We start from the raw sequence: 71,391 nt of genomic DNA, 5'->3' as shown, positions 1-71,391 counted from the left end.
CTCGGTTTGGTCGGGTTAAGTCGGTTTGAATTTATATACATTTGTATGTATACATATGGATTAGGTTGGATCAGGTCGGACTGGTTTGAATTGATTTTATAAAAACTCAAACCGAAATTGAACTAATTTTTTTCATTTCTCAAGCTGAAACCAAACCAAATTTCTTTAAGAGAATAATATAAACCAAACCGGAAAACACCTTTTTTTTTTTTTCACACTCCTAAGCAAAACCATCTAGACCTTTATCTGAACTAAACCTCTAGACTTGTGAACTTATTCCTTTGAGATAAAAGAGAATGCTTCGAATCTCTTTAATAAACAATCCTCTAGGTCGAAGACTCCAAATTACCAAGTCTACACATGAATTCAAATAATCACATGCAATTGATGTATCGATGTACAATAAAAATTGCAGGAACACAAATAATTTTCTTCCCATGGTACAAGAAGAAATACAAAAATAAAGCAGCAATCAATATGATAAAAGAAAAGCAACAAAAGGCTAAGGGTTATTTTACATGAAAAAACCCTCTGGGAAAAACTATGAGACTTAGTCTAACTAAATCATCCACTTTTCCAAAGTAACATGTTTAAGATATTTGTTTCCCACCTCTGAGCAGTAATAGAGGTTCCCAACTCAAAAGAACTCAAGAGAACACTGTCTTGAGTTGCAAATTTTTCTGAAGAAAACTTTACTATATATGTCAAACATCAAGAGCCCATCCTTCTTAACATATATCAAGAGCTCAAATAAAAGTGGACTTCAACACTGTATAGAAGCAAGCACATCTAAATAAAGAATCCAAAGCCTCTCCAACAATACTGAATTAGAGATGCCAAAAATCATGAATATAGATTTATAAATAAATCTTCACAAATCTGATGGACACATTCATTTCTTACATTCTCTAATAAAGAAAGCTTTTCTGAAATAAGAAAGCCGCCAAGTTTTCTTCCACAAAGTCTTTCATGCAAGAAGAAATATTTCCTAAAGAGAAATTGAAGGGAATGAATGACTACTCCTAGTTCCCTCCTCTTTTCTTCTACAATAAATGAAGAGTTTTTTTCGTGTACATACCTTCCTAAATATTGAAATTTATATGAATACCCTCTTAAAATTGATATTTGTACGTATACCTTTATAAAATACTTGTTTTGTGTATATACCACCATCTAACGCCGTTAAAAAATGAGTGGTTTAAAATTAAAAATGATTGAAATATCCTTAATCGATAGATATGCAAAAACAAACATTTATAAGGTTATATATATGTAAATAACACTTTGTAAGAGTATTCATGCAATTTCATATATTTAGGAGAGTTTACATGCAAAAAATTCTAATTTTATTTTTTTCTATTTCAACCTATTTTAACACTCGGATTTGTCTAAAGTGACCTTCTACCATATGGCCATGGAGACTATTAATAAGTCTGAAGAGTTTAAAGTTCTTTAGTGATTTTGCTTGGAGATGATTGATATTGTTCTTCCACCCGTAAGCATGGCAGTAGAAAGGAAGCTTGATTATTGTAATCTATCATGTGCCTTTAAAAGATTCTAATTCTTTTCTATATTCTAATGTATGCCCTCACATATGTATCTATAACAATAAATATTGTAGGCTATATTTCGATGAAATAAAATATAGATGTTGTTATAAATAAAGAAGAATAAAGTATAATAATCCCATAATTAGTAAAAGAAATAACACTTTTTGTTATCTAATTGTCGAATTAATCTTTTTTAAAGAAATATTTTTATGAAAAATATTGAGGAGCAAGCACTAAACAAATCCGAGTATTAAAACAGGTTGAAATCAAAAAAAAAATAAAATTAGAATTTTTTGCATGAAACCCTCCTAAATATATGAACTTGCATGAATACCCTCGCAAAGTATTATTTGCATATATGCCTTTATAAATATTTTCTTTTGCATATCTACCCATTAAGGATATTTCAATTATTTTTAATTTTAAACTGTTAATTTTTTGACGGCGTTAGATGGTATGGGCACATATGTAAGAAAAAAGGGTATACATGCAAAACAAATATTTTATAAGGGTATACATGCAAATATCAATTTTAGGAGAGTATTCATGCAACTTTCAATATTTAGGAGGATATGTGCGCAAAAAAACCCATAAAAGAATGTCAAAGATGACTATGAGATTTAGTTATGGGCCTCCAGTCCACCCAAGCCCAATAGACATTTGCTTTTTTATAAGGAAGTATAACCCAACAAATTCCCCTTCTAAATTTATGAGCAGGGCTTCGTCAAGGAAGCACATGCTTGGCTTGCAAATTCAAATTTTTCCATCAATACTATCTTTGTCACCATATCCATACTTTTTGTATATAGATTTTGTAAAGACGCAACATCGTTCAAGTAAAAACACCCTAAAGCCAATGATATTGAAAATCAATATGCTTTGAGCTTGAACAAAAACTAGGATTCTTACAAAGGTAGATGACATTGTTGCTAGCATAATAAACAATAAACTTAAATTGTCTTAGCTGCATTCCTTACATCCCTTGGTCACTAGAATGTACTTTGCACCTATAATAAATAATATAATATGCAGGTTCGACTACCATGACATAACTCCCATGCAAAGATACATCGCCATTGTGACCTGCAAAGATATATCATTATCGCAATGTCTATTTTTAGGGTCAATATATTCAGTGCAATTGCATTGCTTATGCTTTTAACATTCTCTTATCATTTCCAAAGTATAGATATACATTGAACAGACTTTGACAAATCCAATTTAATTACTATAGCTTAATGTTCCTTTCTTGGATTTGGGAGAAATCTACTCAAAACACCGTGTGGGCTGTGTCCAGTCTTGCATGAATCATGCAACAATCAAACTACTGCTCCCAATGCATAAGGAGCTTTCTTGATTTCCTATTTCTCTTTGTAACTTTAGATACTTTGCTTGGAGCTTATGCTAAAATGATTTCAAGTGAAATTAGTGCAGATGATGGAGCCCTTCACTGCAACAAAAAAGGTATGTAGTACTGGTCAAAACCATGGGAAAAAATATAGAAAATCGTTGGTAAAACCTAGATCAATGGTTGGTAAGCCACAACAATAGATGCCATCATTAAAAGCTATTGTCATGGTTTTGATGACCGTTAGTATGAGCAACTCTATGGTAACAGTCTTCAATCATCATACAGTGATGGTTTGTAACCATCAGTATAACTTGTTGCAGCAGATACAACCATTGCATAGATGCAATCAAAATTAAATATTTTTTATAAATTAATGTTGCATCTATAATCGAATTTTTTATATATTAAGGCTAAAAATGCGTTGGATATTACCTATCTAAGATCTTTTAGATTGTTGCCTACTACTTAGCTACCATGATAACATTAGCTTCTGCTATGATGATATAATTTATTATGGTTATTCAAAACTTATTAATATTATAAAATATATTTATTTATATTATGATATTTTAACATTAATAGTTAATTATTTTCATGAAAAATTCTTTTTGAAAGAAAATAAAAATGAACTGCTTCATTTTATTCTTTATAATATTTTGAAAACCTTTTCATTTAAAATATTTAAAAATATCAATACTTTCAACATATTTCTATAATTGTATATATTTTTCAAAAGTTATTTAAAAATAGATTATTAATGAATTTTCTTATTCATGTTGTAATTAGAAAGTAATGGTATTTGATATAGAATACTTTTTTCTAAAAAATTATATAGTTGAACCTTATTACTATTAAAATTTATTAAATATATGCAATATATTTTTCTAAAAAATCAAATACATATTTAGTGATGAAATATTATCATCACAAAAAATTCAAATTAGTCTGCAATGATACTAATTTATCATAAAAATAAACCATAAATAGTTAACAATAAAAATTATTCATTGTACAATAATGTATATATGGTAAAATTTATTTCATCAAAAAGTAGTCAATATTCTACAACAAAACTATATAGATTGTCAAATAAGTTCTTTTTAACTAGAAAATATTATTCTTGCAAGGTACCTTATAATATAAATTTTTTTAGCAATATCTATAGATAACCATTATAATATTATAGATCTTTTATGATGTTTTTTAAAACTATCACCATAGAATGCAATTTCTTGCAGCGATTATAAGATGCCATGCTATATATGGACTAAAATTACCGCAATATTATGTATCTTTTTTTATATTTGTTAAAATCATTACTAGAAAGCATTTATAGTAATATATTTTTTAGTGTTACTAAAATTTCACCACTATAGACTATTTTCTTTTGTTGTGCCTCTATATTAAAACCCAAAGCTAGGATGGCCTGACATCTAAAAAGAGGCCCAAGTGGCAGAGTTTGAAAACTTGAGAGGTATTAGATGTATGGCCCTGATAATGTTGAATCTACTTTATGCAAAGCACCAAATATCATAAATTAGGTCATCTAGACACCCCCTCCCCCTGCCCCCACCAATTTTCACAGATGAATAAAATCTTCTCCTTAAAATGGCAAGATGGCCTAATTGAACCAAAACATAACATTTTTATTTTAATTACATTTAATGATGAATTTCTTGGATTTTTCCTAATAGTGTCGTTAATTGTTGTCCTTTACACCCAAATTTCATCCTAAACTTGTCCTATCATCAATCAGCCTGTTACCTTGGCCATGCACAAAATTCTATTAAGCACATTATTAGAAGGTTTATACTTATGAGATTGCACCTACCACATGCCTTAAAAAGAATCCCAAAGCATATCTTCATCATGATATGTCCTTTTGATTAGGGTCATCCAAAGCTAGCTCGTATTCTCCAGCAACCTACATCTAGCCTTATTTTCACTCCTCCCTTTTGGCTTAGGTGTCACTATAATTATATAATCTATATTATATTATATGCACTTTTGCTATCCTCACCCCTAATTTCACATTCCTTAACAATCACATGCTCTCATCCTTTGTCACACCCCTAAATTTTTGACATATGGCACCCTCTCTTTCTAACATCTCACACCTTCTAAAATATTTCCTTATAACTAGTTTGATTGACTCTATCCTTCTCTCCTTGTGCATGTGTAGCTAATACATAGTCCCATTCTAAGCTAGTCCCCTTGCACCTTTGTTGCTGGAAATTGGACCTGGAGGCTGCTGCGAACCGAGAGGGGAGGAGCTCCGCTGCCGGGGCGGTGGATGGCGGTACGTCGACTGGTGGCGTCCTTCTGGAGAGTCCTGCAAGAAAGCCGGCGGCCGGGCTTTCCGGCGCCGGCCCTCCGAAGCTTAAGTCAGAGGGGGCTAATATGTGGGAGGAGTAAAGGAGGAGAATGTTTGTTCTCCCTTTCTCCCTCAATTTTTCGTATGTCTGTGATTTTTTGTGTTGTCCCCCCCAGGTTCCTTTTTGTAGAAAGATATTATGTTACCTGGGAGGTGACAGGGGAATTTGTCCTCTTTTGTGATAATTGGGCACGATCTTGCTTATTAATGGGGTAGTGGAAAATAAGGCCGGATCAGGCCGGAGTCAGGGAGCTGTCGCGGTTGATCGGACCCATTGGGGTGGTTGAACCGCCGGCCGTGGTGGGCCTGGGGTTCGTAGACGGCAAGCGCATTAATTGCTGAGTGAACCGGTGGTCAGGGTGAGCCATACGCTTTGATGGTTCAGTGATCCGGAGATCGTCTTGAGCCGTGTTCATTTAATGACTGAGTGCATCGGAGGCCTGAGGGGGTCTTATGCATTAATGATAGGTCGTGCCGAGTTCCTGCGGAGATCTCGTGCCTTGATGACTTAGGGATAGTGGCAGACTGTAGTGGAGTCGTGTACTTGGTTGTCAGATCTTTTAGAGGGTTAGGCGGAGATTGGGTATTCGGCTAAGGCACGGGCCCGGCACAGGTGCCGAGCCGAGCTGGTCGCCTAGTGGAGTGTCTTGTGGCGGGGTTGCTTCTGGTCGGCGCTTTCTAGCCGAGCGCCTCTCTGGTCGGCGCTTTCTAGTCGAGCGCCTCTCTGGTCGGCGCTCTTTAGTCGAGCGCCTCCCTGGTCGGCGCTTTCTAGTCGAGTGCCTCTGAGGTGGCATGACTTGGGTATTCCCCCAACACTACCCCCCGACTTCCGAGTTCCAGCTGGCTACCAGCTTGAGCGCGGGAAGTAGTTTTAGTTGGGTCATTATGGATTCCGAAAATTTTAAATTATTGCGCGTTTCGAATTATCGGGCGCTTCGAGGTGCCTTTAATAGGCGGCGTTTCTTCTTTTCCGAAATGTCTCATTATTGGGACGCCTTCTCCGAAGCGTCCTCGCGTCGTGGGCTCATGATGGGGCCGCACGATCCGACGGGGCGCTTCAGTGTTCGAAGCGTCAGTCCGAATTAAATGTGGCGCTCCGTCGTTTGGGCCAACACGCGTCGTAATCTAAACGGGGTGCAGTGTTTTTCTTGCTGATCTGGGCTATTGGAGGGGTCTATATAAGCCCTCACCTGCCCTCCCGTTCCTTTCTTATTGTCTTCTTTCTCCAGCTTTTCTCAGTTCGAAGTTTCCTTTCTCCGGCATTTTCTACAGGTCCCTTTCTCTCAATCTTTTTCTCTTCCTTCCTCCTAATGGTTTCCGGTCCAAGTGAAGTCGGGTCCATCATGAGTGTACTAGAGGTCGAAATGACCGAAGAGCGGTTTTTTCCTCTAGAAGGGTTCCGTTTGGAGCCCGCCAGGCGGGGGGATCGGGTAACCGATCCTCCGGTAGGCCGGATTGGAGTGTATTTGGAATCACTCTGGGCCGGCCTACGGTTTCCTCTTCACGGCTTCGTGAATGAGTTGCTGACGGTATACCAATTGGTTCCGGCGCAACTTGCTCCGAACGCCTGGAGGACAGTGGTCGGTTTCCTGTCGCTGTGTTTACTGCACGGGATTCCGACCTCTGTCAACGTTTTCCGGCGACTTTTTGTGTTGAAGTCGAATCTGGGAGACGGAGAGTGGCTCTACATCGCCCTTCGGGCGGGTCGGCCACTCTTTCAGGGTGCTCCTTCGTCTATTCATGACTGGAAGAAGAAGTTCTTCTTCCTAAGTTCTGAACGGACATGGGGATTTGACCCTAGGTGGGGGCCGACCCAGCTCAGGTCCGTCAACAAAGCCCCCAAGCTTTCTCCGCGTGAGCAAGGGATCATCGACACCATCCGCAGCCTCAGGGACGGTATTTTACTGGGCGGCCTCATAAGTGAGGACGCTCTAGTGAACGTTGGCCTGAGCTCGGCGCGTCCCCATGGTAAGAGTAACAGTAGGATGTCTTCTCCATTTTGTTACAGTTCTAAGTTTTAATCCTGCTCATCCTTGCAGATATCGCAAAGATGGTGACCAAGAGCGAGGTCCTATACGTCCGGTTTCAAAAGAGGGCGGCCGAGCTCTCGGGAGAACCAACCGAGCCGAGGAAGAAGGCGAAGACCTTGGCGACCACAGCAGCCGAGGTGAGCGCTCCTCGCCCCGTGCGCTCCGAAGCTGGTCGGGGTGAGGGCGCGGGCTCTAGTGGAGCTACGGTGGCGCTCCCGTGCCCGGCGCCAATTTTCCAGATCCCTGGTCGGCAGGAAGCTCCAATTTCCGACCAGGAGAGAAGTTCAACGGGTCTGGCGCTCGCGCGCCCCACTCAAGTTTTGCGGCAGTCAGGTCGGCCGCCTGTCCGACCCCAATTCCTCAGTCCCGAGCCGGGGAGTAGTCAAGAAACCGCGGGGTCGGATCTGCCCAGGCCAGCCGAGGCCGGCCTTCCGGGCTCGTCGAGCCTCCGGGAGCGGGTGCCTTACGCTCCCGGATGGGCGGTTTTCGAGGGCGACTCGGCCCTCGATAACCCACAGGTAGCGCGCGAAGTTCTTCGGGTCGCGCTGCTCCCGGCCGACCAGGCCAAGATCCGGTCCATGAACTACGGCGCCTTCATGGGCTCTGTCATTTGCTCTTCCGTCCGAGTAAGTCGACCTTCATTTCCGTGTTAAGTTTATTTTGGATTAGATTTGTTTCTTACGTCCCCCTTTTGCAGCGCCTCCACGAAACCGAAACAATGATGCACATAATCCAAGACTAACGGGACCGAGCCCGAAGGCATCAAAAGGGGCGTGAGGAGGCCGAGGCGAAGTTCCTTACGTCCGAGGCCGAACAAAAAGTGCTTCGGGCGAAATTAGAGGCGGCCGAGGACGAGGTTCGGGCTCTGGTCGCCAAACTCAAGGAGGAGAAGGGCGCGCACGCTTTGGCCAGATCTGAAGTGCGTGCCGCGGAGGCTCGTCGGTCGGAGGCCGAGTCATCGCTCGCTATCCGCGAGCAGGAGGTGGGGGAAGCTCACCTAAAGGCCCAAGAGCTCGAGGCCCGTCTGCTCGACGCACAATCTTTGCTCGTCGATCGCGAACGGGAAATAAAAAATTTAGAGCGAAAGGCCGCCTAACACGAGGCTCGGGAGAAGGAGGCTCGGGAGCAGGCCCAAGATGCTGTCAAACTCTTCCGTGAATCGGAAGAGTTTCGCGATTTACTGGAAGAGGAGGGCGTAAACGGGCTTATCCAGGGCTTCAAGGACTTCCGCAACCAGCTACGGCGACTTCTTCCAGACTTTGACCTTAACCTGCTTCAACCAGGAGCAGGGGTCGAAGACTCAGGGGTGGAGGCAGAAGCTCCATCTAACGGGGCCGACCAGGAAGGTCCAGCCGAGGCGGGCGAGGCTGCTCTTGAGGTCACCGAGGCGGCTCCCGAAGCTGCTGAGGCCACCAGGGAAGAGGCCTCGATCGCAGAGGAGCCAACTGCTCCTGAAGTCGCCGAGCCCGAGCCTTAATATAGTTTTTTTAGTTTTTTTTTTTTTAAGTCGGGGTGGCCTCTATACTTGTTAAGGCCGAGTCCGAACTTTGTACTTAGCCTACGGACTTTTTTTTAAATGAATATACATATTCGTTATAACTTGCAGCTTAACTTGTGCTTTGATTTCATTTCCGGCTGACTTAGATTTCTTTCGTTTGGATCCGCTTGTAGGCTCCGAGGAATTGGGCACTACGGCCCCAACTTTGTCCGTCGCATAGTTGGACTTGCGTTTAGGCTCGGCACAACCGAGCTTAGGTCCTAGGACCAGTGATATAGTGATGCTTATGTCTAGGATGCGCTTGGGCTCGGGGGGGTCTTTCCGAGCTTAGCTCAGAATTCGACCGAGCCCTAGGACTCACTAGACTTAAAAATTTCTTGGCGAACTTTGAGCCCGAACCTCGGGTTGCCGAGGCGGGTGATCGGATTAATTAACCAAGAATGAAAATAAATGAGATAATGTAGAGACATTAATTGAATGGGTACCTGGTACCGTGAGCGCTCTTATGCCGAGGCTAAGAACTTCGCCTGGCGACTGAAGACGCTCTTCTGCTCGGGGTCCGTTCTTTGGGGACGCCGATAAGATAAGAGGAATCCGATTGTCAATCACGGACTTTTCGTTGATCACGAACAGGAGGTTGAGTCGAGCTCTGTGATCGATGGAGAACGAGCCGAGCTCGTTGGTCGATGGAGAACGAGCCGAGCTCGTTGGTCGATGGAGAACACATCCTGAAATATCGGAGCATTCCGACCGTGGTCCGGGTAGGAGAACGAGCTGAGCTCGTTGGCCGATGGAGAATGCATCCCGCTGTATCGGGGCATCCCGACCGTGGTCGGGGTAGGAGAACGAGCCGAGCTCGTTGGCCGATGGAGAACGAGCCGAGCTCGTTGGCCGATGGAGATCGCATCCCGCTGTGTCGGGGCATCCCGACCGTGGTCGGGATAGGAGAACGAGCCGAGCTCGTTGGTCGGTGGAGAATACATCCCGCTGTATCGGGACATCCCGACCGTGGTCGGGGTAGGAGAATGAGCCGAGCTCGTTGGTCAGTGGAGAATACATCCCGCTGTATCGGGGCATCCCGACCGTGGTCGGGGTAGGAGAACGAGCCGAGCTCATTGGCCGATGGAGAACGAGCCGAGCTCGTTGGTCGATGGAGATCGCATCTCGCTGTATCGGGGCATCCCGACCGTGGTCGGGGTAGGAAAACAAGCCGAGCTCGTTGGCCGATGGAGAACGAGCCGAGTTCGTTGGTCGATGGAGATCGCATCCCGCTGTATCGGGGCATCCCGACCGTGGTCGAGGTAGGAGAACGAGCCGAGCTCGTTGGCCGATGGAGAACGAGCCGAGCTCGTTGGACGATGGAGATCGCATCCCGCTGTATCGGGGCATCCCGACCGTGGTCGGGGTAGGAGAACGAGCCGAGCTCGTTGGCCGATGGAGAATACATCACGAACTCACGAACATCTCCAGGGAGTCCACGTAGGTACTCCATCCCGAAATATTGGGGTATCCCGACTACGGTCAGGGGAGGAGAGCGAGCCTGGTACCGTGAGACAATTTAGGAGAATTGGTGATTTCGAACAAGTACACAAACCATCATAAATCATAATAAAATGAAATTTATGGTTGAATAGTGGGGGGCCCCTTGGGGTTCTACTGGTGGTACACGCGGAGATTTTCAGAACTCCAGCTTCGTGGAATGGGAGTCCCATCTAGAGACTCTAGCTTATAAGTTTCGGGCCGGCGGATGCGCGTGACTCGGTAAGGTCCTTCCCAATTTGGAGCCAGCTTCCCTTGCTCAGTTGGTCGGGAGGCCTCGATTCTTCTAAGGACAAGGTCCCCTGCTTTGAAGGATTTGACTTTGACCCTAGCATTGTAGTACTGAGTTGTCTTTTGCTGGTACCTCGCCATGCGAACTCGGGCGGCCTCCCTTGTCTTCTCGATCAGGTCAAGGTTGTTCCTGAGCTGCGAGGAGTTGGAGCTGGCATCGTGATGTTCTATTCTCGGAGAAGGGAGTCCAATCTCCAACGGGATGACAGCTTCCGTTCCATATGTTAGATTGAAGGGAGTCTCGCCGGTGGGAACACGGAATGTGGTCCGGTAAGCCCACAGGACATTGTATAGGTCCTCGACCCATTGTTCTCTGGATTTGTCGAGCCTGGCTTTGAGCCCCTGCAAAATAGTATGGTTTGTTACCTCGGTTTCTCCGCTCGTCTGAGGGTGCGCGACCGAGGTGAAGCGGTGGTCGATGCCAAGCTCGGAGCAGAATTCTCTAAAATGGAGGTTGTCGAACTGGCGACCGTTGTTGGATATGAGGATGCGGGGGAGCCCAAATCTGCAAATTATTGATTTCCAGACAAAATCCCGCATCTTCTACTCGGTGATCCGGGCAAGAGGCTCGGCTTCCACCCACTTTGTAAAATAGTCGATGGAGACGACCAGAAATTTTTTTTGCCCGGTAGCCAGAGGAAATGGCTCTAGAATGTCAATTCCCCACTGGGCAAAAGGCCAGGGGGAGCTGATAGAAGTTAAGGGAGCCGAAGGTCGGCGTTGGACATTGGCGTTTCTCTGGCATCGGTCGCATCTTCGGACGAAGTCCACAGCATCCTTCTGGAATGTCGGCCAATAGTATCCTTGGCGCAAAATTTTATGGGCCAATGTCCGTCCTCCCAGATGATTTCCACAAATCCCTTCGTGGACTTCGCGCATTGCATAATCAGTCTCTATTGGGCGGAGACATCTGAGGAGGGGAGAGGTGAAAGATCTCCGATAAAGCTTTTCCTCATGCAATATGTACCAGGTGGCGGAGCGCTTTATTCGGCGAGCCTCTCGTTCATCACTGGGGAGGATTTCGTCTTGCAGATAGCTAATGAGCTTGTCTATCCAGCTTGGCTCGGACTCAATGCAAAGGGACTGCTCGGGCTCCTCCGTACTGGGTTTTTGGAGATACTCGCTGCCGCTTTGGGGAGCTCGCTCATGCGAGAGGACGCCAGCTTTGACAGCTGGTCGGCCCTGAGATTCTCCGACCTGGCAACATGTTGGATGTGGAAAGAATCCAAGGTCGAGGCGAGATCCCGTACCTTCTGAAGATATTTCTGCATTGTGGAGTCTCTGGCTTCGAAGTCACCCATGATTTGGTTGACGACGAGCTAAGAATCGCTGAAGGCCTTCAGGTCCTTCACTCCTAGCTCTCTGGCTAGCTTGAGCCCGGCGACGAGTGCTTCGTACTCCGCCATGTTGTTGGAAGCAGGAAACTCGAGGCGTAGGGCTTGCTCAGTGACCACTCCCTCCGGGCTGGTGAGGATGAGACCTGCTCCGCTACCCCCCGAGTTTGAAGAGCCATCGACATGCAAAGTCCATGCCAAACTCGGGGTCTGCTCCGTTGGTGGCTCAGGTTCGGGCTCGACCTCGTCCGGTATGGTGCACTCGACTATGAAGTCGGCGAGTGCTTGCGCTTTGATCGCCGGCCTGGGTCGGTACTCGAGGTCAAATTTTCCGAGCTCGATGGCCCATTTAGTGATCCGGCCCGCGCGATCTGATCTTTGCAGGATCTGCTTTACTGGCTGGTCGGTCAGCACGGCCATCGTGTGGGCTTGGAAGTAAGGCCGGAGCCTCCGAGCTGAGACGACTAATGCATAAGCAGTCTTCTCCAACTTGGAGTATCGGGTTTCAGCATCCCTCAAAACCCGGCTGGTGTAATATACTGGTTTTTGGAGCTTGCCTTCCTCTCGGACCAGGACCGAGCTCACTGCTACAGGGGAGACAGCTAAATACAGGTAAAGGAGTTCACCCTGTTGAGCTTTGTGAGCAGGGGAGGGGAAGCCAGAAGGTGCTTGAGCTCTTCAAAAGACTGCTGGCACTCGTCTGACCATAGGAAGTTTTTCGGCTTCTTGAGAGCCGCAAAGAATGGAAGGCAGCGCTCGGCTGAGCGGGAGATGAATCTTCCGAGGGCTGCAACTCGGCCTGTAAGCCGTTGTACCTCTTTGACTGTCCTTGGAGGCGTCATTTTCTGGAGGGCTCGGATCTTTTCAGGATTGGCCTCGATTCCCCGCTGTGTAATGATGAAGCCGAGGAATTTGCCGGAAGTGACTCCGAATGCGCATTTGGCTGGGTTGAGCTTCATTTGGTATCTTCGGAGTGTGGAGAATGCTTCATCAAGGTCGGCCACATGGTCTTACGCCACCTTGCTTTTCACCAGCATATCATCAACATAGACCTCCATGTTTCGGCCTATTTGGTCTTTGAAGATCCGGCTGACCAGTCTTTGATAAGTTGCCCCGGCATTCTTTAAGCCGAATGGCATTACTTTGTAGCAGTAGGTACCCCCATCGGTGATGAAAGCCGTCTTTTCTTCATCCTCTGGCGCCATGCGGATCTGGTTGTATCCGAAAAAGGCGTCCATGAACGCCAACAGCTCGTGCCCCGAGGTGGAGTCCACGAGCTGGTCGATGCTGGGGAGTGGAAAGCTGTCCTTTGGGCAGGCTTTATTCAAGTCGGTGTAGTCCACGCACATGCGCCATTTTCCGCTGGCTTTTTTGACGAGGACCACGTTGGCGAGCCACTCCGGGTAGGATATCTCCCGGATGAAGCCAGCCTCAAGGAGTTTGTCGACCTCCTCGGCTGCTGCTCGCTGTCGTTCAGGGGCGGCGCCTCGCTTCTTTTGTCGCACGGGCTTGCAGGTTGGCTTTACTTGGAGCCGGTGGACCATGATCTCTGGATCTATCCTCGGCATACCCGCGGGCGACCACGCGAAAACGTCCATGTTGTCTCGCAAGAAGTTGACGAGGCGATCCCTTTCGCGCTCATTGAGGCCAGAGCTGACCTGCACGGTTAGCTCGGGAAAGTTTTCGCGCAAAGGAACTTTGATTAGTAACTCACCAGGCTCCACCCGCTTTTTCTGAGGGTTGACCCGTGCCTCCAGAGTTCTAGTTGAAGGCTGGTCGGTTGCCGGGACAGACGCCTCGGCTGGTCGCTTCGCCTCGTGGGTCGCCATGTAGCATTGCCTCGCTACCATTTGATCCCCATGAGCTTCGCCAACTCCTTGGCTGGTGGGGAATCGCATGAGCAGATGACGATTCGAGACTACCGCTCAGAGGGCGTTGAGACCTGGTCTTCCCAGAATGGCATTGTAGACCGAGGGCAGGCGTATCACGAGAAAGCTCATCCCCACGGTGCTTTCACGGGGGGCGAGCCCGACTGTGACCAGGAGGTCGACCTCGCCCTCTACTGGGATTGAATCCCCAGTAAATCCAACCAACGGAGCATTCATCCTCCGCAGTTGTTCTTTTGTCATCCCCATTTTATAGTAGGCATCAAAATACAAAACATTCGCCGAGCTTCCATTATCGATCAAGATACGTTTTACATCAAATTTATTTATAATCATGGAGATAACCACGGCATCATCGTGGGGAGTTTCGACTCCCACCAAATCATCGTCTGAGAAAGAGATGGCTTTCGAGGCGCGCAGGCGCTTCGAGGAGGTTCCTTCCCCTGACGCTTCTCCAACCGAGGCCCCGCCTCGAATGGTGTTGATGGTGCCGGCGATGGGCCTGTTGGCATTTGAACCTCCAGGCTGTGTGGCTCCTTCGGCTGGCTTCTTTTCTTCGCGCCGGCCTCGCACAAATCGATCGAGCACCCCTCGACGGATGAGCACTTCGATCTCGTTCCGGAGCTGATAGCAGTCCTCGGTATCATGGCCGTGATCCCGATGGAAACGACAATACTTTCGGAAATCACGCCGAGCTCCGGAGTCTCGTCTCGGAGGTGGGAACCGGATACAATCCTGCCCCTCAATCTCCATGAGGATTTCGGCCCGAGGAGCAGTGAGGGGAGTGTAGTTTTCATACCTCCCTTCAGGTGCACGGGCCCGTGATGGGAACCTCGGGCGGAGTGGTGACCTCTGCTGAGGCGGTCCCCGTAATCGGGGTGGACTCTTCAGGCGGGGCGGATTTTTAGCTCGGCGCGGGGACGGGCTTCTGGGCTGGCCACACTCCTCGCGGCGTCTCTTTTGTTTCTTGGGGTTCTGCTCGACCCCGCTCCGCCTAACAGCCACGGCTTCCTCAGCCTTGGCATACTTCCGCGCCCGAACAAGCATTTCGGTGAGGTCTGCAGGAAAGTTTTTCTCGATAGAGAAGAGGAATCTGTAAGACCGGGCTCCAGTCTTTAGTGCCGACATGGCGATTGACTGGTTGAGTTCCCGGACTTCCCATGTTGCGGCGGTAAATCGGTCCAAATACTCCCTGAGGGATTCTCCCTCCTTTTGTTTGATATCGAGGAGGGAGTCTGATGTCCGCCGCTGGGGCTGGCTAGCGGCAAAATTGCCGGCGAACTGCCTGCCGAGCTGCTCAAAAGAGGAGACAGTGCTCGGCTTCAGCCCGGTAAACCAAAGCCGGGCCGGTCCTCGGAGTGTCGCTGGAAAAGCTTTGCACATCATGGCCTCCGAGGCTCCTTGTAGGGCCATTAAGACCCGATAACTTTTCAGGTGGTCAAGGGGGTCGGCCCTGCCGTTGTAAGGCTCCACCTGGGGCATCTTGAACCGCGACGGGACCGGCTCGTCTTCAATCTCCGGGGAGAAGGGAGACTTCGTAGTGAACTCGAAGTCACCACTACGTCCCGATTTCCTTCCGTGGAGTGCCTGGATCTGGCGCTCCAGCTTCTCGACCTTCTTGTCGAGTTCATCATTTTGGAGGATCGCTGCAGCGGCTCGTTCGGGTGCAAATTGCCCTGGAACCGACTCAGCCTCCGAAGGTTGTGGCCAGCCACCAGGGGCTCTAACTGGGTGTTCTCTCCAAAGGGAGGCCTGGACTTGAGAGTCCTGACCTCAAAGGAGAAGCCCGCTTGTAGGGGGCTCCGGTTGAGCTGGAGCCGGAGGAAGCGGTGCTGTCGGGACGCCCCTGGGTTGCAGGCCTTGGACAGCGGTAGCCAAGGCTTGCACCTGTTGCACCAGGGCATCAAACTGCTCCGGCCGAACTTGAGGGGTTGACTCGGCCGGAGGCGGCGAGTTCTGGACAGAGTGTCCAGGACTAAGTGGAGGACGTCGAGAGGCATTGGAAGCCCCTTTACTTCTTAGTTTCATGGCAGCAACTCGGGCCCTTCCTCTAGCGCCAACTGTTGCTGGAAATTGGACCCGGGGGCTGCCGCGAACCGAGAGGGGAGGAGCTCCGCTGCCGGGTCGGTGGATGGCGGTACGTCGACTGGTGGCGTCCTCCTGGAGAGTCCTGTAAGAAAGCCGGTGGCCGGGCTTTCCGGCGCCGGCCCTCCGAAGCTTAAGTCAGAGGGGGCTAATATGTGGGGGGAGTAAAAGAGGAGAATGTTTGTTCTCCCTTTCTCCCTCTATTTTTCGTGTGTCTGTGTTTTTTTGTGTTGTCCCCCCCCCAGGTTTCTTTTTGTAGAAAGATATTATGTTACCTGGGAGGTGACAGGGGAATTTGTCCTCTTTTGTGATAATTGGGCACGATCTTGCTTATTAATGGCGTAGTGGAAAATAAGGTCGGATCAGGCCGGAGTCAGGGAGCTGTCACGGTTGATCGGACCCGTTGGGGTGGTTGAACCGCCGGCCGTGGTGGGCCTGGGGTTCGTAGACGGCAAGCGCATTAATTGCTGAGTGAACCGGTGGTCAGGGTGAGTCATACGCTTTGATGGTTCAGTGATCCGGAGATCATCTTGAGCCGTGTTTATTTAATGACTGAGTGCATCGGAGGCCTGAGAGGGTCTTATGCATTAATGATAGGTCGTGCCGAGTTCCTGCGGAGATCTCGTGCCTTGATGACTTAGGGATAGTGGCAGATTATAGTGGAGTCGTGTACTTGGTTGTCAGATCTTTTAGAGGGTTAGGCGGAGATTGGGTATTCGGCTAAGGCACGGGCCCGGCATAGGTGCCGAGCCGAGCTGGTCGCCTAGTGAAGTGTCTTGTGGCGGGGTTGCTTCTGGTCGGCGCTTTCTAGCCGAGCGCCTCTCTGGTCGGCGCTTTCTAGTCGAGCGCCTCTCTGGTCGGCGCTCTTTAGTCGAGCGCCTCCCTGGTCGGCGCTTTCTAGTCGAGCGCCTCTGAGGTGGCATGACTTGGGTATTCTCCCAACAACCTTAATTTAATAAGACAAAGGGAAAAATTATTCCTAACAACCTTGCTCTCTCATTGCCCATTTAAAGATGTTTTGTGTTTGGCGTCTCTAATCTTATAACCTCTCTTTCTAGATGACTATCTTGACCCCCAATTATCTCATAATACCTTGTGACCCTTATCTAAACCTCTAGATGTAGCACGGTCATGGACATGGTAAAGAGCATGATAAAAAATTCAAGTTTACCTTTATCATTATGGAGTGAAGCCTTAAAAAACAATTGAGTATATCTTAAATCGGGTTCTATCTAAGGCTGCTCCTAAAACACCTTTTAAAATATAGAATAGGTGGAAACCAAGTTTAAGATATTTGCACATATGCATTACCAATATTACTGTTGCATAAAAAAATATTTTCTTGTGATATTTTCTCACAGAACCCAGCCAATCATTGATGAAAGTATGCACATATGCTAGCTGTAAAGGGCCCTACCTGCCTCCCTGAATATGTTCTCTGGTGGAGATGTTTAGTGACACTCGAATATAAAAAGTTTCACCTTATTTGACTCATTAAACTATGCGTGCGTCATTTGATTTATTAAAAGTTCAATTATTAGTTCGAGGATAAGGTCTTCATTAAGGTAAGGCGCGTGTCTTGCGTGTCATTGAATCTTATCTTAAAAAATTGGTTTCATGGCTTAGCCGAGCGGAGCCAACTTCACCTTGATTCCTGAGATATCCACAACCATGTTTTCTACCATATTCTACTCTTCGGACTGATATCAGCAATAGCACTTGTAATCTTCCCATGGTGACATGTGGAAAAATCTTGCAGTCTTTTTGGAACCTTGGATTATTTTAAGGCAAAAGGATTAAAAATCTTTCAGTCCTTAATGTCGGATTTACCTGGCAACATAAATTGAATGGTATCTAGATTTCATTCATTTAATGAAATCCAGGTGGGTCAATGACCTTACTCTGAAAAATAATCTATTGATAAAAAAAATATAAAAATAATCTATCATGATCAAAAAGAGATCTCATTTTCATATGATTTTAACTTCCAAGCAGTTGATTAGAAGCAATGCCAACCCAATGCTGAAAGCAATCCCTCAGGACTTGGTATATCCGTATAAGGTTCAAAGATGCCAGGTTAAATTATTAGTCAATTCGATGGCCATCTCCCTCAAATTTGATCCGTGTTTATCTTTTCAAAACTGGTGGCGGAGCACAATTTCTCTCCTGCTACTCTTCCCTTGATTTACTTCAGATTTAGGCTGTATTGAAGTGTAACGGCTGCAAGAGTTTTCCATGAATTTTCTTTTGGGAGGGCCCATGGATTCCTGCACAGGTCACATATTTTGGTTGTTTGTGGGAATTTAATCCAGATTGGAGGTCCTTTCTGAATGGATTTGACTGATAAATACAAACGAAAAATGGAAAAAATAGCTGATTTTTGTTTAAGAAGATCAGCTTATGTGTCAAAGTTTTACATAAATGCCCTTCTAAAAATTAAAATTTACATAAATATCCTTTGACAATTTATATTTATTTCTGTACCCTCATAAAATACGGTTTTTGCATAAATGCCTCTAATATAACGGTTCTTTTAACACTATTAATAAAAATCATATTTATTTTAATTAAAAATAAAATAGAATTTTGAAATTATTTTTTTGTCCTCCATCACGATCATCTTATAAATGTTTCTTTTTGTACATCTATCCATTAAAAGTATTTTAGTCATTTTAGTTTGAAACCACTAATTTTTTAACTACACTAGATGACGTGGGTACATATGCAACAATAAGAACAAAAAAGGCAGAATAGTGAAATAAGTGTTTACGAGGATATACATGCAAATATCAATTGTAGAAGGGTAATCATGTAAAATTCGATATTTAGGAAGTATTTATGCAAAAAATCCTATTATTTTCTAATGTAATACGGCCAGCAGTATACTTGAAGAGTAATAAAAATACACACAGCACTACATGCACAAGTATGTGTAGATGCGGCAGCTTGAATTTAATCCTTAGTGATCTAAAACTTGTGGCTATATGCAAAACAATCACACACCACCCATAATTAGCAGAGGAGAACAAGAGAGATCAGAATGGCCATAGAGAATTTTAACTCAAAATCATTCCGGATAACTATAGATACAATGTATTCTCCAATAAGTCCTATGCATTGGTGACATGCATACGCTACCGAGCTCAGGTTGTGTCTATAGAATTTTATGTGCAAGAAGCCTGCATCTTCTCATAGATATTACGTGCAAACAATATGTATGCATGATATATGAAGACATGTACCAAGATTTAATTACTAATTTTTATACTATTAATGATAAAAAATAGAGCAATGGAACACATGTATGTATAATTACCCTCATTTGTAAACTCCATGTACATATAAAATTCATACACAAACGACAGTTCTTGAGTCTGGAATGTCTAATGATCAATAGCGTGATGTACGGCATGTACTCCTGGTTCCACTATGTACATCCATGTATTGCATGATGTACGGCAGCTGATCAATAGCGTCTGTATAATTTCTCTATGCGAGTTATGTATATGTTTGCCCATGCGGGTGCTATATCCGCCGTCCATGGTCCGCGATCTTATTCTGGAGCGCGAAACTTTTATCTTAGAAGTTAGAAGATCCTGATACTAGATCCCCTGCTAACCCAAACGAGAACACTTTTATATCTGGCCGTCCGTCACTCTATCAACGGTTATTTCTATCTTCCGTTCAGGTATGGCGGATGTGGGTCCTGGCGTCCTGCATACGCGGACTAGCTTCCTGCTTGCGAATTATAATCGTACGGATTTGGAAATCGTAGGCTTTAGGGCCCCACCGGTTTTTCACTTTACTCGGGCAAAATCCCAGTGGGGCCTAGACAGTTTTGAAAAAAGAGGGCCCACAGGGTACGAGGTAGTACACCAACACAGATTATGAATAAGTAAAGAGATAAAGAACAATCTCGACGAAGCCTGATAGTAAAGTAGAAGAAGGATGATGACGAGGAACACATTGTCCCCCAAAAATGAGGGTGAACCTTCATAAATCTACCATTTGCTTCAGTTAGAAATGAAGGTACGAGTAAAGCAGACTATCAGAAGGCTCTTTGATGAGGAAGCAGGAAGAGTCATGGAGTTATTTGGGCATCCCCATTATAGAGAGGAGACTACGGATGTTGGAGTGCCTCAGCATGGTGCAACACATCCAAGAGCGGCTAGAGAGCTAAAGAGCGGCTTTATTATTCAAGATGGGTAGGCTAACGCCGATGAGGTCGGTCCTGAACTCTATGACGGTGTATCTCATGTCCAACACAGTCATTTCGAAGACTGTGTTGATGAGGATTGAGTGGTTTCTCTGAAATTTCCTATAAGACTCTTATGGCGGTGGCCGCGGAGTGCATCTGTTGGCATGGGAGACGATCTACCAGGCAACTCGCGAGGGAGGGCTAGGTATCCAATCTCTTCTTATGAGGAAAGAGATGTTGATTGCTCGGTATGCATCATATTTGTACTTGAGCTGCAGTGCTTCTGAAGTCAGGTGATGACTGCCTGCTATGGACCAATAACTGCGGGTGGGGTAGCTTAGAATGGCCTGAGGTGTACCTTCCTCTGGCGGAAGATCTATAGGTATGTGCCCATGGCACTGATTAACACTACGTGGCTAACCAATAATGGGTGTAGTGTGGATGTGCTGGAGGACCCCCTGGGTGGATATTCTTTTGGTGAGGTTCTGGTAGACCATGGTCAACGTTGAGGCTATGGGCGAACTTCGGGTTTGCGATCTTCTCCGCTCGGATAGAGCAAGGTAGGATAACAACCGAATCGATTATTTATTTGGAAAGAACCTCATAGAGCCAACCCGGTCGTTGCCAGTTCTGAAGAGTTTTAGTCCAGATATGAGGGTTTGGTGTACGTCCTACAGCCCCAGAGTCAGAATGAGAGATTTATAGCCCCTTCAGAGTGAGCAGCATCCGAGGCAGGACTGTGCTTGGATCTGGAGGGTTGGTCTTCACTTGAGGTTTGCCCTGTTCCTACACAGCTTTTAAAAGTGTAGAAGTTTTCTGTACATATTTTAAAGATGCAGAAAATTTTGCAAAGAAATTAAATATAATAGAAAATAGATTGCACAGAATTTAAACTCGTAGAAAATTTGCACAGATTTTAAAGCTGCAGTAATTTTCTTCACAAATTTTAATATGCAGAAAATTTCTGCATAGTTTTTGAAGATGCAAAAAATTCTAAAGAGATTTTAAATATGTAGAAAATTTTATGTACAGTTTTTAAAGTTGTAGAAATTTGTTTGCACAATTTTTAGAATTATATGACTTTCTTAAAAGACTGTTTGGTGTAAAAAAAAAAACCCCTTATGAATGAAGTAAGGCTTTTAAGTTTCTATACAATTAAATTAAATCTAATTCTATGTTATCAAATTAAATTTTGATAAACAAATATATATAGCAATTTCTAGTACAATCAAATTCATGTTCTTAGACAGTTGGAAAAATTATTTTGTCTAAAAATTGCTATATTTTTATTTTATAGAAGTATTATAGGTAAATAACCTATTAGAATAAAACCAGAAGATTGAAAAGAGCTTGCCTGAATTGAGGCGTATGACATACATTGCCCTAAGAACGTGATTTGCCCCCTATATGCTGGTTTGCGGCGATCTCGTCTCCAAAGTATAATAACCCGACTCAGCCCGATCATCCTCTAATGAGCACTATCGTTGGACAACTTGACTCAACCAACTTCTTCAATTGCTCAAAAAAGAAGAAAAGATATAAAGCAAAAAGTTAAAGAGTGAAAGAACTCTCAGTCTATAGAATAAACTTTCGGAAGACAGAGTACGAGGGAGAGAGAGAGAGAGATTAGATTTGAATTAATCTCGGAGGAGTTTATTTATAGACTCTATCTAAAGACCGAATAGACACGAGGCTTCCAAAGATATGTAATATATTAGAAACACCGCATCTTTTCGGAAATCAAGGTCCTCTTTCAATAGAGTCATCTCTCAAAAGATTATTTAAAAGCATTTAAAACAACTAAAAGTTTAGAGATAAAAAAAATTAATTTTTTTAATAAAACTCCAACACAATACTAATGCCTTTTAGTATTCGCTCCATTTGCACCTTCTCGGCCTGAAGCCTCACTTATCTTTTCGTTCTGATTTCTCTGGCTGCAAGTTGCACCAACCATGCCGGAACCATGCGCATCTTTTTAATGCGATGGATGAAGAACATAACGAAAAAGGCATATAGCAGCTGATTTAAAATTGAATTTTCCAATGGTGTTAAAAACTTTGGCAATCAATATTGGACCATCTGGATACTGGTTAGGAGGGAAGGTGGACAAGTCCTTCTGTTTGCTCTCCATCTAGTTAGCAAATGCAGGGTGAAATTTTTTGAGCTCTCCGCTGCTTTTAGAGTTTTTTTTTTTTTTTTTTTTGAGTTCTCTGTTGCTTTTATAGATGTTTGAGTTCTTGATGTGATCATGATGATTGTATATGGAGTTTAGATTGCAACATTGATCTATCAAGCATCTTAAAGAGCACATGAGATACATATGCATGGGTAGAAATACAATCATATTCACAAGCGAACTGTAATTTTTCCTTGAATGCTTGACCTTTACTCTGGATACTGTAATAATGAATTTAATGATTATTACTACTTATCAAAGACTAAGCAACTTCACATGAACATGGGCAGTATGCAGGCCCTGCACCTCGACTGGGCAGTTATGAATTGAAAACACTAGCAGAAACAAGAAAATTCTAAAATTCAGTGGAAAATCAAAATGAGGAACCGACCGAATAGTAAAGAGTTAGAGTCACTGAGGAGAGCCCATGCTCCGTGACATATGTAGATTTTTAAGAAAGTGCAGCTTCCATCAGGCCACGCATGTATACAGGGAGGCGAACGGTGCTGCCAACTGGGTTGTCTTCTTTGTGGCTCACCATTCGGCAAGTTTTGTCTGAATAGACCATGCGTTGTTGCTAGAGACTCTATGCAGTTTTTTATTTTCTGATTTTGTTGGCCGCATTTACACTCTTCAGATGTGAGTCGCCATTGTACCAAAAAAAAAAAAAAAACGTTAGAGTCACCAAGACCCTCAAGCACTCTCGGCCGGATCTTGAGTATCGAGATGGGCGGCTGGCCTGCACGCCTGGCCTAAAAAGTTTTTGGGTTCTGGTCGAGTTAGACTAGAGTGGATTATAGAATTGAAAATTTAAAATTATCTAAATTTTAAATACATAGGATCAGATCAGATTAAAATTCAAAAATCCAATGCAGCCACGAAAATAGAATGGACCTAACTTTAGAAGCTATCTAAGCTCCATAGATCTCTAAAATAGAATGAATCGGGTCAGACGGGTCACGAATTAATCCCACCGATTTGCAGCCTTGGTCAACCGTCCCTTGGGGTACAAGTACAGCGATGCCTACTATCAGATCTGGGGAAACAAAAAAACAGACGCGATATAATGGTGGTTATCGGATCCAATCGACCGCCGGGCAAATCTTTGTCTCCTTTTAGATTCGCCGGCTCTCTCGGCCGCCGGAGTTAGGGTTAGGTTGGACGGGGGGTGTTAGGAGAGATGAAGATGGTAAAGTCGCAGGTGTGGCAGCCTTGCAAAAAGAAGAGGTCTTGACCCATGGAGAGGTGGGGAGGACGAGAAGGAGAAAGATTTGGTTTGTCGAAGGACTTTAGGGTTGGAATCCAGGGGACAAAGATGAGCACGGTGGGAAGAACGAGGGTGGGGAAGTACGAGCTTGGGAGAACGCTCGGGGAGGGGACGTTCGCCAAGGTGAAGTTCGCGCGGAACGTGGAGACGGGGGAGAGCGTCGCCATCAAGATCCTTGACAAGGAGAAAATCCTCCGCCACAAGATGATCGGCCAGGTTCGGCCTCTTTGCCGAAAAAAAAACCTCGACTTTTCTCTTTATATTTGGATTTCTGTTTTAGATTTTGAAAGGATGGGAGGATTTAGCTTATGCTTGGTTATGATTCTTTTATTACTATAAAGTCAAGATAAAAACCAAATCTTTTTTCCTCTCCTGATGCTCTGTTTTATAGGTTTGTCATGTATTGATTTAATTTTTTTCGTTAATCCTTTTCATGATTAGTGTCTCGCTTTAGTTCTCTTGTATGCTTTGTTATGTTAAATTTGTTGGCCTTGGTTATTTTACGATTGGACTTTAGTTATATTATATACCGACTTAAAAATGATAGAAAAGATTACGTGATTAATATCATTTGTTTTCATTTTTTTTCGTGACGTAAGATCTTTGTTTTCTTTTCTTAGGCAATCAAGCTTCTGAAATCAATTAGGCTGTCAAGCTTTGATAATAATCGATCTGGTGTTTGTCCTGAAGAGGCTATTTCTCGAAAAAAGATTTTGTAGTTTCAAAAGAGAAAGATAATTATTTTAGAATGGCCATTCACTAAAGCTTTCTGGACAATAATTTGTTTTTAAATTGTTTTTTTATTTGTTTTTTCTTCGTTGTTCTATTTGGAAAATATATTACGTGGTGATCATCTGTTTGTTATCTGCATACACTTTTTACTTTTTACTTTTAATCAGTAAGAACAGCCGGAATAGAAAATTACTTATTAGTTATACATATTTCATTTTTTTCTAGGGATTCTCTTTGCTATATAATTCTTTCTTTGCTTTTTCTTTCTCTTACCTGGTCATATATTGTCAGCTTTCTCACGAACAATATTTATGTTTGTCAGTACAGTATCCCGTTGAAAATTGAGGGATGAAAGCTTCCCAAGGATTAATTTTGAGTTAGATCAGTTCTTTTTCTTGCATAGTTTCATTAAATTGAGGTGCAAATCTTGTAAGTGCTGTATTCTTGCAGTACTCTGTATTTGACATCTGATAGATGGGTTAAAGAAAAAGAACAACAAGAGACACACTTTCCAATTCTACTTTCCAGTCTCTCCTGTTTGTGTTATTTATAAGTCTGTTCATTTATACTTAAGCTGTATCTGTTATGATATTTCAGAAAGTACAATCTAACCTTGTTCTTGAAAGACCCATTACTTTTATGTATGGATCTCTTTTTAAAGTGTCCAAGTTCTTGTGGATGAGTTACTAAGTAGCCATTCAGTCATAGAGATTTTCTTCCATGTCTTACAGGTTAACAATATCTACTAATTTGTTTGTTATAGATAAAACGTGAGATCTCAACCATGAAGCTGATAAAACACCCAAATGTCATACGGATGTATGAGGTGAGTCTTAAATCTCATCTTCATTTGCACTTTCATAAAATTGTGTTGGCAGTTCTCTATCCACCAGGGCTCCAGCTAAAACTTTGGTGGACTGGATGCAGAAAATCCTTTAAATGCTGCCTGATATTCTAAAACTGGCTTGCTGAGAAAAAATTTACTTTGCTTATCTTTTATGTATAAAGTTTTTCAATCTCTTACATATTGTCAATCGTCTGTGGAGTATCTGTATCTGATATTTACCATTTTCTCTTGATGTTAAATATGTATCCTGGATTTTGTGTTATTTTGTTATATATAACAATATTGTGACTTGGGGCTTTAGTTTGCATCTTTCTTCATGACCACCTGTCTGTCATGTCATCTATAACCTGCTTTATAGTTGTTTAAGTGATCATTGCTTGTGTAGGTGATGGCCAGCAAGACAAAGATATACATAGTTTTGGAATTTGTAACTGGGGGAGAGCTCTTTGACAAAATTGTAAGATGTTCATTAGTATCACATTTGGTTACACTTTCTGGTGTCTGTGGTAGTTCTGATTGAGTTTTAATTTTTAATTTTTTGTTTTTTTGTTTTTCCTGGTGTTCTTGATACTGATGTTCCAGGGTTTTTGCTTTAGGCTTGTCATGGAAGATTGAAGGAGGATGGAGCCAGGAAGTATTTTCAGCAGCTAATCAATGCTGTAGACTACTGTCATAGCAGAGGTGTCTTCCACAGAGACCTAAAGGTAAAAGATGATTTTCCCCCTCCATTTAGTAGGATTGCTGAATCTCATGATCGTTGCTCGTACTAACTAATACTTCACTGAGCATTCTAAATTGGTTTGGTAAAACAGCCAGAGAATCTGCTGTTAGATTCAAAAGGGGTGCTCAAAGTCTCTGATTTTGGACTAAGTGCATTACCTCAGCAAATTCGTGTAAGTTAAAAATTCTTCATTCTAGCCTTGTTTTGTCAGTATGGACAGATTCATTTTGTTTGAGATCATAATTTCCTTTTGTTTCTGTTTCCACTTTTTGTGTACTAGGAATTTCAAGTTTTTATATGATTTGTTTTGTTGTTAACTTCTCATATCTGTGCTAGGCATTTCTTGCTACATGATATAAATTTTATGATTGCCTTTGTATGTGATGCTTTTGTGCACTTGAAACATAACTTGAGCAAAGGATCAATTTCAGTAGATCTTTCATAAAAGAATTTAGACCAGTGAATATTAAACTCTCCTGAACCTTTCCACTGCAGGAGGATGGGTTGCTTCACACAACATGTGGGACTCCAAATTATGTTGCTCCTGAGGTATAATCCACACAAGGCTGAGATTTACAGACTTGTTAAATTCTTAACTATTTTGCCCATTTTTTTGGTTCATTATTTCTTTTCTGATATTGGATCGACCTTCCTTAGGTGATTAATAACAAAGGTTATGATGGGGCCAAGGCAGATCTTTGGTCATGTGGAGTCATCCTTTTTGTCTTAATGGCAGGTCACTTGCCTTTCGAAGACCCCAATCTTATGTCTTTATATAAGAAGGTGAGCTTTTGATACAGATGTTCTATTGATATGATGTTTAACTAATTATGCTTTGCACTAGTCTATCACTGTTTGAAGAAAGTTCATTGCTGACTTGTTTGGAGGGTCGATGCAGATCTTTAAAGCAGAATTCACATGTCCTTCTTGGTTCTCTACAAGTGCAAAGAAACTTATCAAGAGGATTTTGGATCCCAATCCCCTGACTGTAAGTCATGTTGCTCCAAGACCATGTTGACCTTTCGAGGTTTTGATACCTAGGCATGGATTACTTCTCATTGGAAATGGCACACACAAGAAACCTGTTATGTCAGCTTATTCAATTTCATATGCCTGATACAATGTGGGCTTTTTGCAGCGCATTACAATTGCTGAAGTCATTGAAAATGAGTGGTTTAAAAAAGGATATCAACCACCAATTTTTGAAGCACCAGATGTTAATCTTGATGATGTGGATGCAATTTTCAGTGGATCTGGGGTAAGTTTTGGTCATATTCCTCTGACATTGATATTCCTGAAATGTGTAAGATTGCATTTTCTGCTTTCTGTTCTTCTTTGTGCAGGACTCTGCAAATCTTGTTGTTGAGAGACGAGAAGCAGCGCCAGCCTTAATGAATGCTTTTGAGCTTATTTCGACATCTCAGGGTCTCAATCTTGGCACCCTTTTTGAGAAACAAATGGTAACTTGTCTTTTTGGTTGCTTGCATATTTTCTTATCCATTGATTCTAGTTTGCTTAATTTCCTACTCGAGAAACTATTTTTTCCCTCTGAACTCTCTGAGCATCTGACCCTGAACTTTGAAGTATACCTAGTTTATCATATAAAACAAGTGAGTAGAGGTTTTTGTTGTTTTATTTTGTATTTGAGTGCATTTGTGTGTTGCATCATGTTAAATTCTTAGTAGTTATAATTGTGCATCATTCCTACAGGCTACCCTGCTTGATACTATCTGCTCCGTGAATTTTGTTGTTCATTTAGTTATAAATTTGTAGCCTTTGCAGAGCAATATCCAACGAAATGACCCATATGCTTGTTAATACAGGGGACTGAAATTTTTCTAATTAAGCATTGGCAAGTTGTTGGGACCTCCATAACCTCCACCTCTCTCTCTAATCTGTGACTTACTGTAAGAATGTTGAACAGGGCACTGTTAAGCGTGAAACGAGGTTTGCATCAAGACTTCCTGCGGATGAGATACTTTCAAAAATTGAACAAGCAGCCACGCCTCTGGGATTCAATGTAGAGAAACAAAATTACAAGGTCTGCTTTCCACAGTCGTAGGCCCAATTTAACTTCCAGTTTGGAAGGAATTACCTTCTTAGTAAAAACTCACATCAAGTTAAAACCATATATTATATGTGAATCAGTACTTTGTTGGCTTTTATGCTAGTTGAGTCAATGAATTCGTTGATAGCATATTCGCTGTTTACAACTTTTTTCTTACATTTTTCCACTCAATACTATTTGGACTCAACCCTCATTGGTTCTATATAATTATAAATGCAATTTTCATGTATACCAGTTAAAGCTCAAAGGGGAGAAAACTGGAAGGAAAGGTCATTTAGCCATTGCCACAGAGGTACAGATCTTTGATCATTTGTTTATGTGTTGTTTGGGCTGGGGGTTGAATCTGCTGGTCAGTAAGAATACAAGTTTTCACTAGTTGCAGATGCCATTCAATAAATATTTAGATGTAAAACAGCCTTAGATGCATGCAAATCCGTTAATGCTGCCAGCATGTATCTTGACATGCCTGGTGTGCATCTTGAGGTGCTAAAGGCCTCAACGAACATTTTGTGGAAATACATTACTACTCTTACTGTCCAGTGGAGTCAACCTATGTAATAATTCTTTTTATTCATTCATTTTTGATGATGCTATGCAAAACAAAACTGGAAATTCTTCTTCCTTTTTCTTCCGAAGGTTTTCGAAGTAGCGCCTTCATTATACATGGTGGAGCTTCGTAAGTCCAAGGGCGACACCCTTGAATTTCACAAGGTAGGTGGAAGAACTGTACTAGCCAGGTTTTTATTGTGTCCAGGTTTTTTTGAGATATCGTCTAATCTACTTCGGCGACATTTTTATTTTTTGTCCAGGTGTACAATAGCCTCTCAACAGGCCTAAAAGATATTGTCTGGAAGCCACAAGAAGAAGTCAATGGAACTAATGAAAATTAGATTTTCAATTTTAATAATATAAATACTGTGAGTGAAATACTTATATATATTCTCATGGCCATGAAATGTCGATTGGACATTGGTCTGTATGATGTTGGTAGGTGCAACATTTCCGTGTTAGTATTGACAAGTCTATTACTGTGACCATTCAGAAATTGTAGGGGATGCTGGAGGCCTATATATATGATGAATGATTTATGCTTTTATAGCATCTCTATTTTGTTTAAGTTCATTATGCTATTGAAATGAGCAATAAAAGAAAAGGCAGCAATCGGATGTAAAGAAATATAACAGGTGGAAAATTCAACTAGACCGGGCACTCATTCTCATAAAGCCTTTCTAATGTTCTGGTTTTCTGACTTCAAAACTCTACTATCCAACAACCGCAGCCACAGCACGTTATGTTGATGGCTTTTGTTATCAACTCTCGCAGTGCATCTGCTGTTGTGTCAGGTTGCCTTCTGGATTGTGAGGAACTTAAATGTGCATTTTTCACTATTTATTCATTAAATATTCAAATTCATTGATGTTATATGTTACAATGACTCTGGCTTCTGACTATGTTGATCTCTCTCCAAGGCATGTTCTCCCATGCACCATGTGTCATTATTTTGAATTCTTTTCCATCTTTGCTGGGATTTTGCAAACTTATCTTCCCCCTAGGCAGAGCAGTCTCAAACAACGGGCATAATCATGGTCAAACAACTGCTCATATTATATTTTCAGCAGTCCTCAAGACATCAACATTTGTAAGAGAAAGTGAAGCAAAGTGTATAGCACCGTGGCTGAAATATTTCATGCAAAAGCATGTCATCTGATATCGTTTCCTTCTCACATAATATTTTGCGGCGACAGAGCCAAAATGTTTAGCATTATTTTGATATGGTTTTTCATGACAACGATGAGAATAGCCCCAGTGATCTGCCATATGAAAGCAGCTCATCAGACGTGCATCTATCTATTATCTGTTATTTAAATTGGTAAATTAGATTTTATCATTTTGGTTGTGGTCCAGAGTCACATTCCGTGCCTAGATGGGATAGCACCTGCTATATGTAACAGGTGAACAATTTCGTTATATGAGGAACTGTTGTCAAATCATGAAAGGATAGGGTATGCTAAACTCACCTAAGAGGGGATCATTGCAATTCTTGAACTAAGATGGTATCTCATGCTATATTATGGTTTGAGTGAGGAAAACAATGTTGTATAGTTTGGGTTTTGTATTAGTTCGGGCACAAGGCCATATCAAGTCTAGTGTCAGCATCTTGTCCATAAGCAAGACCAGTCAAAATTTTAAATTGAAGCCTTGTCCAAAGGATTTTGATAGTCATTCTTGCTCCTAAGAATATAAATCAGGGTTACCTTGAACCTGCATGGTTGAAAACCTTATATTCAACTGTTTCATATATGGCAAAGTTTTGGAGGGAAACAAATTACTTGGAACCCTGTTGAGAATATGGTTTTGATGTAGTCAAACATAGTCCTTGGTCTTGCAATTTAGTTCATAGTTAAAAAAATGTTAGGATCTTTAAGGTAAAGCTATTGCATATATTCATTCCAACTGTAGTCTTATCTCAACTTTTCTCTCTTTCTTTTGTACAATATGTAATTTATCTAATCATTTTATTTCTTTATTTTCATAGCAATATATTAGTTTAAATCTTTTGATCTTTGGTGGCTTTGTGGAACATGGAGGTGAGCAAAGAAGTGATATTGCTGATGACACTATTCATATGCTTTAAATATTGACTTTAATTTTTAAAATTGATATAAATTTATACATAAAATAAAAAACAATATTTATTATACAAATATTAGACTAATAAATAAAGACTCTGTTTGACATTTGGCTTTTGTTAAAATGGCTAATTGTAGCTCTAACAAAAAATTATTTAAAAAAAATCATATTCATGATCGCATTAGGTTGATAATTACTAATTTTATTATAGTGATAGGATTGGGGAGAAGGAAGATTTTCTTCAATTTGCTCAACTCGAATATCTCAAAAAAATAATAAAAAAAGATGGAAGATTTGCGAAAGTAGGGCTTAGATCCTTTTTTTTTTTCATTGATGATAAAAAAAAGGTGCACAACCCTTTATTTGTAATAGTGAGGTTCGTCCTTGCACAATTCTGATCGGATTCCTCTTTCTAATTTTAATAGAATTTTTTTTCTAAAATAGACATTACTAGTAGAAATAAACTTGAAAAAACTAAAATTTTTCCGAAGGTAGATCTCAACTTTTACATCAACTTTTTCTTTTGTTGCTCCACCTGATTCTTTTAGGATGGAGAGATATGCTAGGTCAAGGTTTTATCCAAAATTTTTTTTTGGTTTGACTGGCCCATTTTAAACCCCAAATAATGAAATTTGAGCTTGATCTATAGGGACGCTGCCCTATAAAAGGCATGGCGCCATAGTATAGATCTCAAAAAAACTAACCATTTTTTTTTAAAAAAAGGTCATCTCATGCAATCGTCGTATGACCAAGTTGTGGCCTTCCGAAGTTTGGTCTGCAACTCGGCTTCCTAATATGACAGATCTTGCTCTTGTACCTTGTTCAAGCTAGTTATCTAGCTTTTCTGCATCGACAATCCCATCATATAAAGGGATCTCGATTCAAGCTTTAACTTTTAAGGGTTGAAAAGAGAGACTATGCATAGGTTGCTCATCCTCCTTGCTGGATTGTGGATCTTCATCTTCATACGTAGAAGACAACTGGCAACAAGAGTTGCTGGTGTTTGTGCTGAAGATATCGCCAATCTAGAGATGATCTCAATGAGTTGGGCAATCTTTTTCTTTAGTTGTGTGAGATGTCCCTTCATTTCATCATCCATCAAGAAAAAACTAATCGCTATACTCGCATTTATTTTTCAATGTACTTGAAGCACGAATAGCCCTTCTCTTGTTTGTTTATATTGCTCACACATCTAGACCCTGAACTAAGGCCCTCATAGATGTAGAGGACCAATGGTTTGATATAAACTTGATTTGATTAGAGAGAAGAAAGATTTTTCTCAACTTGCTCAACTCGAGTCTCTCAAAAAAAAAAGATGGAAGAATTGCAAAAGTCGAAATTAAGTCCCTTTTTCTTTCATTGATAATAAAAAGAATGAGGTACATAGCTTCTATTTATAATGGTGAGATCCACTCTTGCACAATTCAGGTCAGATTCTTCTTCCTAATTCTAATAGGACTCTTTTTTTTCTAAAATAAATATCACTAGTAGAAATAAACTTGAAGAAGCTAAAATTCTCAGAATGTGGAGCTCGACTTCTAGAACTCCTCCTAGATGGCGTACTTGACCTAAATGCCTGTGTGCCATCGAACATGGTGGATTTGGTCCTCAAACGCCTTCCACTTGTGATGTGGTTGGTTCTGAGGCTCCTGCCGCTCTCGAGCCTCCTGGAGGATTTGCTAGGTGGTGATCTAAATAGGAGTCAAATTCTTATTTTTCATGCGGGTCGAATAGGGGAGATTTACCTCCATGTCAAGCTTCATTAAGAACCCTAGGTTCAGGTACGCATGCTTTCCTAATGCCATTCTGCTTTCGTCTATCTCTCTCCCTCTCTCTTATCTCTTATCTCTACTCAATGAAGGAGATAGAGAAGATTATGAATTGGGTCATGGGTGGCAGCGAAGGAGGTGTAGAGGATGCGGAAAAGAGGGCACGAGAAGAGAGAGTAGGGGGGTTTTGGAATTAAGTGGGACATAGGATATTAGAGCCTAGAATTTTGGATGCAGAGAACTTCCGACGATGGTAAAAAACACAAGAAAGAGACATGCTTCCGGTTAATAATCCTAGCTATTCTTTTGTCAATCAACAGTCCAAAGAATGTGCTTGGATAGATAGAAAGGAACATTGTAGCAAAATCTTAAAACCTATGTTCCAGGATAAAATCTAGACCTGCTCAAGGGACAGGCCAAGCCATGTTCAGGCTGTTCTCCGCCCAATGTATCACTTAATTTAGTTAGGCCCGAGCTCAAACCGACTTGACTTTCGAGCCTACTTCCCAACATGACTCTTTTGAAGTAAGTCCTCAAAAGAGTTCTAACTTAATATAATTCGGCCAAAGGAATATTAATAGAGTGGAAGATGATGGTGATTGGTGAGGGATACACCGAGAATTTTCTATCAACTCCTGCACCCAAAAGAAAGCATTCCATGAGAGTAGTTACTATTGATAGTGAGAGAGACAATGATGACGATAATATTCCAAATGCCAAACTAAAGATGACAAGATTTGAGGCCATGGTATAAGAGATTAAACAATAATGTGATGCTATCCAAGAGGATGTAACCCCTTCTTCGAGGTGTTTGGTTCCACAGAGAATGCATGACAAGAGAAATCTGGAGGCAAAAGAAAGCTCTTCTAGAGACCTAGTAGCTCGATATCTAAAAACTTCTGATAAGAAGGACAAGACTTCAAGGAACAAGGTAACAGCATAACATAAACTAAGATACTCAAACACTGAAGATGTCCAAGAGAATGAATCATATGATGGTTATTAAATATCCACCAAGAAAGAGATGCCAAAAAATAGGAATATGAAGCAAATATATTAGCCTCACTTGGAAAAGACCTTGAGCTTTGCATGAAAATTGTTTGTGATATTTCTCAACAACAAACATCAAAAGAGAAGTCAATAAAGGAGACAATTCTATTGAACAACCGGCGGTTTAACATATTTGATGCAAAAAAGTATGAATTATGGTAGCCACTCGGACTCATGCACCATTTGTTTATATCTAATTTGGTAATATAGGCCGTAAATGCAAAATGCATTGATTATATGATTAAGTATTACCTTTTCTCTCTGTGCCTACACCATTATGATAGAGCACAAATATTGGTAGAAACCAACTACTACTCTCAAGAACTTGACTTTAAAATAATGTAGATGATTTCAAGCTTTGGACTTAGGTGTGTTCTGTCATATGATTCTACACATGCATTACCTTCTATCAAATGCATACATATACTAAAAACTTGAAATTTTAAATTTGGGTAGTAACTATAGTTAAAGTAAAATGTGATGAAACCCATATTTTTTCATATATATAAGGGTTACCTGAATAGCAACTATCCTATAGATAGAGTAGCTAAACCTTGCTCGATTAATGTAGTCCATTCAGGGAATGTAAAGTGTTACAAGGTAATATGCAAAATAAAAGGAGGAAGTCTGGGATCCACTAAGGAGAACAGTCGTGGTCCATGCAAAATATTAAGTAGTTTCATAGTTCTTCATTGATGCTGGAAATATCCTCCCCCTATGTATATGTGCCTAGTTACTAGTACAAAATGGATCGCTGCAAGCAAGCTAAAACTATTTTAATCTGACTTGAACTATTATTTGATTGTGTTATCAAATTTCAAACTAGTTTTTTGGCCTCATCATGACTGGACTAAGAAAAATCTCATGAACAAAGACTAGTTTCAAAACTAAAGGGTTCAATGTTAGATGAATCAATATCTATTGATTGATGTTTTCCAAAATGGTAGTGGGCTCACGATTGAGAAATAGCTCCTAGGCTAGTATGTACCAAGGTGTGAAAAATTATTGTAAGATATCTTTAAACCTTTATTAACAGATGTACTAAATTTGTCAAAATATAGGAAGAAATTTAAAGACAGGAACTTATCTTTCTTATCCTTTCTTCTTTCTTTTTTTTTTTTAATTTTGATCCTGAGAAACAAACATAAATGGAGTGAGTATTCATTGCAACAATAGATAATTATATTTTAAGAGGGTAAGAGCTCTGTATATCGTTCCTCAAAATCACAAAAGTTAAAACTCATTTAATATGTTGCTATAGTTAGTGAAATTATCTTAAGTGTTTTAATGAGGCCTTATACTCCTTCACAGCTCGAAGGATCCTCTCCTCGGCCATGGCTGCCCAAGCTCTGCTGCCCGTAGCCCTTCTCAAACTCGGCACCTTGGAGCTGAGCTGCCTCAAGTTGACCTTTCGTGGCCTCCAGCTTAAGCTCCACAATCTTGAATTTGGCTTTAGACTTGGCGCCTTCTTCCTAGCCTCGCGAAGCATCTACTTGAGCTCTAGAGAACGATGCCATAGGGTTCAACACCTCTCCTATATCAGGATAGTTAGGGCAGCATTCCGCAAACAGAAACCAAGTTAGTGACGAGATCGAACTAAGAAAAAAAAATCAATGAGCACAACTTGGAAATTACTGTGAAGACCACCATGAAGGCCCCTCAAACAAGGCGCCCACTAAGTTGCTCTCCATCTTGCTCCTATCTCTAAGGAGGATAATACCTCGAGCTAATTTCAGTGCAACTCGGGTGTCAATCAACATAGAATTCAAGGACTTCATTGACCACCCAGGGTTGTGGATCTTGGAATCAGATGTCGTGGGTTGAGGAGGAGGCAAAACGTATGATGCAACGAGCTGAGGAGATGGCCAGATCTCTACCTCGAGCTGCGTCTTGGCCTACGGAGCTGTAGTTGTGCCCTGACCTACCTATGAAGTCGAGGTAGCTCGAGCTTTCTTGGCAAGCAAAGCTGACCTGTGCTCAGCTGCCTTCCGCTTGGCAGCAATAGCCTTCGTTAATAATGTCTTATCCAATCCCATGTCTATACAAAAAAAAATACAAGTTTGAAAGCTTGTCAATTATAGCTCGGATAATGAAAGATAATGAAGGTCACTACCCTAAGTCCTGGCCAGACTCAGCCCTATGTTCATTAGAGTCTTAGATGAAAGCAACCTCGAAATGACATGGGGCCTACAATTCCTTCTGCTTGTCATTAGAGAGGCTTAGGATTTGATTTAAAGCTTTCTTTGAAACACCCGTGTTGAATCCCCAGAGTTGCTCGGACAAGACAAAGAAGAGGCTACCTTTCCAACTGTGGGCCGAAGAGGGACTACTTTTAAACAAACAACAACCCTTTAGAGCTCAGCAGTATCACCAGCCACACTTGAAAGGGTGCTCTTTCAAGATAAAAAAGAGTCTTGAAGAGCGGTGTGTTGGAGACCATGTAGAGCTAGGAAAGAAAGGAAATATATAATAATCCATCATGAGTTGGGGACTAACTAGGTGGGAACAATGCGAAACTAGTCCAGAAGAAGAATGATGAAAGAAAGCAAGGAGAACCATAGCCTAGCTTCAAAGATACTTCGTATAGATAGACCAAGGCAGTTGGCCCTCCCCTCAGCCTTGGTCAACCTAAGCGAGACGCAATAGGAAATGAAGCAACTTCTCTTAAACCTATCTAAGTCCTTTTGGTCCAAGACAGTCTCCTCAGTACCTAGGCCATAAGGGATCTCCTGCTAAGCCGCTTCCGAGCTATCAAAAGATTGACCCGATGAGGAACTTGAGTCACTCATCATGACTCCTACAACCAGGAACCAATAGAAAGCAAAGAAGAAGAAGGAGAAGGTGGGGGAGGAAGAGCCTGCCGGCCTAAATGATGCTCGGTTACTTCGAGCTAGGGATGCCTATTAGGAGTTGGAGAGCCTAAATCGAGCAACATGTGACCTAACTATAGGCTTGGAAACTCTCCAAATAAGGCAAAGTTGCTGAAGCCTGCCTCCTTATATAGAGCCCTCAACAACTCAGATCTAGGCATCTAATCGATTCCTTAGCCTAACGAGCTCCATGGGAAGGCAAAGCGATGTCGTGGAAATCCCGCTAGACTTTTAATGCTGCTTCTACAAGCTTCTTGATCGGACCAAATAGCTTGACCCAAGTCAAATTAGCTCACCAACTACTTCCTTCACCCAAGCCAAGGAAAGTAGCTCAAATTTAGAAGTGTGGGGCAAGTGATATAGCTTGGATTTGACATCCATCAGATCATAACTATCAGCTTGGCTAACCAAGAACCGGACGACAGATGGTTTGCATAATCAACGCCCTGGTGGATCTGTGAGCAGATAGCATGGGTGGTTATGCTTAGTGCAATCACAGGGGTACAAAAAGGATGTAGCAACTCATTTGCAGATCTCGGGGCTAGATTGTAATATCCTCTTGCCCTCCTGTGTATCGTTCACATGCTTAATAATTCAAAGGGCCTAATCAAGTTGCCAAATATACCTCGCTCTTGGGGCACGTCATTATACCGATCCGATAAGGGTGCAAATGGGTCAGATCAAACTGGGTCATAAATAACCCTAACCTAACTCGATTCTTTATTCAGGTTGTAATATTGGGCCAGATCCAACCTAATAGAAGATTGGATTGGGTCGGGTTGGGTTGAGTCCACGACTAAAATTTCTACCCAACGGATTATTCGGGTCAGGGTCGGGTCCATGTATAATCCGGCCCCAATCCAAAAAATTCGGGTTCGAATCGGGTCCTGGTCAGGTTTAGATTAGGATTGGGTTGGATTCCTATACTTGTCATTCTTTGTATTTAATTTTTTTTTGCAATGAGTGAAGACTACGACTATACAAGTGAAAGTGTCCAAGCATCAAGGATTGATACTATTACAAACTAACCTAATAATGATAGACTCAACCTTGTTAGCTGCAAGAAATTTTTTTTGTTCATATATATAATACTTGTTTTTGAGTAGAAAAAAATTGCATCTATGCTAATACTTTTTATTCAGCAGTGATATCTCTTGAATTTATTAGAATACGTCTACTATTATTTTTCAAACATACTAGTAGAAAAGCCTGTATAGGCCAAGATAAGGAATAAAGTTTTGATAATGAAATATGACAAAGTTCAACAGCTGCAAAGGACTCATCATGAATCTATCTTCTTCCACATGGCAAAATTATACTCTCTTTTGTCTTTATTAGTATGAACTTCCTTCTTAGGGGATCAATGTTCTTATTTAATATAACCAACCTAAGTCTTAATGTAAAATTCATACCATTCGAAAGTATACAAAAAGTCAGTCTCTTGCATTTCTTTCGTCCTCAAACATAAGAAGAAATTAGAGGAATAAAGAGTTAGAAACCCTTAAGCACTCGTACAAGCCCTAACGATGTACCAGATTCGGGTCTGGCCAGGTTGTAAGGTTGGAAATCCAAAATTACTTCAAAAATCAAACGGGTTGGGTTGAGTCGGGTCGGGTCGGGTCGGAATTTGGTAAATTCAGACCTGATTTGAAAAATAGAATGAATCCAATTTTACAACTCGATCCAGCTCCATAGATTCTTTAAATCGAGTCGAATTGAGTCTAAGCGAGACGGGTCGGATTGGGTCACGGGTCAATCCAGCCGTGCCTTACAATCCAATAATCGACGTCCCTGCCATCCAAAATCTATTAAATGAAACGAATGCATTTCCCCTTCGCGGGTCGTCGACGCCATGCTTGGACGGTTAAATTTGATTGGCAGACAAATGTCCATCTGTTTTACGGTGGAGATGGCGAAGAGGTGCGCGGGAGGATTCGATCAAACCGCTCCCGCATCTGTGGGCGGCGCGGTATAAAGTCACCTGAGGGGAGCGTGCCGAGGGATTCGCTTAGCTTTTCCCCAATTCCGAGAGAGAGAAAACGCGAGGGAGGGAGAGAGGGAGCGAGAGAGAGCGCGGGATGCGAGAGGAGGTGATAAGCTCGGGGACGGTGGATCCCTTCGTGCTCGCTAGGTCTTCTTCTCCTCCTCCGACTCCAGCCGCGAGGTAACACCAGCTTCTTTCTCTCTGTCTTCTTTCTCGGAGGCGTTGCTTTTTGAGGTGACTTTCTTGATTCTTGTGAAATTACTGTTTGATCTCTGCTGCTTCTGGCCTCAATCTCGGGACTCGGGCCCCAAGACGTGTTCCACGGCAGGGATCTCGGTTTTTGCCGTTTTCCTGCCCCAAAACCCTAGAAGTGAAGGTAGCTCGGTCATATGTAGCTGGTACCGAGTATTTCGTGTGTTTAGGTGTGATTGGTTTGACTTTTTTTGAAGAAATTTTAGTTGATGGATTGACAAGCCCTAGTTTGATTAACTTGAGCGAGGATGTGAGTGGCTTAATGGGAAGTGATTCAAAAGTTGCGGGATACTTGAGATATTAACTGCAAAAAGTTTGTTTTTCAGGTAGTTACTGTTAATTTTGATGGGGGAATCGGGGATTAAGCATGTAGGAGCTATGCTGGTGGCGTATAGGGCTTCTACGGTTTAATTGATGTTTAATCAGATACATTTTTTTTTTTATTGGAGATGTCAATACAATTTTACCGTGGACATTTTCTTTAATGGAAATGCCGGATTTAGAGCTTTCTTTATTTAGATTAAATGCATTTCTTATGAGTGCTCTTTCCACGGAATGAGGTTTCTAAAGTGATATATTTAGTGAAAGCATTGTTATAGCTAGAATCTGATATGTCGACTAATCAGTACTGATTTTCTTTGTGCATGTAAGTTCTTAAAGACAGCTGCAAAAAATTTAGGTTACGCTGCAAAGAATTCGATTGCTAGTGGTTGACTAGACAGAGGTGGTTCCCTATAAAGTTACTGATGAGTTTAATGCCTTGTTATTTCATCTTGATATTTTTATGTTGAGGGGTTCCTTAAGCGGTCTGTTTCTCTGCTTGCTTTACTTTTTAGCTGATACTTCTTCCCTCTTTCTCTCTCTCTCTCTCTCTAAGTTGCATTCTCTTAATAAAATGTAGGTTTGAGTTTTCCCCATCTCTCTCTCTCAAAAGGAAAAAGGTAAATTTCATATCCTGCTATAATATACATTAGGTGATAAAAGTAGCTTGTAGGTCTTCTCTAACTTGTCAATGGTTCACCTATCGTATGAACTTGCAAAAGCGGGCATTTTATTTATGTTGCTGCATCAAAGTACCAGCTAGCTTGTGCCCATTCCATGGTCCCATTCCATGTGGCCTTTATTTGTGGAAATCTTGCTGCAGATTCCAAGCTAACGTAAGGCTAAACTAGCATGGTTGTCGGGAAGGCTTAAGATTTCCTATTTAACATAAACAGTCTGATGACATATAAAGTGAGGGATGGTATGCTATGAATAATATTGCCCCGCTGAAGCTTCTTCGATAATGTGGAGGAAGGTTCGAGAACTCATTTCATTATGAGTTCTGGTTCTGTCATTTTTGCTCCATGTTTTAGATATTTAGTATAAAAAGAGGGGAAGCTTAAAAGAATGAAAATTTGAAGAAAAATAAAAGAAGCCATTATAAATTCTTGCACAAACTTTTTGGGCATCTTGTGTTTTATAGGTTTTTTTATTTGTGTAGTTTTGGTAGTTGTAAGCTGAAAATGATGCTCTCTATATATAAAAATCACAATGTATACTGTGTCTAAGTGAAAATCATAAAGTAAAATTGATCGCAAATTCATTGTGTCTGGCAATTGTGAATATTTAGATGCCTAGTGTATTGAAGTCTTTTTCTTCATCAATTTTCTTTGAACTTTTGAACATCTAGAACTTGGGCAGATCTTTCTGATATTTTTTAAGTGAAGCACTGAACACGTGTGTCTATAGAACATATTTTTCGTTTATGTATGAAGCAAGCTGTTATTCTTTTAGATGATGATGTCTTGTATTTGGTTGTTTACACTAATCTTTACAAAGTGCTGTATTAAGGGCCTCTCCCGAGGACTCAATCTGTCGAGGGGTTTCGATATGTTTTGGTTGGCTTTGGCCAAGAAAACTTGCCAACATCACTTGATATTCGACAAAGGAGGTTCTTGTGTATTGGCAAGCTGAAACCAATCTATTTTAGCTGAAACTTCAAACCACTTAGAACACAACAATTCTTATTTCTCTCCTGTCTATGCAATGTCCATAGCTCTAGAGTTCAATTTTCATTTGTTATCTGCATATTAACTATCTGCATATTAACGAACCGTTACTCATCTGCGAATTGATTTAATGAAGTTAACTCAATATTTCTTTTGGAAAATCAGGGCTACTACTGTTGTATGTAGTAAGAGATGTTAAATTGTGTTTTCGATCTTTGAAGGAATGCTATCGTGCGCTCTTTTGGAGTTTATGTTCCCTTGATGACAAGGTTAATTTCTAAGAATAGGATGGCGAGATATTTGGATATGAAAGAATTAGCTTGAGAAGAAATTTAGACTTTATTTCCAGATCAGTACTCGGGATAAGTTTAAACAGAGAATTACGAAAAAGAGTTGAAAGAGGGCTATTTTTAGGTTCATAAGATTAGTGGTCTAAGGGGTTGAGTTCATGAATGCTTCTTTCTGCTTATTGTCAGAATTGTATTCATACCATATTAGAAACTGTGGAATGTGGTATAGTTCATACTTTAGACCTAGTTTGGTTGGATATTTTAAGCTCTGATGTAACACTACTTATGGCTTGAAATGTGGGCGAGAAAGAAAAAAGTTTGAAGGTGAAACAGGAAGGAATACAATAAAGGGAAAGGTATTACTATAAATGTGGTAGTAGAAAAAAGGTGACAAGTGTAGCTTTCTTTAGACTCAAATTGAAGTTTCTAGTGAAGCTAACCTGTCTGTTTATAGCAAAATTATGCTGAACAGTTAAACATCTACTTCAATCCCTTTAAACAATCTCTACATGGTAAAATTGAACTGTCAAAAACATCATGTAATAGTTTCGATTTATAAGTGAGTTAAAGAAAAGTCTGTATGGGTGCCTCTTCTTAAAATTGAAACCAGTTTCTTGTTTGCTGTAAAAAACAAACAAAAGTACCCACCATTGAGCTTTTAGTCCCATTTTGAATCTGAACTGGTACTAATACAGCCAGGACCTAGATTAAAACCTCCATGTGGGGGAACCGCGAACCATGGTTCCAACGTTGGGAGCAAAATGATTTTTTGAGTTGGTTTAGTAATTACGGTCTAGTTCTCATCTTTTGTTGGTTGGGAGTGTGAGAATTCCTGAGTATTCATCTCTATTGCCCTTTGGACATGTTTCGTACTTATTGGTTGTATTGTGGAGTGGTTTCTTGGTTATAGAGTAGTTTATAAGGAGTAATGCAGATTGTAGAGCCAGGATGAAGCCATGTGAAGTAGAAGCTACAGATAAGGGATCGTAGGTCATTTACCACAATAATTTAGCAAACTAGAGCAATCCGTTTTCCATTAGGAATCAAATATGAAATAAGCTATTGATTCAGTATTAGTTTGTGTAAAAGCTGCAACTTCATTAGAAAGTATAATCTAGTCTAAAAAGGATATTTCTGGCATTTTCCAAATGAAAATGTTGGATTAGAAGATTCACCTTAAAAATTTAATTGAATTTACTTTTTTTTTATCCTGCATAAATTCATATTAGAATGTATTATTCAAATTGCTCTCTGAGGGCACCATATTAACCCAGGAGAGTTGTTTACTCATCCTTATGGATTCTAATTTAATATTAGGTTACTGAATTAAAGCTTTGACATGTTGACTGAAATGCAGTATTAATCAATCTAGCAGTCCACTACAATGAGATATTTTCTTGACTCATCTTAGCATACAAATTTGACTCTCTGACCTTTAACCAAAATATCTGATCTTTTGGTTGACCTGAAACTTGACTCCTTGAACGCTGACAAAAGGTGCAGTCGACTCAGGGAAGGATCTTTGTTCCCTATCAAGAGAGGAGTTGTTCAACATAAAATTGGTCCTCTAATGCTTGAGTGACAAATTAATAATGCCCAATTTTTTACAGGCTAGTTTGCTTCTTTTCTTTTTCCTTCCCTGTGATACAGGAAGGAAAACCATTATCATGCAATAAAGGGTACTAGTTTCTAGATGTACTTTATGTTTGGATTATATTCTGGATACATGACTTATCACACTATTCTTCTTGCTCACACTAAGCATGATACTTTTTATGCCTCAGCTCTGCTGGAGCATCCTCATCTGCTGCTCCAACCAATGTAGCCAGCATAGATTGGCAGGGTAGTGCACATGGTTCCAAAGCAGGTCCTTTGTCCTCTATTGGTCCCCAGCCCCTTCAGACTTCTTTGAGCACAAATGCTGGTGGCTCTGCTCTGGGCTGCTCACAACCTTCATGCAGACCATGGGAAAGGGGAGATCTACTTCGGCGTCTCTCCACATTTAATCCTTCAAATTGGTTTGCGAAACCAAAGGTTAGTGCCAATATTGGCCTGATTTTTCAAGTATGCTTTTAATTGATTACATAATCTGTAATTTCCTTCGCGAGTTTCCTTTTCTTAATCCATGCATTGATAAGCACTATTTTGATGTGAATTATGTATTTCTTAATATTTTTATATTAGATAGTGTCAAACTGATAAATACTTGCTTGCAATGATGCCTGGACACTACTATGAGGAACAAGTTTTCTGATATATGATTATGTATGTGTACATGCTTGATGATGCGGTTTGTATGCAAATAAAGATGTATGCGTTGGTATTGAAATGGAAACATATCTTTTGAACCAATGGTAGACCTTTTTTTATATACGCACTCATGTATACACATGCATGCGCATTTTTGTCTTCAAATATGATATGTTTGCACATGTCAGCATCTTCAGCTACAGTTTGTGCAACCAGATCCATATTTTGTGTATATTCATGTCGGTATTCTTGTTTTAAGTATGTTCACTTTCCTTGTTTTTCTGTATTTGAAGGCCTTAATGTGTAAAACTTGCAGGCAGCCAGCTCATTGGCTTGTGCCCGAAGAGGTTGGATGAACACTGATATGGACAGAATTGAATGTGAATCATGTGGTGCACAGCTCACGTTTACTACAGTAGCATCCTGGACACCTTCTGAAGGTATGATTGTACCATGATGCTAAATCTGTATCATAATTTCCCCAGCTGCATTTACCAGGCTGTGAAGGATATCTCTGGTTTTCATTTACTGATCTAAGTTTCTGATCGCAAAGTTGTACTTTGACTAATTTATGAATCAAGAATTTTTAAGGCAGAACAGCTTGTTCAATATTATTGAATAGATATTTAGGATGCAATTTGCTGTCTAATATTGTTGATGCCTTATCACTTCATAATAGGTCACGTTTAGGACTGACCTCTGCATTCTTGCTCTATTTTAGCATAAAGTTAATCATTTTTCCTCCTTCCTTCCTTGCCAACCATTTCAGGCAGCCTTGCCAACTTACTAGTGCTGTCTTGTTATGTTATTTATAGTCGATCATGCTGGCGGAGCATTTGCAGAACAGCTTGATGCAGGCCACAAAGTTACATGTCCTTGGAGAGGAAATTGCTGTGCTGACAGCTTGGTGCAGTTCCCTCCAAGTCCTCCGTCGGCACTTATTGGGGGTTATAAAGATCGGTGTGATGGGCTTTTGCAATTTCATTCCCTTCCTGTAATAGCTTCATCTGCAATTGAGACTATGAAGCTCACAAGGAGCAATCAAATTGATCGTCTTCTATCACAACCACATACATTTTTATCTGGGGAATCAGGCTGTAAAGCAGATAGCACACCAGGGTTAGAAATATCTCGAGATGATGCCTTTTGTAGCCATTCTCATGTATGCTGTTCTATCATTTCTTGATGTTTTGCAAGTTGCTATTATCACTCATTACTTCATTGCTTGATCTAGACTTGCAGCCTTTTACTTGTTTCAATTTACTTCACTTTCATTTATTTTTGAGTAGGCGCAGAAGCTTATAAGCTTATGTGGGTGGGAGCCTAGATGGCTTCCAAATGTTCAAGACTTTGAAGAGAATTCAGCTCAGTCTGCTAGAAAAGCGTGCCCAGTTGGCCCAGCTGAAGATGAACTTCGTCATTGTCACTTTCCTCGACTTAATAAGAATGCATTCTCTGTCTCGGCAAAGAAGGATGCTGGAAAGAAGTTGAAGTCTGCTAAAGAATCTTGGCGCAGCATGAGGTCTCCATTACTAGATTGCAGCTTATGTGGGGCTACTGTCAGAATCTGGGATTTCTGCACTGTGCTTCGTCCTGCACGTTTTGGCCCTAATGCTGATACTGATCCAGGCAAAAAATTGGCATTGACACGTGGAGTTAGTGCAGCCAGTGCAATCAATGGATGGGTTGCTGCTGAGGAAATGGAGAAGGGACAGATAGAGGGTCGTGATGAAGCAGCAACAACTGATGAGGGGAAATCACTATCAAATGCTGGTGTGGATTTGAACCTCACAATGGCCGGAGGGTTGCCATCCATTCAGTCTGGCATTCCGGCAACATCTGAACATTTTGATAACGGCGGAATGGGGAGAGATCTAATGATTGGCCAGCCTACTGGAAGTGAAGTTGGTGACCGTGCAGCTTCATATGAGTCACGGGGTCCGAGCACTAGGAAACGCTGCCTGGAGGAAGGCGGAAGCACAGTTGACAGACCCCAGGACAGGAATCAACAGGTTGACAGCATAGAAGGGACTGTTATTGACCGTGATGGTGACGAAGTTGATGATGGCACACAGGATTCAGATGGCCCCACTAAACGTGCTCGTGGATTTGATATCTTTAAATCTTACCATCCATCATGCAGGATAGATTCTTCTGGTGCTGGTCCTAGTCGTAATTTATGCTTTGATATAGATATAGATGTCAATAGAGTTGATTCCTTTAAAGAAGGGAGTGATGTAGCTGTTGGCCTCCCATCCACAAGAGATTCTGCTCGGGCATCCTCTGTTATTGCAATGGATACGATTTATCATAGTCCTGAGGAAGATTCTATGGAAAGTGTTGAGAATTATCCAGGAGATGCTGATGTTGTTCAATTTCCCTCTCCAAGCATGCAGAGGAACCTTGACATGAATGATGCATTGGATTTAAATTACAGTAATCAAGCACAACAAAGCACTTGTGTACAACCTGCTGCTGGAAGTATTGCCAGAGAAATGGGAGGCAGCAGTACAAATGAGGGGGAAGAAATTCTAAATGCAGAAACAGTCACAGCTTATGCTAGGGATAGGTTTAGTTTAGGAATTAGTGGAGGGAGTGTTGGTATGGGTGCGAGCCATGAAGCTGAAATCCATGGAGCTGATGTTTCTGTGCATAGAGCAGATAGTGTTGTTGGTGATGCAGAACCGATCACCGAAATCACCGGGAATCTGGGGCAGACTGGGGAATCAGCTCCAGGACCTGGACTAATGGATGAGTTTGTTCCAGAAGAAGCTGGTAGAGAGGATCCTGTTGGTGATATTCAAGAAATGATGTTTCGATCGGTGGGAAGAGCTGATAGTGGTTCAAAAACTTATGGTTCAACCAAAGCTGATTCTGTTGAAAGTGGGGAGAAGATTAGCCATACCTTGGGTCAGGATAGCAGTGCTCGTCCTTCACTTTCTTGTAATGCAATAATATATTCCAGTTATGAAGCATCCAAAGAGGAGGTGACTCAGACTGGCAAGGCATCTGCCGCTGATGATTTTGCACTCCTAGGATCAGGTATCTTCGTCTGCTAGATTTTTCTCCATAAACATTTTGAACTTTCTTAAACTATCTTGCAGGGATATTTTTAACATGTGTACTTAGATGGATATGTACATAATATTTACTTGGATTGATGTCTTAAGCAAGTTCCAGATGTTGAACTTGGATCAATATCATAAGCAAGTTCCAGCATGTGGATATCGGGATAAACACATACATGTAGGTGCACATTTAGAAGGGGAAGAAAACATTTGAGATTTGACAAGAATTCAAAGAGGTTTTGAAGGACAGTTTGTAAAATTAAGATCAATTAGGGATAAATATGGAATATTGGAGTTGCTAAGCCATTGGGCTCTATTCTTTTACAGTAATATGCCATTAGAATGTTCTCCTTCAAATAATGTTTTGCTTAAAAAACTAATGGCAATTTCTTTTAGTATAATGACATTCTAATGGTCTCGGTTTCCTCTTTTTGATATAATTAGATATGGTCAAATCTCCACAATTCCTTGATTGTTTATCCTAGTTTGTATTCATGGTTTGCCGTACCAGCCCGAATCGGATGATATGGGGCATACCGTATCGGTACTCGGTACGGGTGGCACACCAACACTCGGTATGCCGAAATGTCTCGGGCTGGTACGGAGCATATCGTACTATATCAGTACTCGGTACGGGTGGCGCACCAACACTCGGTATGCCGAAATGATCTCGTACCATACTATACTAACACAGTGCTATTGTGGCATCGGTACGGGGTCCGATATCGAAATGGCAAATCTTGTTTGTGTTAATTGGATTTATCACTTTTAACCATCATTAAATGTGCATGATTGGCCTATTGTCTCTGAACCATATCATGTATATATTTGATGTTTATTTTCTTTTTCCCTTCTGCGCGGAGAGGGCTATACTGGTCATTTGATTAATGTGTGCCACTATTGTCTTCATCTACTATTCTGCATTTGTAAATTCCTAAGAATTCACGAAGGACTTGGATTATATTTTGGTGTTATTATAATTGTATTACCACTTGGTGTTATCATAGTCTTAAACCTTAATCGCAAATGACTTGCCTTATCTCTCTTCTATTGTCATCTTCAATTCAAGCTTGATTTTCTAAGTCAAGGAATTGTTTCAGGTTATGTGACACTAAAACATCACTGTTTTTGTGTGACTCAGGAATTACCATAAGATTGACTATAAATGAGTTGTGGCTAATGCTAGAAGAACTCTCATGGATACTCTTGTTTAGCTTCAGAGAGTTTAAATCTCTATATCATATAAGAAATATCTACAAACTTTTATATGTTTTATCAAGGCATTTATTAGATTTTTGTCTGGATAGTCTAAGTCAATTAAGGTGGTGCTTGCATGTGAAGTCATCTTGGGGCTTTCTATGATATCTACTTTTCACATCTTGCAAGAATGTGTGCGCCTTTTTAGGTAGATGTGCTGGTCCAATATTCATTGAAAGAGACAATAGGGGTTTTTTCTTGGTCCGTTGTCACCATTTTTATGCATGATAATTGACTTTCTCCTCTGATCATAGTGCTTGTAAATATTCTGCTATTTGTTTTGTAGGAACAGCAAATGGAGAAAATGATTATGAAGCAGGAGCTGGAGAATTTGATCCGATTAAGCATCACAACAGATATTGCCCTTGGGTAAATGGAAATGTTGCAGCTGCTGGTTGTGAAAGTGACAGTGGTTCAAGTTCCAGCAGTACTCTAGCTCTTTGTGGTTGGCAGCTTACACTGGATGCCCTAGATACTTTTCAATCCCTTGGGCATGTTCCCAATCAAACGATGCAGTCCGAATCTGCAGCTTCTCTGTATAAGGTAAATTCTGGCTATCTGTTTAGCTGTTGTTCCCTGAAAGGCTTTATATTTTAATGATTTGTTTGTTTTGCAACGATTAGTTAAATTTTTTAAATTGAAACATGGTGGTTCTTTCATTTTTTTTTAATTTAGTTTGTAAAATGCATGCATGCAACAAACTTGGAGAACACCTTGCTTGCTTGTCAAGCTGATGGTAGGAAATGCTTGCTGTAACTTTTTTCCACTTTTACGCACCCAATTTAACGTGTCTGTTCATATTATATGATACATACTGCTGTTTCAAACATATCAATCTCCTGGTCCATGTCAGTCTCTCTTGGTTTGATATGAACTGATAAGGACCCTACTTATTTTTTTTGGCAGTTTGGGCTTATTTTGGCCTCCTTTTATGTGTATAATGTGCTTTTGGAGGCCTGATCTTAGGATCAAACATGTTGGTGATGCAAAATCATTGTTCTACATGAATAGAAGTGTGAAAATCATCTTCCTGTCCTTAATGAGGAGACATCACACTATTATTAGTTCATATGTCATTAATTCATGCATTTATCTACATTTTGGCAAAAATATGATTTGTCAATTTTTATGTGTTGTTAATTTTATTAGAAACTACAAAGAAGGATCCATAACAGAAAAAATTAATTTAAAAGTGTATATGAATATCAAGAAGGAAAACAGCCATTTGAAGAAAAAAAAATATTATATTATCAAAAAGATTATTATATAATGTGTTATTTGTTCTGTTTTACTTTATTAACATGTGACAACTGAAGTTCATATGAATAAGATTTTTTTCTTTTGGTATATTCATATTTGAATTATTCTTGTGTAGGTATCTTAAGTATGAAATTTTACTTATGTTCATCATTTTCTAGTCATACTGTTACAATTCAGTATTTTAAATATCTTAAATTTATTATTTGTTGTTAAGGCATAGCATGGTTTTGTTTCATGGTATATTACTTAAAATGTTGCTTGACACATGAAACGGCACCATGGAATGCCGTACCGGCTAGTACGGGCCGGTACATACCGGTCCGGTCCTAGACCGGTACCGGAACCACTAAAAAATCGGTATTTTTCGGTTTTTTAGCCCAACCGTACCGGCCGGTTCGGAGCCTGTATCGGCCGGTTCGCACCGGTACGATTTTTTTTTTATAGAACCACAGCGCCTCGCGCTGTGGTTTTTGAAACCACCGCGTACCGGTTGGTACGGTACCGGTACCGGAACCAGAATGGTACCGGTACCGGCCGGTACGGACCGGACCGGTACCGTACCGGTCCGGCCGGCCACCGGTACGCCGACCGGTACCTGTACGGCGGATCTTGAGCGGCACATTTATGTATGTGATGATTTATTATGCTTGGATCTCATGGAATTACTTTTAATATATTGTTTATTGCATAAAACAAACTTTAATCCTGTTAGGAAGAAGTTAGAAGTGGTGTAGATTAAGAAAATAACCTTCAGGTAATGTACCCATGAATGCTTGGATCTCGTTGTATCAGTTGTCAGTTTGTGTTTCTTCATGTTGGCAATATCATCTTTTTGTTTCTGTTTTACTGTTATAGGTATCTGTGGCTTTTTCCAGGTAGTACTATTTCTATGAAGACAATCTAGTTGGAGTAGGGATTAATTTTACATTTTACTAAAGGAGAAGTAAGGATTGGAAACCAGTATTCTGCATAAAATGTTCCTAGATTTGGGAAGGAGCAAAACGAAACAGATGTAGGTAGTAATATATTCAGTTTGCACCCAAGCGCACTGCCTCGGTATTAGGTATCATAAATGATTTATGTTGTACCTTTTGTCATGCTATAATCACATGTTGACATAATTGATTCCATCATCTTTTTTTTTTATTTTACAATATATTTTTGAAGAGCATTTGATAGTATCCAAATGATTTTTACTCATTTACTCTCCATGCGCATTTCCATGGGAACAGGATGATCATGTAACTCCTAGCCAGAAACTTTTGACGCGCCATTCCGCAACTAAAAGTCAGGGAAAGCACTGATTGAGACATAACTAAGTGCTAGGTATGTGTATATATTTTGATTTTCCTGCAAAATACATGATCAGCTCTTGCTTAGATTGATAAACAAATTAACTTTTTGGAAGATGTTCCCGTTTTCATTCTTACAAGTATCCTTTCATTATCCAGTTCTGGTCAGCTAAGTGACTAAAAACAGTTATCCTTATAGAACTTAGTTAACTGCAGTCATCCTGAGATGTAATTGGATATAATTTTCTGTATCCGAGTCTTAGATTCCATGGTCAGAAACTTGTATTTTCAAACGTATTTTGCAATATCTTCAACATCTATTATTAATTGTATAATGGGCATCGGGCTGTGCAGTTTTCTGGGGTGAACCACATACCAGATACCATGCATAGGTTCACATATCGAAAAACACACACTACCAGTGTCATCCAAAATATGGACCCTCTGATCAGGTGCATGGTCTGTGTGGCTATTTAACGAGATCTTTGAGCATGCATTATGTGCACAGCTGTTAGGGAACTGACTGTAGATGAGGAAGAAATGATGGGTTGAATTACTAACTGCTTATTGTCCAACCAGGTTTGTCAGCTGGGTATCTGCAAGAAGTAGAGGCAGAGCATGCAACCGAACGAAGAAGGGGAAGAAAGCACTGGCATTTGTTTTCTTCATCTTTATTTCTTTCTTATGTTGAGGGTCAAAGACATGATAAGATGCTTTTTAGTAGGTAAACTGACTATATTGTGTATTCTTAATGAGACACTCCCTGTATCTTTCCAGGGCCATGAGTAACATACATGGGATTGTGCTCTGAACCAGTTCGTTCTAGAGGCCAAGGCCAACAGATATTCCTTATATATCCTAAGTTATCTTGTGGAGAAACTAATGCATGTCTCTTGTTGTTGCTCGATTCCAATTTCCTAAGTATGTGATCGATTTCTGCATTTCCGATGTTACCATCCATGCGCATGCAGATGATTCTACTGGACGATCCCCATGTAAATTATTGGAGTTTTATCTTGAGGATCACCGGAGAATCTGCAGCGGAAGTTATGGGGCTTGGTGTGTGTCTATATATATATATATATATATCTATATATATATATATATATATATTCATATATAAATTTTCCCTCGTCTTCAAGAAGGGTCATCAGGTGTTGTCCTCCTGAAAATAGCTGCTACTGTGTTTATCTGTGACATTTGTGTGATTATTTTAGATGCATGCTCATGCCACGAGGTGGCCTCTTATTCCAATGAAATCTTTAGAGCCATAATGAGCTTCAACAGGATGCCACGAGTGCCAAGTCAGAAGGGCCTAGATCCTCCTGCCACCTCCAGAAAACATGGTACTCCATCTATTCCTCCAATCCCCCTTGCTCTCGCTTCTTCGCTATTTACAGGAGGGTCATCAACAGGTGCCCCAGGCTGCTAGCTTCAAGCGTCCGAGAGTCCGGGACCAGCTCAAGCCTGCCCTCATCTATCTCCGGCCCTGCTGCTCTCCCCCAAGCTGCAGTATTTGATTGGGCTGGGGCCTCTCCAGGGAAGAGGCTGAGGAGATGGTGCTGAGATGCCCAGGGTTATTCAGTTTCAGCATATGAGTATTTTGTTAGGGAAATCTGTGGCACACTGGAGGAGCTGAAGGAATTCTCTCAATCTGTGGAGAAGAGGATTGAGCCTAGGCATCAGGAGATGATGGTGAAGGGGCTGAAAAGCACTGACAAGGAGTTCCAGGTTAGTTGTGCGGGAAGGTAGTTAAAGATGGGTGCTCCACTCTGCTGTAAACAGCAACTCTCGACACTGAAACCAGCTTACAGGATCCTGTTCCTTTGGATCCTGCGGCTTGTTCCCTACTAGATGTTCACTGGTTTTACCAGGCAGGGCATGTTGGCTAGAAGAATGCGGTTTCTCTGGTGGCTATGATACAGTAGCTTGACGGGTTGGAAGATCTGGATAAAGCTTCCACACCCTCCCCAGAAGTTAGGAAACCCTTGCTCTTCTTTGTGATCGTTTGGTTTTGTATATGAAATGACCTTTCAGCATCCACGGATAACGTTGTCTCAGTACCTATTCACTCTAAATAAATATTAGATTCGACAAACTGAAATTTCATTTCAAAGACTACTAGCTGGTAAATGAATCATCTTCACCAGATAGGGAACGGCCTAGGTGTCGATATGTTACCAGTAAATTATTTATGGTTAAATAAAGTTGGATGTTTATCAGGGTCCATGGGTTTTCATTACTTCATCCATTATGGCACAAGCCACAGAGCAGCCAGCAGCTTGATGAATCCGTTAGGTTGCCAGGTCCCTGCAGAATTATTGTCACAGAAAAATGCTGCGGACACTAGACTATTCAGGATTTGCATTATTGTGTACGAATAACTTTATGGTTTGTTCAGTGTCATCTAACAAATATTTTTTTGGAAGAAAATAATGAAAAAGTTTTAAAATGGTTAGAAACTAGCAATCAAGAGGGGAAGGATGATTCGACACACAAAATTCATGCATGGCAGTCAAAAGTATATTAGAATTGCCTGGGAAATTTATACAAGTACATAAATGAGGTTGGAAGCTGTAGCAACTAGAATCACAGTAGCAGCCACAAAACAGGAGCAGGCACTTGCAAGAGCAACTTCCTTTCATACGCTTGTTAAAAACAGGCAGGCTCATTTGCACCCTCTGCATCTATCAAACAAAGCTAGCAAATATACACAAGCAAAGACCATGTAAATTATTTTGTTAGGTTATTTCCAAGAAAACTGAAAAAAATACTTACCTAGATGATCTCAGAGTTCATTAAAGCTTTCGATTCACCTCTTTTTTTCTTTTTTTTTTTTGTGCGTGTGTGAGCGTGAATCCATCATAGATGACACCACCGAGTTTTTCAATCCTAAGCCTTTCAATCGCAGTTGGGTTTATGGTCTGACAACTCAAACAGCTCGGTCACAGCTCCCCTGATACAGCTTTGCAATCATCAGTCCTACATGATCCAGGAAGGTAGGCATAACATGAAAAGATAACCATGCAAAACCCAGCCCAAAACGAACCGGGCCTGGTCCACTTGACCGGCCTGGGAAAACAAAACTATCAGCCAAGGCCCACTCGGCCCAAAACCCACTTTGATCCAAACCAGAAAATGTGAAATGAAAAAAACAAAATCTGAGAAGGCCTGCGACTCAAGTGCGCCACACGTTCTTCGAAGAGGCAGACTACCGATAGGAGTTTGATGCCGAGAGGGAGTCCGAAGCCTCCCTCCGGCTCTATCTAAGGTCGTTGATGCCTCCCTCTAGTTCTATTACGCCTAGTTTCTCCGCTACGGATGACCACTGTCGCCGGATTCTCTTCCGCCACTTTCTGACGATCGGTCCCCCCACCGGCAGCTACCACACCTCCTCCTCCTCCTCTTTTTCTGTTTTGCATAAAAAAAAAAAAAAGACCCCATAGTTTCATTCTCTGTCTTACTTTTTTTTTTTTTTGCGCTAAAGATTCGCCGGCTGATTATACTCATGAGGTAATTAATGTAACTCTTTTTTAAATTTATCGACAAATTATAAAATATTTTATAAATCAAATTATTCATAATTTATGAACTTGATGCATAGTACTTATTATTGAATATATCTTTTTCAAAAAATATTAAATGATTCATGATTGAACATATTAATTTTGATATAGATTAGGCTCAATTTATTTTGATGTTATATGATTTTATATATTTTTTGATTTGGAACATAAAATATGTTTTTAAGAAATAGAGTTCTGATCTAAGATGGCTTTGGACTTGCAACCAGACTATATTTTAATATCTTGCCGGTAAGGATTATAAGTTGGCACTTTGATACTTTATCAGCAAGGGTTATACATTAGCACTCAATATCCTGCAAATGGGGGTTATATATTGGCACTTTGATACACTTCCAGTAAGGATTATATTGGTACTTTGATGCTCTATCATTGTGGGTTATGCGTTGGACATATGAAAATTTCTGAGCTTATTATTTGGCTTAGCTACAAGGTATAAGTGTAATCATAGTTCATGAGATGAACTTGAGGTTTTTGCAAGAATTGGATTTATGAAGGAAAATTTGAATTTTTTAGAAAGATTGGATTCACATATATGATGTTTTGATAACACTCCATGTCTAGATTTAGTTTTGAATTGAAAGATTTTATATAATTACTCTTAGTAAAATTATTATTATTTTATTATCTAATTTATCTAGTTAAAGAATTCATTACTTACTGGGTTATATAGCACATTACTCGGTACTTTATTATTTTTATGGATTCAGAAAATCAGTTTGGCTTGAGATTTTGCTACGGAAGAGCAATCGGAGGCAGTGTTTTGATTTCTTATTCTTAGTTTACGATTTTACTGAAGTTCAAGACTTTGAATATTGTTGGATTTTGTAAGACATTAAATTTTGATTCTTAGTTATTTAAATTTAAATTTTGAACTTTAGTTATTTTATTTTATTTTCGCTACATTGTGTATAATATCATGATGGAATTCGAGTTGTTTGCTGCATCCCTAGCATGTGAATTCGAGTCGGAGATATGACAAATGAAATGCTAACAATTATAGCCACTTCTTGACCAACACTTAGAATTGTTGTACATGAACAACAGCAATGCCCTAATCTAATTATTATTCACAAAAATACAATCAAGCAATTATTGACAATAAAATGATCTGTTATTATGATTTATGAGCCATTGTTTCAGTAAAATATGAGCAAGCACATTCAATCATGTGATCCTAGACATGCACCTCCATGGATTCCAAAAGCTCAAGGTTAATTGTGAAATGTATTTTACAGCATGCATTGTTGTATATGACCAACAAGCAAGAACATGGTTACCAAAAAAGGCCATTAGCTAGCAAATTTCTACAACCACCGCTGCAACTTCTATAATGATGTAGACTTCAATTGCTAGCCTCTAGTCTTTCTAATTTTTGGCTCTCTAGTTGACTCCAAGTACTCCTTACACATTATTTGGTTCACGACTGGAATCGAAATCGGAATCAGAATGGATTGAAATGTAAATTAGAATAGCCATATTTTCCAAAACTTTGTCTCGTGTCTAGAGTCAGAATTGAAATAGAATTTGAATACTAGGAGGGAATCGAGATTAAGTTTTGGAGAATTAGGACATTTTCATTTTTTTCTAAAATTAGAATGAAAATGAGACTCCTTCCAACCTAACAACTAGAATGAAAATAGTCATTCTTATTTTCGTTCTAGAGGCCGACTCCTTCCAACCAAATATGCCCAAGATAAATAAGTAGCTGAGTAATTTCAAAGTGATGCTGTTGGGTCTCACCAATCAAGCCAACCAGCCATCTATGCAGAAGAACCATTGAAGTATCCAACGCCTTCTAAGAGTTGTTGGGAAATGATTCAGCCGAAATCTCCAACCAGGCTGTGCTTCCCGGCTTTTATATGCTTGGTGCCAGACTCCGCGCTCATGAGCCAGGTTTCAAATGCGTTCGGCGGCAAACCACGTCCGAATAATAGCCGTTGGTTCCCGTGCGGCTCCCGCCACTTGCTCCATCCTTCCAAATCTCCAAACAGAAATCCTCCCCGGATTCAAATCCTCCACCCACCAAACCCTCGACTCTCTTCTCCAACGATGCCCCTCCATGAAGCTACTCAGGCAGCTCCACGCCCAGCTTGTCACCAATGGACTTCTCGGAGAATCCCTCACCCTCGGGAGGCTCATCGCCTTCTGCTCCGTCTCCGACGCCGGGGACCTCGATTACGGCCGCGAGGTCTTCGAACGGGTCCCCGAGCCTAATAAATTCATGTGGAATAGTTTGATCCGAGGCCATTCCAACAGTGATAACCCAAAGGAGGCCCTTTTCCTCCACCGCCGGATGCTGCGTTCTGGCCTCTTGCCGAACCACTTCACTCTTCCTTTCGTTCTCAAGTCGTGCGCCAGAGCGTCGGCTCATATGGAAGCCCTGATGGTTCATGCTATGATCTTTAAGCTCGGATCTGAGTCACAGATCTTTGTAATGAATGCCCTTCTCCATGCCTACTCATCCTGTGGGTTGATGTCTTTAGTGCGTAAGGTGTTTGATGAGATTCCTTACAGGAATGTCGTTTCTTGGAATTCAGTGATTGGTGGGTATTCTCAGTTGGGTGATTGCGGGGAAGCATTTGCTCTGTTCAGGGAAATGAGAGAATCGGGTTTGGAGCCTGATGAATTCACCCTGGTTAGCCTCCTCTCTGCTTGCTCACAAATGGGGAGTCTCAATTTGGGTAGGCTGGTACATCATTACATAGTGGTTATGGGAGCTAATATTGATATGATTTTGGGGAATGCCTTGGTAGATATGTATGGAAAGTGTGGAGATTTAGGTTTGGCTCAGAAATGCTTCGATGGGATGCCTGTGAGGAATGTAGTTACATGGACATCCATAGTCCGTGCTCATGCAAAACATGGGCTGATTGATGATGCTAGATGTTGGTTTGATAGAATGCCTGAGAGGAACATAGTATCTTGGAATGCCATGATCTTTTGCTATGTTCAAAATGGATTATGTCATGAAGGCTTTGATCTTTACACCCAGATGCAAGATTTGAGAGTGTTGCCCGATGAGACGACTTTGGTCGCTGTTCTTTCAGCTTGTGGCCAAAATGGCAATTTGGTCATTGGAAAGAAAATCCATGATTACATCTGTGCAAACATTGCAAATCCTAGTGTCACGCTTTTTAATTCTCTTGTTGACATGTATGCGAAATGCGGTTATAAAGACACTGCCTTGGGTCTCTTTGGCAGGATGCCAGAAAAGAATGTGGTGTCTTGGAATGTGATTATTGGGGCCTTGGCGATGCACGGTTGTGCATTAGATGCCGTTGAACTCTTCAAAGGCATGGTCAGCAAGGGCTTTTCACCTGATGGGATCACCTTTACTGGTTTGTTATGTGCATGCAGTCATAGAGGTCTATTAGAAGTTGGACAGCACTACTTTGAAGCTATGACTGATGTTTATAAGGTTCCACATGAAATTGAACATTATGCATGCATGGTTGATCTCTTGGGGCGAGGAGGGCAACTTGAGAAAGCAGTTCAATTGATAAAATGTATGCCAATGAAACCAGATGTTGTGATATGGGGTGCTTTGCTTGGAGCTTGCAGGATTCATGGCAATGTGAAGGTTGGAAAGCAAGTGATGAAACAACTTTTGGAGTTGGAGACAAATAATGGAGGACTATATGTTCTCTTTTCAAATATGTATTCTGATGTTCACCAGTGGGAAGATATGAAGAATCTTAGGAAGCTTATGAAAGAGAGAGGGATAAAAAAGGATAAGGCAACTAGTTTTATTGAAATAGATAATAATGCCTATGGGTTTTTAGTAGAAGACCTGAGACATGAAAGCTCAAGAGATATATACTGTATGCTTGATCAATTAACAGACCATCTGATGTCCGTAGAATGTCTCTCCATGCCCTCTGGAGCATTTTTTGATGTGGAAGAATGGCAAGAATCTCTATGTGTCTATTGAGTTATTCATTATTCTTTATAATATTCTTTGATATTGTGTTAAAAAGGATAAGGCTCCTGCTGTGATGAACTCCAGATCTTGTTGTTGCTCAACCTAAGCAGGTTTTCTCTTCTTTATGACAAATGATGTAATACACTGATTTAATGAAATGTTTTCTTGACTGAAGATACCAAGCAGCCTATTTTAGAAGAATAATAGGTATATTTTCCAGAGATGCTCGTTTCCTTCTTAGAACCACAATCTTGAGACTATGTTTGGATGCTGGACGAAACCTAGTTAACTTCATGTCATCCAAATATCTCTATCTTTTTGTCAGTTATTTCGGTCAGTGCTGAAAAGCAATTTAACTCTCTCTCTCTCTCTCTCTCTCTCTCTCTCTCTCTACCTGTTCACTTCTTTCATATCTCTCTCTCTCAAGTGGAAGCATCGGCAAATCACATAAGATTCAAATTTTGGTTGGTTTAAAACTGAGAAGAGGAAGAAAGGCCCACAAAGAAGTTTTCAAACTAAGGAGAATTAGGTCAGGAAGCATCAAAGAAAATGAGCAGTTTGTTTACCTTGTTTGACATAAATAATCTATGTTAAAATAATGCAGAAAATAGCCTGTAAAAATGCAAATCCTTTGAACATTTCAACCGGTAATCATTTTATGTTTTAAGATGAAAATTATCATGAGTTCCATTAATACTTGGTTTTGTTTAGGATTTTCAAAATGAGATGGAACTAAATCTTGTCTGGTCTGGGTTTATGAATGGTTGAAACAAGACTATATAATGATAAGAGCGACCATTGATTCAAAGTTGGTCATATGTCTAAAATATAATATTAATTGTGTATAATGAAATTTTAAAAATAAGATTATAATGTGTTTGTTTTCTAATTATGATTTAGTTTGGAGGGGCTTGATGCAATGTGTCTTATGCTGGGCATGGATATGTATTTTGTTCAAGAGTAAAAATCATATATATAGTTATAATTCTATCTCATCAATCATGTCTATTTTGAAGTAGATTGGATGAAATTGTTATTTGTCTTAATTTATTTGTCTTTCTTCTATGTTTTCTTAGTCATATATTAAATAGTGAGTATGAAAAATGCATATATGATATAAGAGTATTGCTGGACTTATTGCGGATCACCTTAGCCACTTTGGGCAGATCTGGACAAGGTTCGAAAGCATGATCCACAACATCAAAGGTCTATTTATGTATCAAAGTCTCCAAATAGCATAATTTTCAGATATAGTGCTTGTTTGGAGAGCTTTTTTTTTTAAAAAAAATTGGATAACTTTTTGAGATTTATAGCATGACACCAATTTACAGGCCTATTAGGCTCCGAATGATCTTTTCAAGGCTATTTAGACCTATGAAATGTGTGTATGAACAAAAATTTATCGTTTATAAACTTTTTTTAACTAAGTAGTATCTTCCAATCTAAAAAGAAGTGAGTGATGTGATAGAAGATAGAGGTGACATAGAAGTCAAGGTCTATTTGTAGAGAGAGAGATTTTGACTTTTCAGAAATTTTAGCAGTAACCATAACTATTTCATAAAAGTTCTAGCCTCTTAACTAGAACAAGGATCAAACCTGAATTTTGTTAAAGTGGCCTTTACTAGTTTAAGTAAAGGGATTGCAATAAAATCTATTATTGAATTAATGAAATGTAGGGAGACTCAAAACCCTACTTAAGCATTTCTCATAGTTTCTTCATTTTTTAAGACACTAAGTTAAGTGGATTAAATGAATTGCTTCCTTCTTTCTCTATTGGAACAAGTGGCATCAAAGAAATGGATCTTTAATTAATAACAAGTATATAGTTCAAACTTGGGAGTAGTACAAGCAAATAGAGAAAAATTTTGGTGCTCTCCGTGCATTGAAGAATAAAGGTAAGTATGACTGCTGATTCTATCTCAACAAAAGATGATGTAAAAGGATGCCTCGCTCAACTAGAGGAGAAAATAATATATTCATATCTAGATTAACATTTTATCTTGATTGGTCAAGCACAAGTACTTCTATCACAAAGTTATCTCCAATGTATGAGAATGATGATCCCTCATCCAGTAAAAAGAAGGTTCAACCCAAGGGTACTCAAGTTCCCCCTTCGAAACTTGACTTTGGATTTCTGTATATAATGGAGTAGTGAATGCTAAGAACTTGGACTACTTGGACCAATTAAAGATCTATGTTCTTATAGACAGTTATATCAGCGTCCAAAAAGTAACTTTTGCCCACTCAAAGCTTCTAGCCACACCCTTACTTGATTGAATTCCTACTTGAGAAACAATGCTTTTTCTAATCTATCATGGAGAAAAATTAGATCCTTAATCAAAAAGCAATTTTATCCAATTGATCATAAAAAATATTGGTGGATCAAGTGGCTAGACCTCTAATAGAAGTATAATCAATCTAGGTAGAACTACAAGATCGAGTTTCACAAGTAAGCTATTTCTTTCGGATCTCCATTAAAAACCAAGCAGTCTTTATCAAAGAGGTCTCCATGAGAATATTCAAAAGAAGTTAAAGTTCTTTAAAGTAAAGAATATTAGTGAAGTCAACAGGAAGGCCATGGGGATTGAGGAGAATATGACGAGGAATGATAGGAAGGGCAAATAGTCAAAAGAATTAGGACAAAAATGGTAGTAAACCGAGCCACATAAGGAAGCAAGATAAGAACAAGACAATACAACTTAGAAAAAATATTTTGAGTATCATACAAAAGAGGTGCTATAAACTTTATTCTTAGTTGCAGCCTAAAAGAAAGAAGTTGGAGGGTCCTAATAGCAAAACAAGGTGATCTTCAATGAAGACTAAGGTTGAGGAATTGCTTGCATTTAAAGCAGGCTAACTACAAACTAAGCATGATGGCAAGAAATCCTGAGGCAACAACTAGAGCAGATGCAGAGATGCGAAAAATTATTTCACTCAAAGAGTCAGGGGAAGTAGAGTACCATTGGTGCAATTATAGATTCTAGCAGCTACAAGAATCTTATTATTGAAAACCTAGTTTGGAAAGCTAAAGCTAAAGACTATGCCTCATCCACATCCTTATCCTCTCAACTAGATCCAGAAAAATGTCTAGTTGAAGATCACCATGCAGTATACTTTCAAATTTACAACAATCGAGAGGTACATTGATGAGGTGAAATGTAAAGTGGTTCCCTAAATGCATTTAGTTCATTCTTGGAAGCACCCATCTAGGAGATCAGGATGCAAACTTCTACAGACAATAGTGAAAGTGTTGATTAAGGAAGGATGGGAAAATTTTTTTGACTAAAGTTGCCAATACACAAGCGAAATTGACATTATTACTATTATGCAGGCAAAGGGGCTAGTCAGTGCCTGCAAGAAATTCATGTTGCTGATGGTGAGGGACACCGATGTCGCTCAGAATAGATGGATTCCTTTGATATAGACCATTAATTCTATTCAAAAGTTTAGATTGATTAGTTACTAAAAAATTTCAAATCTATTTTAAGAGAGGGCTGCCACCTAGTTGCGCCATTAAGCACAAGATTCAACTAGTTGGAGATGCACCTTTGCCTACCTAGCCTTTATTTTAACTCAATCATGGAGAACAAAAAGATCAATAGGAAGATCTCTAAGCTGATGGATCAAGGCATGATCAAACCAAGCAGTCCACCATGTGGGTCGTTTGTATTGTAGTTCTAGTCCCAAAGAAAAATGGTGGTTAGTTGATCTATACCAATTATCATGCCCTTATTAAGATCACCATAAGGAATAGATATCTTCTACCTCAAATTTATGATCTACTAGACCAATACAAGCACATGTGCTATTTCACTAGCTAGACTTGAAATTTGGCCATCATTATGTTCGAGTTCATGAGAAGGACACCTAGAAGATAACTTTCAAAATAGGGCAGGGCTTGTCCGAGAGATTGATGATGCAATTTAGTTTATGTAATCCCTCTGCTACTTTTATGTGATTCATATAGGTGCTTTGATCTTGAAGGACTTTTATTACTATCATATCACTGTGCTGAAGAAGATGGATTGGGATAGGGTGTAGCCAAGGCTACAGTTGAAGAATCTAAGTTAACACTAATTTTAAGCCAGAGTCTTACTAGTAAGCAAAGTACAGGATAAAGTAATTCTAATACAATATAAATAAAGATAAAATAGAATTAATTGATATATTAAATGTCATTTTTTCAGTGTACAATTCAACTTATTTATAACTAGAAAATATAATAATTGCCCACTCTTAATAACAATTCGTATCTAGCCTCTATCTCTGGCAGTTTTGATAATTGGCACCGGTTATTCTATTGCTACATATATTTGTCAAAACAATCACTCTGTACTAACTATTAGACTGATAATCATATCTTGTCAACCTTGACCTATTATTAACCTCCATTCAGTCTATTCCGATATGGTGTGTGTTAGCCATCTCGTTTTAATCGGCCTATAGTACGATCTTCTGTACTTGGCCTTATCTTTAGGACCAATTCGATCAGCTCTCCTTATATAATACTCGTTCACACCGGTTTATTCTTTTTATCAGCCATCTAGGCAATCATATTAGCTTTAGGCCTTGGCTCAAAGATTGGGAGCACAAACTGATTCTTCATTAGAGCTGCCACGTGTATAGTAATCCTCACGAGTTAGGATACGGTATAGCACCAGACATACCAAAGAAGCTTGTTTGTCCTTTCTATCTTTTCAAGCATGCCAATAACTTATTAGCTGATAGAGAGGGGTGACAAGCCTTACAGCTAGATCTGCGGGCATGCCATTGACGTTTGAGCAACCAGAAATGGGATAATTGAAGAGAGGATAACGAGAATAGTGTAGATTCAGGTATCTTGACCTTCAAAAATTTATACCACTATCACAGTGCCATTTGAAAGAAGATAAATTAGGATAGAGTGTAACTTGGGCTACAGTTAAGAGATCTAAGTTAACACTACTTTTAAGTTAAAGTCCTTGTTATAACTAAAGTACAAGTTAAAGAAAAATTAATGTAAAAATGAAATAAAATTAATTGATGTGATGAAGGCTTTTTTCTCAGAGTATAACTTTACTTAGTTATACTAAAAAATATAATAATTTTTCACTCCCAATAATAGTCCATATTTGGCCCCCACTTCTAGTTATCCGTGCACTATATAAATTCATCAGAATGCCTACTCTGCAACAACTGTCAAACTGATACTCATATCTTATTGGTCTTGATTTGTTATTAACCTCCATTCCGCCTATCCAGATAAAAATTGCATTGATCATCTTCCTCTAATCGGTATATAGCATGGTCTTCTACACTTAAATGTATTTTTGGGAGAATCAGTTAGCTCTCTTTACACTACTTATTTACCTCAATCTATTTCTTTTATCAACCTTCTAGGCAACCACATTAGCTTTAGACCTTAGATCAAAGCTTGGGAGCCCTGTTTGATTCTACTTCAAAGCTGTCATATATACAATTATCCTTGGATATTAGGATCTGGTGTAAATATATCTTGATAATATCCTGATGTACAGAGAATACAACGACACTCCTTTAACTTTGGGCGAGAAACAATTTGATCCCAAAAGTCTAAAACCAATTAACCTTTAGAAGTTTTTTTTCGTGTTAATGTGGCCCAATTGTCCATCTACATTAAGAAGCATTACATATTAGTTATCATGTGATCATCATGTGAAAACTTAACATCCCCACTATTTCTATGATGCTCTTTCCTCTTTAATTAGAAGTGGTTTTCTCGGTCTCCTCCTTCATCTCCCTCGCCGGCCTCCACCTCTCCCTCTACCCAAATCCTCACCGACTCCATCCTCTACTCCACCAAGATTCTCATCGTCACCAATAGGTTCCTATCCCTTCCCCACCTCTTCCTCTGCCATGCGCAACTCTCTCTACAATATTGATGCCTTTGTCATCTGTCATTCCTTCTGCGACGACCCTACTACTATCCTTACTTGCTTTGTTGCCCTCTACCCAGCCACCATGATGCGATCATTGCAGACATCACCGGCGATAGAGAGAGAGGAAGGGAGGGAGGGAAGTAGGTGGAGGTGGTAGGTGTGCGTGTAGTGGCATCATCGATATCAATGACAACGTTCTCTCACCATATGCTGGCACTTTCTCCTCATATTATGGTCATGGTCACCACCCATAGAACAACCACAAACATGATAGAGACCACCATGTCGAACAATGCCTAGACGAAGAGGAACCCCAAGAGAGCCTCATCACGGGCCCAAACCACATGTTCAATGGCTATACAGAGAAAGCTTGAAGAGATTGTTCTAGTCCCAACATTGTGAACAATCAAATGCAAATGAACTGAACTAGGCATCCCTTACAACCCATCACAAGATATCACCCCGTGAGCTGCCAAAACCTCATTAAGTGCCATAGTAGATGGCCCTAGTAATGATGATCAGCTTCTGGAGGAGGCAAGTGAGGACAAGATGATGTCGAGGATGGAGGTGTAGAAGAGGATGTACCCTAGGATCACAAGGGCGTGGGTAGATGGGAATAAGGTGAAGAGATAGAGGATCATTGTCGCATCTTGGTAGTCCAAGTCAAGTCCCCAATAGAAGATCTGGAGATCAACAGCCTGATCTCACTCACTGCCAATATCATCAGTGTCGCCTTCAACATTTAGGAAAGACAAGATGAAGGGGAAGGAGGAGAATTTTGAGCCCTAGGGCACCATAAATGACAAAGACGTGGACATGCATAAGTGATGAAGGATGCTTTGGAGGAGGTTAGCCAATGGGAGAAGGGACAGTCATCAGTGGCAGCATCAGAATTGGAGAAGTCATCATCAAGGGTACCAATGCAGGTGAGGTGGGGGAAGGGACTGAAGAAAGATTTAGCTAATAGTTTTTTTGGGTAAAACTCTCCTTAATTTTAGAGGTGATTGTATTTGACTATAAATAGGAAACCTTACAACAATAGAATGGGAAGAAAAATAATTGCAAAGATTTTAACAGCTCAATTGGAACGTTGGAGAGATTCCTTCTTTGTTTCCAACAACTCTACGTCTTTCTTATTGGTTTCCAATGGCTCAATATATTCTTTATTGGTTTTCAATAACTCTGCATCTTCAACAGCATTTGACAGATTGATGGTTTTCTTTCTTGGAGAGAATTGCATGATTGATGGTAATTGCATGATTGTTTCCAACAAGTCTGCATCTTCCTTATTGGTATCTAACGGTTTTACATTTTTCTTATTAGTTTTCAATAACTCTGCATTTTCAACAGCATTTGACAGATTGGTGGTTTTCTTTCTTGGAGGAAATTGCATGATTGATGGTTTCCTAACATCTCCCCTCAAATGAAGCTTCGAGATGAGGCTTAATTTGTGGCAATTGAACTCATATGCTGGCCGATCCAATAGTTTTGTAAAAATATTTGTTGTTTGGAGTTCGGATGGAACATGCTTCGTGCGGAGTAGACCTTGTTGGACTTTTTCCGAATGAAATGAAAATCAATTTCTATATGTTTGTTACGGGCATGAAAAATAGGATTGGCTGCCATATGAATAGCACTTTGATTGTCGGTTAGGAGGAGAGGAGGATGTTGTGGAGGAATGCCAAGATCACGTAAAATGTAGGATAACCAAAGTAATTCAGTGACAGCATTGGACAATGATTTGTATTCTACTTCGAAGCTGGAATGGAAGATGGAAGATTGTTTTATGGCTGACCAAAAAATGATATTGCTACCAAGGAAGGTGCGGTATCCTGAGGTAGATTGTCGAGTCTCCTTGTAACCGGCCTAATCAGAGTCAGAAAAACCATAAAGGTTGAGAGCCGAGTGGCGGCGAAGGTGAAGTCCAAGAGTGATGGTGTCGTGCGCATATTTGAGGATCCTTTTGACAAGTTGATAATGTCCTTGCGTTGGAGAATTCATAAATTGTGAGATAAAGTTCACACTACAAGAGAGGTCAGGTTTGGTAAATGTAAAATATTGTAAAGCGCCAACTATACTCCGATAGTGAGTAGGATCAGAAAATGGGGTGGTGTCCGTGGAGGTCTTGTCCTTGGGAGACATGGAGGTGTTCATCGGCTTACAACCCTCCATTGAGCTCGCTGAAGAATGTCTAAAGAATACTTAGACTGTGACAGGAGCAAACCATTAAGAGTACATATAATTTGAACACCAAGAAAGTAATGAAGAAATTCTAGATCCTTTATATCGAATTTTTTATGAAGATCAAGAGTAAAATTTTGTAAAAGGGTAGGATTGGACCCTGTCAAAAGAATATCGTTAACATAGAGAAGGGGTATTAAAGTGTCACTCTATTTTTTATAAATAAAGAGTGAAGGGTCAACAATGCTATAGAAGAAGCCAAATTTTGTCAAAAATGAGCTAAAACGAGCAAACCATGCATGTGGTGCTTGTTTGAGACCATATAGTGTTTTGTGTAATTTGCAAACATAATTTGGAAAGTGAGGATCAATGATCGGGAGGTTGTTCCATAAAAATAGTTTCTTGGAGAGAACCATGTAAGAAATAATATAAAAAATGCAAATACCGGCATGATAAATATGGGATGAAGTTCAATATCCCAGAAGAGGAGCTAGTATGACTGCACTTTGGAAAGAAAAAACTGACAAGGAAATGAAAGAAATTGAAAGCAATTCAACATGTCCCTTTGAAAAAACAGAAAAAATGCCATCATGCTTGATTTGCCATCTTATATGAAGATGTACTCTACGACTCGAAGTAATTCTATTCACTCATGCTAGACCAAGAATGGAAACCAATGCTACCAGTTATGGTTGAACTATAGATGGAGCAGGAAAAACTATTGGCCAACATAGAAACCAAGCATGGAAGAATTATTTTTTTGGATCAGATGGAAGGGTCAACTTTCTACAAACTCAAGTGGTTCGACCACAATACAAGGACCAAGAGTTTCCCTATCTCTAGTTTTAATTTAGCAAGAGCTAAATTTGTCAAGTAGAAGAAGCCCTAATCCAACAGGATAATCGAACTCTCTATATTAGTTGGATAGGATTCAAAAGCTAGATCTATTACATCCAAGACCATTTTATTCATCAAAACTTCTAGTAGGTATAGCTTCCACATATTATGTCTGTTTGGGGCATATTTTCTAAAATTAGATAGCTTTATGAAATGTACAGTATGACAATTACTAATAGACTAGTTGAGCTCTAAACAATCACATTTCAAGACTGTTTAGATCTCTAAAATGCCAAATAAAATCAAATTTTATTGCTTTTAAAATCTAGCTCCAATTTTTTTTTAGTTTTTTTGTGATTATTTTCACGAGTCAGTAGTTTTAGAAAAAAAAATGTAATTTCGTCTAATTAGAAGAATTTGACCTAAATTTCATAAAGCTATTCTCATTATTTGCCCTTATAAATAGAAGGATTGTAATCAGCTATATTATAGAATTAATAAAAACTAAAATCTCTACTTCACAATTGTTGCTGGAAATTGGACCCGGGGGCCGCCGTGAAGCCGGGAAAGGAGGAGCTCCGCTGCTACAGGAGGCGGACGGCGGTGCGCCGGCGGACTGCGTCCTCCAATGGCGGGGGGCCGGACCTGCAGGAAAAGCCGGTGGCCGGGCTCCCCGGCGCCGGCCCTCCGATGCTTAAGTCAGAGGGGGCAAGTATGTGGAGAGAGCAGGAGAAGAGAGAGTGTATGCACAGAATATTTTTGTTAAGATGAAGCAAAGATAAAAGCTTTGATGTCATCAATGGTGTCCCCCCCTTTTTCCCCCCCAGGCTCCCCTTTTATAGTGGGGTTTTGCGTTACCTGGGAGGTGACAGGGAGCTTGTCCCTTTTGTAATAATTGGGCATGATTTGGCCCATTAATGGCGTAGTGGAGGATAAAGCCGAATCGGACCGGAGTCAGGGAGCTGTCACGGTCGATCGGACTTGTTGGAGTGGTTGAACCGCCGGCCGTGGTGGGCCTGTGGTCCGTGGATGGTGAGTGCATTAATTGCTGAATGAACCGGCGATCAGGAAGAGCCATACGCTCTGACGGTTCATTGATCCGGAGATCGTCTTGAGCCGTGTTCATTTAATGACTGAGTGCATCGGAGACTTGAGGGAGTCTCATGCATTAATGGCAGGTCGTGCCGGATACCTGCGGAGATCTTATGCCTTGATGGCTAGAGATAATGGCAGGCGGCAAGTTGTAGTTGAGTTGTCAAATCCCCTGTGGCGGGGTGAAGTATTCCTGGTCGGCGCCCTTTGAGCGAGCATCTTCTAACCGAGCGCCTTTCTGGTCGGCGTTGCCTGGTCGGCTCTTAATGGCCGAGCAGCTTTACTGGCTATTTCGATCGGGCGTCCTTTGGCGCTTTCTGGTCGGCGCTCTTTGGTCGTGCACCTCGCTGGTCGGCACCCTTTAGCCGAGCAGCTCTCTGGTCGGCATTCTTTGGCCGAGTGTCTTTCCGGTCGGCGCTCTTTGGCCGAGCGTCTTTCTGGTCGGCGCTCTTTGGCCGAGCGTCTTTCCGGTCGGCGCTCTTTGGCCGAGTGCCTCCGTAACAGTATGACTTGGGGTTTTTCCCCCAACACTACCCCCCGACTTCCGAGTTCCAGTTGGCTTCCAGCTGGAGCGCGGGAAGTAGTCTTAGTTGGGGCGTTACGGGTTCCGAAAACTTTGATCCGTTGCGTGTTTTGAATTATCGAGCGCTTCGAGGTGCCTTTAATAGGCGGCGTCTCTTCTTTCCCGAAAAGTATCATTATTGGGACACCTTTCGCGAAGCGTTCTCGCGTCGTGGGCTCATGATGGGGCCACACGATCTTTGATTGCGGATGCCTTTTCGCACGATCCGATGGGGCGCTTCGATGTTCGAAGCGTGAGCCCTAATTAGAAGCGTCGTTTTGTCTTTTAGACCGACACGCGTCGCCATCTAAACAGGATACAGCGTTTTCCCCGCTGATCCAGGCCGTTGGGGAGGTCTATTTAAACTCTCCTCCGGCCCTCTATCCTCTTTTCTATTGCTTTCTGCTCCTAGCTTCCTTCCTCTCAGTCTCTCGATCCAAAGTTTTATTTTCCGGCGTCTTTCTCAGGTGGTCTCCCTTTTCTGGTTTTTATTTTTCCTGTAATGGGTTCTCTTCCCAGTGAAGTAGTGTCCACCATGAGTGTCCTGGAGATGGAGATGATCGAAGAGTGGTTTTTCCCTCTTCAGGGGTTCCGTTTGGAACCCGCCAGGCGAAGGGATCGGATAACCGATCCTCCGGTAGGCCGGATCGGAGTGCACTCGGAGTCACTCTGGGCCGGCCTCCGATTTCCTCTCCACAGCTTCGTGAATGAGTTGCTGGCGGTGTGCCAGTTGGTTCCGGCGCAACTCACTCCGAACGCTTGGAGGACAGTGATGGGATTCCTATCACTGTGTTTACTGCAGGGGATTCCTACCTCTGTTAATGTCTTCCGTCGACTCTTTATTTTTAAGTCGAATCCGGTAGACAAAGAGTGGCTCTACATCGCCCTTCGGGTGGGTCGGCCGCTCTTCCATGGTGCCCCCTCGTCCATTCATGGCTGGAAGGAGAAGTTCTTCTTCCTGGGCTCTGAACGGTCCTGGGGGTTTGACCCCAGGTGGAGGCCTGCTCAGCTTAAATCCATCAACAAGCTCCCTCGGCTTACCACACGTGAGGAGGGGATCTTTGACGCCATCCGCGGCCTTGGGGACGGGATCCTGCTGAACGGCCTCATCAGCGAGGACGCTCTGGTGTACGTGAGCCTCAGCTCGGCACGTCCTCAGGGTAAGGAGAGTTACAGTAATTTTTATTTCCTTAATTGTTCTAATGTTCTAATTTTGTCCGTCTATGCAGACATCGCGAAAATGGTGACAAAAAGCGAAGTCCTCTACGCCCGCTTCCAAAAGAGGGCGGCCGAGCTCTCTGGAGAGCCCACCGAGCCGAGGAAGAAGCAAAAGACCTCGGCTACCCCGACTCCTTCGGCGGCAGTGGTGGCCGAGGCGGGTGCTGCGCATCCCGAGGCGGGGCCTTCTCAGCCTGCGCGCCCTGAGGCGTGCCCCGAGGCTGATCGGAGAGAGGGCGCGGGTCCCGGGGGTTCAGGATCCAGAGCCCCGATGGCGCCCTTATGCCCGGCGCCTCTGACGCAGATTCCTGGTCGGCAGGACGCTTCGGTTGCCGACCAGGGGAGGAGTTTTGCGGGTCCCATGCTTGCACGCCCCGCCATAGTCATGCGGCGGTCAGATCGGCCGCTCGACCGACCCCAGTCCCTTAGCTCCCAGGCGGGGAGCGGTCGAGGAGCCTCGGGGTCGGCTCCATCTAGGCCAGACGAAGCTGGCCTCACGAGCCTGTCAGGCTCGGAACGGGTGCCCTATGCACCCTCTTGGTCCGTGTTTGAGGGTGATTCGGCCCTTGAAAACCCGCGGGTAGCGCGCGAAGTAATTCGGCTCGCACTGCTCCCGGTTGACCGGGCCACGATGCAGTCCATGAGCTATAACGCTTTCATGGACGCCACTCGCTGTAACATCATCCGGGTAAGTAAAATTTTTCCCCTACAAGAATCGTTATTATATTTCTTTTTTGTGGCGCCTTACATCTCTCTTTCACAGCACGTGCACGAGACGGAGATGTTGATGCACCTGGTCCACGAATACCGGGGGGAGGCCCGGAGGCGCGAGCGCAGTTCCGAGGATGCCCAGAAAAGGTACATGGCTGCCGAGGCGAAGTACCTGGCCTCCGAGGAGAAATACCAGGCCTCCGAGGCCGAACGACGGGTGCTCCAAGAGAAGGTCGGAGCATCCGATGAAAGAATTCGAGCTCTGACCGCCGAGCTCGATGAAGAGAAGGGCGCGCATGCGTTGGCACGGTCCGAGCTGCGCGCCGTAGAGGCTCGGCTAGTCAAGGCCGAGGAAGCACTGGCTGCCCGTGGGCAGGAATTGGAGGGCGCCCGCGGCCGCCACCTAGAGCTCGAGCGGGAGCTTAGGGACCTCGAGCGGAAGGCCTCTTACCACGAGGTCCGGGAGATAGAGGCCCGGGAGAGCGCCCAGAACGCAGTGCAGCTCTTCCGCGAGTCGGAGGAGTTTCGCGACCTCTTAGCAGAGGAGGGCGTGAACGGGTTAATCCAAGGCTTCCGGGATTTCCGCAACCAGTTGCGGCATCTTCTCCCGGATTTCGATGTAAACCTGCTCAAACCGGGAGCAGGGAGGGCGGAGGCGGAGGCAGAAAGTCCGGGAGCTGAGGCGGCCGTAGCCGATCCTGAAGCGACCGAGGTCGCCCCCGAGGCCGCTCCTATTATTGCCGAGGCCATTGTAGAGGTCTCGGCTGCTGAGCCGACCACTCCCGGGACCGCCGAGGCTGAGGTGGTCGAACTCGAACCTTTAGTGTAATTTTTGTTCTTTCTTGTAAGGTTGGGATGGCCTCCCATTCTTGTAAAGGCCAAACCCGAATTTTGTACTTAGCCTACGGGCCTTTTTGAAATGAATATGCATTTCTTATTGGAAACTCGTTTACGTAGCGTAAGTTTTCCAGCTCGGATCCGTTTTGAGTTCCGAGGACATGGGCTCTATGGCCTCTAATTTCGCCCACCACAGGGTTTGGGTTTAGGTTCGGCTCGTCGAGCTCCATTGTTTGGTCCTCCAACTAGTTGGAGTATCGTTCACCCAAAGGGTTCGGGCTCGGAAAGTCTTTCCGAGCCTAGTCCAATGCGACCAAGCCCTGGGGCGGTCATTAGGACTTAACTTTAGCGAAGTTAATTAACTTCGGGTCCGAGCCTTGAATTATCGGGGTCGGACCGAATTCTCTCCCCACAGATTGGTTGAATATTTGCCAACTCGTGACAGGGACTCACCAGCCTTAGCATGATAATGTGCCGGTGTCGTGAGCATTCTTTCGCCGAGGCGATTGCAAATGCTTTCTGCTCGGAGTCCATTCTTCAAGGACGTCGGCAGAGATCCGAAAACGAAAATAATGTAAAGACATTAAATAAATGGTACCTTGTACCGTATGCGTCCTGGCGCCGAGGCGACTGAAG

General features: G+C 41.5%; 2 protein-coding genes, 1 long non-coding RNA gene and 1 pseudogene across 8 annotated transcripts; all 4 read left to right on the top strand.

Annotated features, from left to right (window-relative positions):
• Positions 1-23,191: 23,191 nt before the first annotated feature.
• LOC103710517 (CBL-interacting protein kinase 23) lies at positions 23,192-29,048 on the top strand. 2 transcript variants are annotated; one of them, XM_008796260.6, is made up of 14 exons: positions 23,192-23,795; positions 25,075-25,137; positions 25,544-25,615; positions 25,755-25,862; positions 25,971-26,051; positions 26,375-26,428; positions 26,537-26,662; positions 26,778-26,867; positions 27,018-27,137; positions 27,223-27,339; positions 27,804-27,920; positions 28,183-28,239; positions 28,584-28,658; positions 28,757-29,048. In XM_008796260.6, exons 1-14 carry the CDS (start codon positions 23,550-23,552, stop codon positions 28,835-28,837), a joined length of 1,407 nt encoding a protein of 468 aa, XP_008794482.4. In that variant the 5' UTR covers positions 23,192-23,549; the 3' UTR covers positions 28,838-29,048. The 2 variants fall into 2 exon arrangements, with proteins under 2 accessions (XP_008794482.4, XP_088560264.2); XM_088704138.2 differs by having other exon boundaries at positions 23,253-23,795; positions 27,792-27,920.
• A 9,055-nt stretch (positions 29,049-38,103) lies between these two features.
• On the top strand, positions 38,104-50,790 carry LOC148702427 (uncharacterized). 4 transcript variants are annotated; one of them, XM_088704135.2, is made up of 8 exons: positions 38,104-38,431; positions 42,569-42,818; positions 43,351-43,474; positions 43,850-44,196; positions 44,330-46,076; positions 47,646-47,902; positions 49,852-49,945; positions 50,491-50,790. In XM_088704135.2, the coding sequence occupies exons 1-7, from the start codon at positions 38,346-38,348 to the stop codon at positions 49,921-49,923; spliced, it is 2,883 nt and encodes a 960-aa protein (XP_088560261.2). In that variant the 5' UTR covers positions 38,104-38,345; the 3' UTR covers positions 49,924-49,945; positions 50,491-50,790. The 4 variants fall into 4 exon arrangements, with proteins under 4 accessions (XP_088560261.2, XP_088560260.2, XP_088560263.2 ...); XM_088704134.2 differs by having other exon boundaries at positions 44,324-46,076; XM_088704137.2 differs by having other exon boundaries at positions 38,264-38,431; positions 47,652-47,902.
• A 219-nt stretch (positions 50,791-51,009) lies between these two features.
• Positions 51,010-52,009, top strand: LOC149752805 (uncharacterized). The gene is made up of 2 exons (XR_016396388.1): positions 51,010-51,257; positions 51,327-52,009. It is a non-coding gene; the product is annotated as an uncharacterized LOC149752805 (long non-coding RNA).
• Positions 52,010-55,126: 3,117 nt separating this feature from the next.
• On the top strand, positions 55,127-57,511 carry LOC103710533 (pentatricopeptide repeat-containing protein At2g22410, mitochondrial pseudogene; annotated as a pseudogene). Its single transcript, XR_015968704.2, has one exon. The product of XR_015968704.2 is annotated as a pentatricopeptide repeat-containing protein At2g22410, mitochondrial pseudogene (transcript).
• The last annotated feature ends 13,880 nt before the right edge of the window (positions 57,512-71,391 follow it).

The sequence above is a fragment of the Phoenix dactylifera genome, chromosome 9 (assembly GCF_051530095.1).
Source record: "Phoenix dactylifera cultivar Ajwa chromosome 9, Ajwa_hap1_PhDact_Kaust_v1.1, whole genome shotgun sequence".
NCBI classification, from domain to species: Eukaryota; Viridiplantae; Streptophyta; class Magnoliopsida; order Arecales; family Arecaceae; genus Phoenix; species Phoenix dactylifera.
Note: the sequence above shows the minus strand (reverse complement) of the source record. Positions and strands in the feature narration are given on the sequence as shown.

Bases quoted from the DNA above. Each gene is read 5' to 3' on its own strand.
- LOC148702427 (XM_088704134.2), top strand. From the start codon at position 38,346: ATGCGAGAGGAGGTGATAAGCTCGGGGACGGTGGATCCCTTCGTGCTC. The intron at 42,819-43,350 runs GTTAGTGCCAAT...TAAAACTTGCAG, and splicing joins ATTGGTTTGCGAAACCAAAG to GCAGCCAGCTCATTGGCTTG. The intron at 43,475-43,849 runs GTATGATTGTAC...TGTTATTTATAG, and splicing joins ATCCTGGACACCTTCTGAAG to TCGATCATGCTGGCGGAGCA.
- LOC103710517 (XM_088704138.2), top strand. From the start codon at position 23,550: ATGGAGAGGTGGGGAGGACGAGAAGGAGAAAGATTTGGTTTGTCGAAG. The intron at 25,616-25,754 runs GTAAGATGTTCA...TTTTTGCTTTAG, and splicing joins GAGAGCTCTTTGACAAAATT to GCTTGTCATGGAAGATTGAA. The intron at 26,663-26,777 runs GTGAGCTTTTGA...GGGTCGATGCAG, and splicing joins TTATGTCTTTATATAAGAAG to ATCTTTAAAGCAGAATTCAC.